Source organism: Dipodomys spectabilis, unplaced genomic scaffold (genome assembly GCF_019054845.1).
Source record: "Dipodomys spectabilis isolate Male_0828 unplaced genomic scaffold, ASM1905484v1 ptg000163l, whole genome shotgun sequence".
NCBI classification, from domain to species: Eukaryota; Metazoa; Chordata; class Mammalia; order Rodentia; family Heteromyidae; genus Dipodomys; species Dipodomys spectabilis.
Window position 1 is genome coordinate 1,024,330 of NW_024870840.1, and position 72,089 is coordinate 1,096,418.

At 35.1% G+C, this 72,089-nt stretch overlaps 1 protein-coding gene across 1 annotated transcript; it reads left to right on the forward strand.

Annotated features, from left to right (window-relative positions):
- Positions 1-5,820: 5,820 nt before the first annotated feature.
- Positions 5,821-29,762, forward strand: Alx1 (ALX homeobox 1). Its single transcript, XM_042693235.1, has 5 exons — positions 5,821-5,870; positions 6,195-6,472; positions 9,326-9,630; positions 12,488-12,616; positions 28,653-29,762. Exons 2-5 carry the CDS (start codon positions 6,247-6,249, stop codon positions 28,971-28,973), a joined length of 981 nt encoding a protein of 326 aa, XP_042549169.1. The 5' UTR covers positions 5,821-5,870; positions 6,195-6,246; the 3' UTR covers positions 28,974-29,762.
- Positions 29,763-72,089: the final 42,327 nt, after the last annotated feature.

Genomic DNA, 72,089 nt, shown 5'->3' on the forward strand with positions numbered 1-72,089 from the left:
ACAGGGTGCTTTAAGTTCGGTTTGCCGCGCTGGGTCGTGCACCCTGCTGGGCTTGCTACTGGTAAGCACAATGCTTTGTGTCCCACCAGTCACTTTGCAAGTGAAATTCGCTTAGCATACCTCACATCCGGAATCCACTTAGCTAAGCCCGGCCAGCGAAGTGGGCATATTAATCTTTTCTCAAAAGTTCTTCAATGATTTTTTTTTTGGAAATAGTTGTTGCACTCCTCTCTTCTCCCTGTAAAATAATCCTTCATGAAATAATTATGTTTGTGATTTTTCTACTTCCTGTTGAATTTATAAGGTACCCAAGCAAAGGATTTAAGGGAAATTTGGATAGTTTTCAAACCTACGACGAACACCAAGACAGCTCAAAAACTCGATCCTGTCTTTTCCAGTTAGAGGGTGATGGAGGAGGGTGAGGCACCTAGGTGAGGAAATATGGACTCTCTCTGGTCTTTTGAGACTGCCCTGATTTGGTCTCCTGGTCCTACCTTAGTCGGGTTTGTTTGCATAGCCAAAGACTGTATCTTTAAAGCTGAACAATTCGAGTCCAAAGAAGAAATATCTGTCACTTTGCCTTCTTGCCCACTCTGGTATTTTCTTTGAAGAAGTCTCGAAATGCAAAAGCTGAAGTCAGAATACACAGGCACATCTTTAAGCAGCTCTGTCTTTGAGAGAGGTAAATCAGTGCGGGGGCGAGGAGGGAGTGGATACATTCAAATATACAAAGTTTTAACATTCACTTAGCAGATAGAATATTGGTGCTTTGAATAAATGATTAATAGTGAGATCTGGATTTAAGAACTGAATATGGTTTAGATTACTTATGGACCATCTAAAGGTATGTGTCATGGAAGAACAATGCTTGAAACTCCTCTAAAACAGTGAAAATAGCCTTAGATATAAGTAAAACTTATTACATTATTATAGATAATTATTTTTATATTTGCAATAAAATACATTTTGATGACTTAAATGATACCTATAGAAATTGTCAAATAAGTCAAAAGAAATATGTGTACACAGGCAAATAATGACCTTAGATATTTTCACTTAAACCCTATATATTGAAGATCCAAAGTCAAATCTAAAGTCCACTAAGTGAAAAAAAAAGTTACTGTACTAAGTCTGTAACTCAAAAACACTTGTATCTATTTGGGGGGGGGGGGAACACATTTAGAGGTTTTGAGATATCAAAACAGTATCAAGGTAAACTTAATCTATTACATTTGTGACAGGACTGGTTCACTTAATATTGAAGTGATTGTTTTTGGAAAGACCGTCTTTACAAATATTAACCAATATTAACCAAGTCATACATTTATCTGCCTGTAGATGATGTTGGCTTGAATATATATATATTAATCTCAAATATTTCTAATCCCAAAGATATATATTATATATACACATGTGTGTGTGTGTGTGATCCTTCTGAACTGCTTCAGTAAAAATATAGTTCTGTATGTACTCTGTCTGCAGAGCCATGAGATGTTCAAGATGAAGCCAGGGAGGGAAAGCCCCAGCAGAGCACACACAAACACGAGGCTACCTGGCTCTTTGCCATGATACATGACTTTCAATTATTTTAGTGCTTTTTCATGAGAGTTTCCCTCTACCAGTTCCTCCTCCCCTCACCAGATCGCTGCTGCCTTTCTACATTGGCAGACTTTTCCTATGTCACCATGCATTTTTCCCTTCTAGATTTTCTTATAATAAGTTTTGAACTCCCTCTGGAAAAAAAAGCACTAAATCTAGAATACTTTGTTGGTATTTTTACTCACACTGTGTAAGTTGAGAGGGAAAGAAGCTAGAGTGTCTTACACATTCTTGCTACTACTTTTCCTGAGGTATATATTTAGAAATAGAAATCTTTTTATTAACCCAAATACATTTGCCAAAATGAAAGGAGTAGTGAAAGCACATTCTAGCCCATGAGAATTTTTTTCCATGTAAAATGAGTCTAGATGCCCTAGACTGTTCATCTCTTACCTGAATTTTACTTTTCAATGAGGGAAAGTAGTCAAATAGTCAAAATAGTCAAATAGCCGTTTCAATTGATGTTTCAAATAGTTTTAACTTATTGAATTATTTTAATGTTGTGCTGTAAAGAGAACTAAGTAAAAAAAATTTTAAACACCCTAAATCACTGTTTTGGGAAACTAGCACCAAACCCAAACCACCCTTGTAGGAATAATGTTAGATGAAACTTCCAAGGAGAGTAGCAGTCATCTTCACAAAATAGCCTTTCCACTCTCAGCATCTGATGGTGCCAGAGGAATGATCTATTTCACTCCAGCACCTCTAAATTGCTAAAGGAAAAAGCAGAAGAGACCTAAACTGACATAGGTCTCCTTAGCCTTCACCCTTCACTCTTTCATTTCTCCCTGATGCACTCCACAGGCGCGGCTCATCACTTTCATCAAGATGCGAAGAGACACATCAGAGCTCTCAGAGATTCCAAAGTGCGGAACCCAAGGGTGTCCTAAATGTGTTTAGGCTTTACAAAATGGCTCCCCACCTTTGCTACTCCCCTGCCTTCACTTGGACTGCCGACTGTAGGTGCTAGCGACCATAACTAAAAAATTCAAATAGGAAGAAGGCAAACCACAATAGGAGACAGACCAACTTATTGTATGTACAACTATTGGCTGAAGTACAAGGCAAGCTGAATCCTGGGTTTTGATTCCAAGTATGAAAATAATTGAACGTGACTCTGAAAGATGAAATTGAAAGAAGGAGCAAAGAAGGAACTGATAACCTCTAGCTGACCAGATGATCCTGCAGAGATGAAATCCCAACTAGAAGCTTTTTTTTCCTTGCCAGAGAATCACCCTTCAGGAATACTGACCTCTGTGTGGAAGTGATGGATTGGTTAGAATCAGAGGAGGAAGCAAGACAAGGCCCATATGAAGCCAGTTTTAAAAACCTGGCAAGGAGCTAAGCCCCATAATGGATCTGCGCAGGGTAGCTGAAAGCAGTTATCAAAGTGTTATGGTTGATTATCAAGGTTACCCCCAAACCATCCAGCAGAAAAGGCACAGGTAGATAGATCCCAGGAAAGGCGAGATGCTTTCCAATTTGAGGTTCTCTCTCCTTTCTCTGACTTTCAGAAATCATTTATTTCTGTTTTAATGAGTCTTATTTTTAACTTACTCTTAATGTTCCAATGACTAGAGCTGTGTCATTACTATAAACTCTATCTCAACCTCTCAAAGTCCTTTTAATGCAGCTCTTGGCAACCAAAGTCCTAACTTCTTGCCAAAAACTGCAGATTAAACATTTGCTATGGGAGCCTGCCATTAGCTGTTCCCTCTGTTATGGGCACATGTGGTTACATGTCACAAAGCACAAGAGATTCCATGTAAATAGATTTGCATTTCCAGGGGGCTTCAGGATATTAAGTGGGGCTGGTGACACCTTGCACCTCATCCCTTACAACCACTACCATCAAAATTGAGTTGGGTTAATGGAGTGGAAATGGACTTGTAAGGCAGCTGCTTTCCTGGGCTACCTTGCCGTTTCCTCTGAGTTGTGTCTTTATTGGCATACAAGTACTCTAGAGCTTGCATCATATGTCTTTCATTTAAAAGACACCGAATGTTTTTCAAGGAATTTACGGCTCTTAAAACGCGTATTTATAAACAAGCGGACAGAACTCTACGACATAACTTAGTTTGTAAGGAGGAATTCTTTATATGACTCCACTCAGCAAAAGGGAATTCTTGCTGCTGTGAATTTTTAGGAAAAAAGAATTAAATGACTATTTCTCTTGCCATTTCCCGTGTCTATTAGAGAAGGTCAGAATTTCAGAATACCTGAACAACACGGATACAAAGGATGGTGGGAGAATGTTGAAAGTCACCAACCCATTCACGAATTGAGGGTCAAAGTCCACACCCGAAGTACCCACACAGCTTTGCTCAGGTGTCAGCTGGAAAGTGTGTAAGCATCCCAGCTCAGCGAGAGTATTTTACCGACCGCGTGTCCCTGGCCTTTTACGAGGTGGAAGAAGAAGACTGTCCACGAAGAACAGAGGTTATCTGTTTCCTTTTTCAAGGAGCCCCCGGGCTTTCTTGGGGGATAGTTCCCCCCCCCCATACACGCACATCCCCAATACTTCACCCTCCCCCACCCTGCGCCCTCTTGAGATGTGACAATTATCTATTGAGGTAAACTGCCCTGCTCCCGTCAATAAAACAGCACAACCAATTCAAAGGCAGGAACAACTTCATCTCTCCCGGGCTTGAGTACGCAATCAAGGCCACGCCAAGCAAGACTCCACCACGGGGAGCGAGCTGGCGCCCCTTTTCGGGAGAACGGTCTCGGGTGGCTCTGGGACCGCTAACCCGGCTGTTATGCGCTGGCCCTTCCGCTTGGTTCCACTCGTGGGAAACGCGTTTTCCTGTCGGGCCCCGCCTTTAGGGCAGTGCTAAGTTGCGGCTCTTGGGGGGTGTGTAGCGCCTCGGGAATTGTTTTTTTTTTTTTTTTTTTTTTCTTCCTAGGCTGCGTCCAGGTTGGGTCTCAAAGAGAAATATCCTCCCTCCGTGGGGAGCGGATCAGCCCCAAGATCCCGAAAAGCAAGGCGCATTCCCGAACCCAGTTGGATGCCTGCCTGTGTTAGGCTTGGCTTTTCCATCTCCCAAATCTGGGGTACCCGGCGTGTCAGCGATCGCGGTGTAATTGCCAGGAGGCTGCAGCCCCCTTCCACCCCGCCCCCCCGCGCAGGGATTTCTCCCTTCTGGCTTTGTCAGCACACACACGCCGAGACCTCCCGGGCACACAACCTGTGGGGTTTTCATCAGATCCGTCGGTTAAGGGGCTCATTGCCAAGGACTGCCTATTTTTATTATTAGTATTTCTTTTATTTATTTTGCGCGCCCAAGGCAATGAACGCTTTTCGCTTATGAGCCAGCGTCTCCTTGGAAGCCGGAGGTCACCCTAAACCCTGAGACACTTCTAATTCCAAAGGTCCTGCACCACCCGCCCGGCCCTGCCTGGCCTGCCCGTCCCCTGCGGGCGAGGTCCTGGCCCCCGCGCCCAGTGCTCCCCGACACTTCATCGCCACTCTCCCCAAGTACAACTATTTCCCCTTTACCAAGCATGCCGAAGGCCCAACCTCTCTCCTCCCTTAACCCGCCGGTGCAAGGAATGTTCCTCTGGGTCTTTTTTTTTGGGGGGGGGGGGCACTTGTTTCAACAGATTTATTTTATAAAAATAATATGGGTCTGATGATCACAATCGGGGCCCAAGGGGAAAGGTGGAGAGGCGATGGGGAAATCGTCTGGTAAGTGGAATAATCGAATCGCTCCCTTGGCTCTCGTTCTGTTTATTCCCTTTCCCATCCATCCATCGCTATGCATTCTCGAGAGAAAGGAAAAGGCCCTGGGCCTCTTTAGAAGCTGACATGGCGCGGACGCCCTAGCTCGTCCGGCTTAGAAGCCCTGAGCGGTCTCTTTATAAAGCCTCGCCATTCTCCTTCACAATGCTTGGATCGGGCTCCTTTTGGGGCTTGAGATGAATGTGGATCTTCCCCGTAAACCATCTACAGATGAAATAAAAGCCTTTTACAGCAATACTTCCTTTCAAGTTCTTAAGATACCTCTGTAAATCTTTCTGGTGGTGGGTGGCTGGATGGGGGGGGTTGGACATGGGGTGTGGGGCGGGTGGTCCGGGCGGGCGCACAGCGTGGGGCCGGGGGGGGGGGAGTGAAGGGTTCACTGCGGTGCGATCTCACCCAACGTCTTCCAAAATGCCAGTCCGCGGTTGAGGCGACAATGTTTCTGGGTGGCAGGGGCCTGGTCTCTGCTGGCATTTGCTTGAATTGGAACTGTCCGTGCAACCTAGGCCTGGACGCACCCCCCGCCAGGGTAAGTGGGGGAAGATGGAGGTGGGGTAGGGTGGGGGCGGAGGGGGGGGGAACCCTGGGGTGGAGTTTAGTCGACTGCCTATTTTCATATTCATTAGAACTGGGAGGTTGCCCGAGGAGCCCAGCTGAGTTTCAAGATATAAAGGCAACTTCGGGTGCCCCCTTTTTTTCCAGCCGGGACGTATTAAAGGGCTCAGAGCCGGCAGTTCCCGGCGTCGCCCAGCCTCAAGCTCTCCTTCACCTTTCCCTCCTCCGTGGCCCTCCCTCCTCCCGCCCACTCGCGCCCTCCTCCCCCCCTCCCCCGCCACCCTCCCCTCTTCTCCAGCGCTACCCTCCACTCCTCGCCCGGACAACTCCCAGACGAGCCATCCAGGATTATGGAGTTTCTGAGCGAGAAGTTTGCTCTTAAGAGTCCGCCAAGTAAAACCAGTGACTTTTACATGGGCGCAGGAGGCGCGTTGGAGCACGTTATGGAGACGCTGGACAATGAGTCCTTTTACGGCAAAGCGTCGGCCGGCAAATGCGTGCAGGCCTTCGGGCCCCTGCCGCGAGCGGAGCATCACGTGCGGCTGGAGAGGACCTCGCCCTGTCAGGACAACAGTGGTGAGTCCCCAGAGGCGCGGCCCCGCCACGCAGCCCCCTTCCCCCCCCCCCCCCATCCCCGGCTCGGGAAAACCTCCCACTGGGTCAGCACGTTTAGGCGGTACAGGGGTGTCGGGGGTGCGGGAGAGAAAAGCGAGCACCAGAGGGGCTGGAGCTGGGCCGAGAAAGGCCGAGGCGCGGTGCGCCCCTTAGAGCGCGCGGTGTCCTGGAGTAGACTTCTGGGGATCGGGTGCCAAGGAAAGATCCTGAACGCGGTGGCTTCGCGCGATTCTCTTTTCGAGGTCGGCTGGTGCCTCTGAGGGTTCGAAAGGCTGTAATTAAGCCTCCAGGGCAAACTGATAAGCGCTAACGAGGCTGAGGTCGGCCGTGGAGCGCGCCGGCTGCCCGCGAGCCGGATGCCGGGGCTGAGGTCCTTCACAGCCCGGGGGAGCACTTCCCGATCCTCTGGAGGGAGGGAAGAGAAAGAAATCGTTGTTTTTTAGGTGAAAAACAAAATCGTCTGAAGAATGACGCTGTTTTAAAGTTTGAAGAAACAGAGCTTGTGTGAATTTGTGATTTCTGCGCTTTAAAAAAATTGTTTTGCGTCTCCAACAAAACACCTGATTTTTTTTTTTCATTTAAAACTCACCCAATTATTTTGAGTTGTGTGGGGGCAAAGAATCCCCGAGATCATCAGTCACTTGAGGATTCCTTACTTCCCATGAAAAGTCACCTCGTAAGCCTTTCAGAAGGATTCTGGGCTAAATCTTCAACTTTGAATGCCCAAGTATCTCAGAGTCAAAATGTCATCAAAACAAACCATCTATCTTTTCTATCTTGTAATTCAATACAAACCTATTATTTCAGATCTCGACAGCTAAAGCACGTTTACAATTTCAAGAGTCCCTTTTCCTTATCATTGTATATATTCTACAGTTAAGCTGTAAGGAGCGGGCTGCTTTAAAATAACAAACGAATTAAGTGTGAAATATTTACAACAAGTCCCCCCCCCCCCCGCACCCTATTTTAATGGAAGTTCACAAAATCTCGCCAGACACCAGCTTTGTGGGAAGGAATTTGTTTTCTAAAAAAAAATTCGTACAGAAGCTTCTTATGCAACTCATATTTGACTTCATTCCGAGTCGCATCGTTACCTTTGAAACATTAGTAGCATAACGACCAGCGACAAGCAGTAATTTTATCATTTATTTAGAAAAAAAAATTGATCGCTAATTCTTTACTGCTCGTAATTTCGGACTTTCTGGCTGTCTTGGTGACCACAGTGTCTGTGTCCTTGGGATTTTTCAAGTGTGTGCAGAAAGTTATTAGAACGGAGAGAACTTTCTTTCTTTCTTTCTTCCTTCCTTCCTTCCTTCCTTTCTTTCTTTCTTTCTTCCTTTCTTCCTTTCTTTCTATCTTTCTTTTTTTTGATGACCTGTTGTGTCGGCTACATTAGTCATATTTTAAATTGTCGGAAACCCGAAGTGAGAAGAGAAATGAGTAATTTTGGTTGTTATTAACTTCTATCAACTTCTGAACAAATATCACACGCTTAGGATATTTTTTTTTAACAGAAAGGGATTGAATAGGATGCCCAAGGACAAATGTCCGATTTCCTGTAGAAAGATCTAGTCTGTCTCCTGAGATGCCCCCAGCGTCTCCACTGCGCCCCCTCCCCCACTCCTAATTGCCGCAGTTCCCGGGTTGGCTCGGTCCTCAGAGACAAACCCGTATTGTTAATAAGTCCTGCTCCTTCTTTATATATATATATATATATATATATATATATATATATATATATATATATATTTACATAGCACCTTCCTTTACACGAAAGCTTCAAGGCATGTTTGTCCATCAAAATGAACTGGCTCTTAAAATATGTTCCCGGGACTGGTTTACAAAACAGAGACAAATAAAAACAACGGTACAAGTACGATGTCTGCCGAAAAGTATTGGTCTGACAGGATTGACTTTACTTTTTACAAAGCAAAAATGACTTCCAGTTCATTATGTGTATCCATGGTATTTGCGTGTGTGGCATTATAGGATTCATTTTTGTTTTATATCATGTTGCAAGCGTGCAATCAAATCTGAAGGAAATTACCGAAATTAAAACACCCCTTAACACAACACCAGATGTCAACCTTTGTAACGTTTTAATAGATGTTTTAATTTCTCTGCGTTCATAGAGAAAACAATGAAACCTTCTGTTTTAAAATATATTTCCCGAGTTAAACAAAAATGAAATAATTAAAGAGCTGTGAGATGAGTTAAAAGTAGTTTGCTGAAAAACTTACTCTTTTCTATAGAGAAACCACTTCCAGAGATTGACAAGGCTCATTTTGAATTTAGTATATGGCTTTTTGAAAGAAATTTAAATTCCGATGTGAGTTTTCACTTAAAATATTAAAAGTGTAATGGAAATAATGTTCCACATTGGTTCACTTAAGAACTTTTAAGTGGAAGAAGAGTTAACTGTTAGATACTATTGTATAGGTACTATTTACAATTGAAATATTTTTTGAGCCACAGGAGTCGATTAATTTTGTCTTTTACATGACAAGTTATGTTTCATTCATTTTCAAATGTCATAATCACTGAGTTTCTTTTTTAAGAGTAGATGATTATATATTGCATGAGTACTGTGGATGTTGGCAACTTACGAGTTGCATGTACACATTTAAAACTTATTTTAAGATTGTTCCACAGTAAATTAATAATTGTACATTCTGTGTGGTGTGATGACCGTTTTCACACTGGCACAGTTAATCCTTAGCACATTTATTTCTTTATGCCCTAAATTGCTTCTACTGGATTCGTGGAAATGTCTTTCACATTTCTGAGCACCATTGTTTTCCCCTCTGGATGCAGTGAACTATGGGATCACCAAAGTAGAGGGACAGCCTCTTCACACGGAACTGAATAGAGCCATGGACAACTGCAACAGTCTCCGGATGTCTCCCGTGAAAGGGATGCCAGAGAAAGGAGAACTGGATGAACTTGGGGATAAATGTGACAGCAATGTATCCAGCAGTAAGAAGAGAAGACACCGAACAACCTTCACCAGCCTGCAGCTGGAAGAGCTGGAGAAGGTCTTTCAGAAAACCCACTACCCGGATGTGTATGTCAGGGAACAACTGGCACTGCGCACGGAACTCACTGAGGCCAGGGTGCAGGTAGGCATCAAATGGAGTTCTGGCTGGGTAATGTGGAAAGAATGGCATGGCAGAGTAAATTATGAATTGCAATGGCTCATCAAGGAAGAAACTGACTCCCCACTGAATGCATAGAACAATGGGATGTATATGCTTGTAGGGCCATCAGAATCCCTTTGTTATTAGCAAAACTTTAACAACTCTCACAAAACATAAGAAGTCTAGTTACATTATATAACTTTAAAACTTAAAAGTCATTTACAAAGAAACAGACTACAATAACATAGCTCTGGTCTCAAAAAGAAACTGCCAAGAGGTCAAGACCAAATTGATAATTGTCTATCAGGTAATCAATACAGTATATTAACTTTTTATTTTTTCAACTATTGAGGGTTTTTTAGGTTACATACCAGATATTATTTTTCTAGTAGTGCATAAATAGCTTTATTTAGGTTGAGGAGCTAACAAAAGAGAAAATGAAACATTACACAAACTTCCGATTATTCTGTATATCACAAGATACCTTCATAAATGTGAACACTAAATAGTTCATTTGTAATTTTCTGTTCTCAGCTGTTGTCACTACAGACTGTCATATTTTATCTTCTAAACTATAGGTAAATCTTTAAGTTTTTCCAAGTGATGATATTTCTCAAAATAATTATTTTGCATATTCAATCATGTTTACAAAAAACGATTCAAATTTTCAAATAAGATCATTCAGTGTACTTAGTGTTAAAAAACTAAAAAAAAAAAAAAAAAAAGAAAATATACTGGATAAAATGCCAACTTGTAAGAATATTTTATTTTAGCTAGGTTTGATGTTCTTGACCTTTATTTTATTACTTACAAGTTAGAAGAGTTTCAAATGCAGCAGTAAGAAGCAAGCATTTTATTAGGGATTATTTTTACTATTCTAGAAAATGTTAAAACACCAAGAGAAAAAAATGAATAAGTGGTGAATAATGCTTTTCCAAGTGCAATAAGTATTACTTCTTAAGATCAAGCCATCATAAGGCCCATGTGTCATTAAAAACAACATCTGGTGGTTCAGGGTTAACAAGCAGCAGATTTTTGCTTGAGTTGTGGAAGCAAATGGTTATTTTATCTTAGCTCAGGAAGTAAATATATAGATAGTGTGTGCTAATGAAGAATTTTAGAATGGTCAAATATTAACATCAGTCCTGCATGTGTTTTTTTTTGTCTTGTGCATATGTATTTGAATTAGTTATACTTGTAACCATAGAAAAATGTGTTTACATATAGAGTGATCAGCTATGCACTACCCACGTTCCCCCTCAAGTCCTGATTAATTTTTATCTTAGAACATACCTAGAGATCCAACTCGAATCCTATTTTCTCAGCTTGTTCTCCATCCTGCTTTTCACATGAGACTGGATGTAGTCATTCATTTTAAGGAGAATCTTAGTCTTTTTTGTCAATGTGAAAAACAAATCAAAACTTACAGGGTAAAATCTATTCTTAATAAATTCTCTTAGTGTGCTCTTGGTGCCTGTCTCTGGAAACAGCAGCAACATATGTTTTCTTTTCTTTACTTTGCTTGCCATCTAAAGTCCTGGGTAGAACGGATAATCTTTATTGCCAGCAGTGTAGTAGGAACATGTTCTAAACAGGTAGCTCTTGTGTTTTGCTTGAAAGCTCTTCGAAGTTTCCATCTCAATTTGCAATATGACGTTATACTGAATAGGAATAATGTAACCAAAGTTGTGAAGATATATAAAGTTAGAGTTAAAAATGAGGAACAATGTATGGGAGTTTTGATTAAATGTGAATGAAAGGCCCTTTCATTTTTCACTTATATATACTTGAGTTCATTTTCATACTTGATTGCCTGCTTCTTCCCTAATCATTTTATGTTGGTACATACTTGTATAAATAATAATAGTATGATTTCTGAAAGCCGCTTGGATCATGTTCATGGAAAACAAATCAAAGTTTTTCATATTGAACATAGTTCTAGGTATGTGTGTTTTAATAGGCTGCAATATTACAGTGGACATTCTTGAGAAATAGAAGTATGAATTAATGAACCTTCTGAGAAATTTCTTAGGATCAATATTTCAAATAGATTAATTACAGAAATTGTATAAAACAGTTTAGTGGCCTGATAGAACCCGTCACCCCCAGGAATTCTGGGTAATTGTCTGTCTAAAATATTAGCTTTATTGCTAGTCTTAATGTATTTTATCACTTATGGAAGGATGTTTGTGAAAGCATCTGAGCATTTTCCATATCTGATATAGTTCATGTGATCATTACATGTATGTATTTTAAAAAACAGAGGTAAGTTTCATACTGACGTCACTTTACCTGTAATCCTCACGAGGCTCAGTACAGTATGGAATCTTATTTTTTTCCTATGTCTAAATGGAGGTATCTACTGCTATATGTTTTATATTGAATCTTAATATTTTGGTTTTATGATTAATATTTTATATTTTAATATATTTAAATATAGACATTATCCAGAAAAGTCATTTTGAGACATGTTTTTAAAAAAAATAAATCTTAAGAGACTCAAATAATAATATGGCTTTAGATTAGAAGGGGATTACCCTGATCATGTGGTAATGTAAGAGAGATGATACAGTGTAATTCATTTTATTATCCATAAATGATTAAACAGAAACATGATGTATCGAACAAATTTGCTGAAAGTCTCCTATTTGTGAATGATATTCCCTCATAGACACATCACATATAAGAGAATAACGTTTCAGTATTGTTTTCTGACATAAACTTTGTTAAGTTATTTTGTTAACTTAACAATTTCCTATCCGGTTTGAAATCTTTACTGTCATACTTGCTTTCCTAAAATATTTCTCAGCTAAAATTCTCTTTTTTTAAAAAAAAATAGGTTTGGTTTCAAAATCGAAGGGCCAAGTGGAGGAAAAGGGAACGTTACGGTCAAATACAGCAAGCTAAAAGCCACTTTGCTGCCACCTATGATATCTCAGTTTTACCAAGAACTGACAGCTACCCACAGGTATGGAAAATGACAAAGTGCTGCTACAGAAAAGTAGGTGTGTTTTGCATAAGCTTAGAGGGTGCGCACAGGCCCAGGATACCTAATACCTTTTATAATAGTATAACAGAATAATTTAATAGTATAATAGAATAACAGCTTCACCTTCATACCATTTTGTCCAGTTTTGTTTTTTTGTCATACTTTTTTTTTTAATTTCAGACTCATTCATATAAACATTTTATTGTATCTTTCTTTTGGATGCTGAATATATTTCAACTAGTGAATAGCATAATTTAATAACAAAAATCTTTTTAATTTTGCTGTACACATTATTTATACTCTTCCTTCAGTTCTAGAAATAAATACAATGTTTCCTGTCATATGGACTTTGTGGCTGCCATTTTATGGATTTTGCTAAAACATTGTTAAATGTGATCAATTATATTTAAAAATACCTTTTTTCCATGTTTTTTTTTAGGTCTGATATTGCTTGTTGGCTTGGGGATATAGTCTTTTATGATGTGCAGACAGTTTAAAAATTAATTATGGATGAAAAAGGTTTTTCTTCATAATGAATACTCTCTTACCTCTTTTCAAAGAGTTAATGATTCTTTTTGCCTAATTTTTCATTTTAATTATGAAAATATCTATATTTCCTTTTTCATATCTTATGTGTATATATTTTGCTTTTCTGATGTATTTCATATTTCCTTTTCCTGATACCTAATAATAATATGCAACCTGTGTAGTTGTTACATGGATAGAAATATATATATATATATATATAATTTATTATTCCTCTCCTATTGCTTAATATTTATGCAGTTGAAGATACTGCTCTAAAAACATAAAAGAAGTATATTTGCCAGCCAACATATGTTGATAATTCTATAACTATGTCACTTTTTTTCAAATGTAAATTATACAACCGTGGGTATGAATTTAGTTCTTTAATGTTTTAATTTCTTGTGTTTTTATGTCTCTAGTGTTCCATAAAATATTATTTTGGTATTTTCACTCCTCCAGATAAATCCACCAAATTTCTTGATACCATACCACATATAAAAAAGAGGATTTAGAGGCCACCTTGTTGAAGTCCTTCTTTTTAAAAGTTAGGAAAAGAAGGCTCAGTTGAGTTTAGGAGTTGGTTCCACGATCACACCAGTGGTTCTTGACATGGAAGTGTATAAAAACCATTGGCCACTAAGCCTTTCCCAAGGAGTTTGCCAAAACACCAACAGTCAGCCAACTATTTGAATAAGTGCATAGTGCTGGTTGTTTCTTTCGAAACTTACCGTGAAGCAATCACTTTATTTTCTCCTATGTAAAAGTACAAGTATGCTTCTGCTTATCTATTCTAGGGCTAGTGAAAATTTGTTAATCCCCTACTTTTGAATGACTTAGTTGAATTCTCAATAAATTGCTATAAGGATGTTGTCCTATGTCCTCACGGAGGACAAGAACTTCAGTGCCTTAAAGCTGTGGACACTGCTGTCACCACCCATCCATGTTCAGGTTACAAATAGAATTTAGTAAACTTCCATAAGAAATACAACCTTATGTGATACGTAATGATTAGCTTCATTTCTCAGGTAAGGAAATTAAGGCACAGTCAAATTTGATTCCCTTTTTTTCACAGAGAGTATATCTAAACATTTGAATTATTAATAAATAAATTTTTTAAAAAGCTTAAGAATCCTAGCTACTCAGGAGGCTGAGATCTGAGGATCATGGTTTAAGGCCAGCCCCAGCAGGAAAGTCCCTGAGACTTATCTCCAGTAACCACCAGAAAACCAGAAGTGGCGCTGTGGCTCAAGTGATAGAATACTCTCCTTGAGCTGAAGAGCTCAGGGATAGCACCCAGGCCCAGAGTTCAAGCCCCACTACTGACCAGAAAGAAAAAGAAAAAGAAAAAGAAAAAAAGGCTTAAGGATTGAATTGAATTGTATTATTTTCATGGCATACTTGAGTCTACAGTTGAGTTCAGAGGGGCAGGCAATGTATCCACAAGCCAATGAAATAATGAATGAGATGACTGAAACAGTAGGCATATACATGTGATCATTTTGAACTACTGATTGTGGTCATTTTAGGAATAACAACGAAGTATGAATGCTTTCAAAATGAATTTTCAACAGTTCAAATAGTGAGTTTATTGAATAACATTTGGCTATGATATGTCTTTATTTTTTTACATTTTATTTCAGTCTTTATTCCTTTCATTTTAAATTATGTGTTTGGTTTCTACTTCTGTGTTCTGAGCTCTATATTGTTTTATCTTTGTCTTTTCTTTCTTTAAGGTTTAATATAACATTTAGAGTAGGGTCTGGCACTAATTAATATCTATATAAGAGCCCCATGAACCTGAGTAGCAATCCCTTTTACCTAGGATTATTTTGTCATTCGGTTACTTTGCCTCACAATCTTAGAAATTAATTGACAAAAGGAAGCAGCCTGGTCTCTAAACAGGAAAGAAATGGTATATTAAAATATACATTGGTCGTCTCTTCACTCTAACAAAGAATGAAACATTTCCTTCCATAAACCATAGGAATTTTGAATCAAATTTCCTTGTCATCCCTATAATTTGTGAACATCAATTCTATACCAAAGCATGGAAATAGAGAGAAATTATGTGGAATTTATTTTTGACAGTGAAATTCATAAATGGTCACAAAACCAACACTAAAAAAAATGATAATACTCTCCTATATTGGTAAATAATTTTATGTTTGCTTGCCAAAAATTTAGAACTTGACTGTGTACAACTTCTCACTGTTGATACTGGATAAACCCAGGAGAAAATCCCCTTTTAGCTAAAAAATATGTGTCAGACATTTTTAGATTGTTTGAAATATGTAATTATGTCAAGATTATGTCTCCTAGGCTTCAGCCTAGAGGAATTGATTCTTTTTTATTTTGTGTCATGTGCATTGAAAATAGAAAAATATAATGGGAGAATTAGGAACTGAAATAGAATCCAACAACTCAAAGCAGTAAGACATTGAATTTGGTTACTGTTACTAATTACAGAAGAAAATTATTAACTACAGATATTTGGAAACTAGAAAATGTTGGAGGAGGACAGAAATAAAGAATGAACAATTTGGCAGTAAAACAAAAACATACACAGAACTTCATGAAAAACAGAGATGGTTTAGAATATGTCCTCTTCAATCCCAATTGCTATAAGCAACCATGGTACCTTGCATAAAGGTGTGTGTATATAACATATGTTTGTTTAGGAACATTGATTAATACTCATAACATGTTTTAAATATTTTGTTTCAACTGGTTTTCATTATACTATATAGTGACAATAACACTGGAATAATAACAGTAAAATAACAGCTAGCAATCAGGTGTTTATTTCAAGGCAAGCAATTGCTCTACTTCTCCTGAGGCTAGGTTTTCTTTTCTTTTTTTCTTTTTCTTTTTTTTCATTTTTTTTAATTGTGAAAATACCATACAGAGGGGTTACAATTACATGAGCAAGGTAATGAGTACATTTTTTTTATCAAGCATTGTTGCCTCCTTTGTTTCCTCTTCCCATCCCTTCCCATCCACCCTCACCCCCCCAGAGCCCGCCTCCCACCGGCCCTTGCCAGAGTTGTAAAGTTCATTTTTCGACATAACGTCTTGCACATCTCATTGTCTCAATGGGTCCATCTGTATCCGTATTTAAACAATTTGTTTTTTCCCTTCCCCTCCACAAAGTATACCAATATCAAATACAGTGAAAACAGGGGTAATACCATGGGGGAGGGACATACAAAGCAACAAAGAAATCATCTTATTAATATGTTAGACACAATAGCAAAAAAGAAAAAAAACATTTGAGTCCTTATCTTGGTGTTTATTTCATCTAACATCAACTTATCTGACCATTTCTGCTTGTCTCAGACATATACTAGTTATTGCAAATAAGGGAAACCATGGCACCTATGCTTCTTTGGGCCTGGCTTACTTCACTTAATATAATTTTTTCCAAGTCTTTCCATTTCCTAACAAATGGGGCAATGTCATTCTTTCTGATGGAGGCATAGAATTCCATTGTGTATATATTCCACATTTTCTTGATCCATTCATCTACTGAGGGGCATCTGGGTTGGTTCTATATGTTTACTGAGGCTCAGGTTTTCTAAGTCCAGTAGTCAACAGGTCTTCATGCACCTTTGTCTCTTATTTCAGCACTTAATGAAATGATTTAATTTTGACCCTGAAACAGTGCATTCATTTTGGAAAAAAAACTGCTTCCATTTTTAAAATGTATAAAAGCATTTTAAATATTGGCGCTTCTTAGACTGTTTGAAGATACTTAAGTTTGCTCTTATTGGATAGCAAATAGATAAGAAAATGGAATGTGTAATATTTACAGCAAAATACTTGAAGGTAGCAATTCTTGATGCACTGAAAATGCTACTTTAAAAATTAGTCTTTTATTGGCCCACACTATCAGTTGCCATTTTTGGCAATATGATTCAGCTAAATCAGAGTATTCACTATTGCTCAAGATATGGGATTTTTGCTTCTTTACTTAATTATTTGCAGTCATGGAGTATATAACTGGGGTATATACTGGGTATATAACCGGGGTATATACACTGGGATATATAACACTTGCCTACCAAGTGCAAGATCCTGAGTTCAGTCTCCAATACTGTGGAAAAAAATAAAAATTAACCTAGGGCTGGAGGTATAGTCTATTGATACGTGCTTTGCATGTATGAGGCCATGGTATAAATTCCTAGCACCTAAGTAATACATTTTTAACATGGCATTTTAACAACACTTTAATTGCTTGTGCTAAAACTATCCATGCCCAACCCATATTTTCTCTTTAGAGCTTCTTGTTCCTTCCTCAGCCCATCATTTTCTCAATGGCTTTGCGTTAGGTTTTATACCATTATCTTCCTTCTGTTTACAATGTGCAGTGTTCTTAGCCCCTCCCCGTATCATTGAAGTATTAAGTGACTTCCGTAACTATTGAATAAATGAAAACAAAAACACACATTTCCTTCAGATGCTTCTTCACTTGTATGTTATACAACAAGAATAATCAATTTGTAATAAACAGCAGAGTTGCTCTTATAACTAGCCTTGTGGGCTGAAGCAATTAAGTTTTCCTTCTCTGATAGATTTTAGATTCTTTTCAGCTTAACTTTATTTTCTTTAAGTATTGCTTGCATTTTATCAACAAATATATGCTAGTCTCTGATTTTGGCACAGAGGATATAAATCTAAAGAAAATCTCCTGTTTTGTAGATACATTATAAACTAGGTAATTTTTAAAAATCATATTTATACTCCATTCTATGCCCACTTCTTGGTTCAGACTAGACTCATCTTACTGAAAGACAGAAATGATTTTAGCTTTGAATTAAAAAAGAAAAAAGAGAACAAGCAAGGATGTTTCACTTGACACCCATTTACAAGATAATGAAATCAAATCAAATCTTATTTATTTATTTATTTTAGTCCTCCTCTTTGGAGGACTGTAGACAGCTGCCATTCTGATAAGGATTGCTACTTCCATGCTGGTAGGCTCAGTTTGGATTAAGGAGCATTAATTTTATTATGTACTAGTTAAGTGACTTTAGGTAAGTCCTTTGGCTTCATGGTTCTTCAGATTCTTTATTCTTAAAATGGAAATTGAATATTGGTAATGGAGATGGTAATGTTTCTTTGTTGTTGTTGTTGTTCGTGAGGATTAGAAATACTTCTGCATGGAGAAGTCTTTGTTTAAAGTCTGTGTAGATGAATCATGGGATTTGAGTAATGTCTGGCATTAACATAAGGACCAGGAACTTCCAGGTCAAGGAATCATATTGTGGTGGTGTAAACACTGACTGCCACTTAATAGCTTTCATATTTTTGGCAAATGAATTAATTTCTTGGGATAACACTTCTCATTTATGAAAATGTGAGAATGAAATTGTGAGGATGAAAATTCACATGATGTTTCTATTGCACAAAATAGCTTCTGAGAAGTTCAAAGGACTTTACCACATACACTTCTATTCAATAAATAGTTGTAATTATTAGGTCACATTTATCCATCTTTATTATCTTCTACATCTCTGTAGATACTTAGTTTAAATATTCTGTTACATTGTAGCACTTAAACTCATTTCATCTCAATAAAGTCACTATTTAAGTATCTATGGAAGGCTAGGTTCCAGTTGCTTATGCCTTTAACCCTAGCTACTCAGGAGGCTGAGATCTGAGGATCACAGTTCAAAGCTAGCCGGGGCAGGAAACTGTGAGACTCTTATCTCCAATAAACCACTCAGAAAACTGTAAGTAGAGCTGTGGCTCAAGCAGTAGAGTACTGTCCTTGAGCTGAAGAGCACAGTAACAGTTCACAAGCCTAGAGTTTAAGCCCCATGACCAAAAGAAAAAAAAAAATCTATGGAAAGGTCAGTATTTGGGGCACAGTTTAAGTCACCAGAGTTATACTGTCTAAACAAAAATGTTTGCTGCAGAAGTTTCAGAAAAGAGGTTAAAAGTTTTTCTCACTTGAATTTTGAATGAAGTTTTACTCAGTATACAGCCAGTACAACCACTAAATCCACATGTACCAAATGTGTAAAGGGACTAACATAATATCTTGTTTCCAGTGGTTTTAATCATGTTTTTATACATAGAAATATGTCCCATTTGGAGCTTGAATGTACCAAGAGGAAGATTCAAGTTGTGTATAACTTGTAGTCACTGGGATAATTTAAAACACAAATCAAAGCTTATGTCATTAGTAGTTTAAATTTTTTCCAAACATTGAAGTCATAAAATTTAAAAAAATTAAATTAGTTTCCATATGATGGTGATTGTGAAGATATGAGACACCTATCTTTCTATCATTTATGCATTAATCGTCAAAGTTACCTTTGCATAATGACAAATAAAAGAATAAAAAATATAGAACGTATCACTTTTTACCCTTAAGTTGTAGCAGTTTGAGGACTGGAGGAGTTTTATTATTTGGAGAAAATTGTGTCCAATATTTTTATTCTTTTTCTCATATATATATATATGTGCATATATATATATATATATATATGCTAGTTTTATTTTTATTTTTTATTTTTTTGGTTGGTCACGGGCTTAAACTCAAGGTCTGGGCTCTGACTCTGTCCCTGAGACTTTTTGCTCAAGGCTAGTGCTCTACCACTTTGAGTCACAGAATCACTTCTGGTTTCTGTTGGTTAATTATAGATAAGAGTCTCTCAGATTTTCCTGCATGGGCTGGTTTCAGAAAACCATGATCCTCATATCTCAGTCTCCTGAATATCTAGGATAACAGGTGTGAGCCATTGGTACCCAGCTCTCCAAACTATTTAAAATAAATAAACACAGTTTGATTTTTTAAATAATCAATAATATACTAATAATTAGTATACTGAGCAATGAATGTGATTTATGATCTGTCACATAATATATCTCTTATGCTGAATGGTAGGACAAAAAATGTTACTACGATTTGGTACAACAAATCATATTGCTATCACACAGTGGATAATTAATTGTAAATAAAAATACATACAATATAGAAAAATATAAAGAATTTTTCATTCCTCAAATAAAATATAGTTTTTGCACTTCGCAGACATTCTAATTAAATGTATAAAATACACATACTTTATATAAGCATGTAGGAAGAATATTTCAGCTGGGGATGTAAAATGCTTGCCTAGCATGTTCAAAGCCTCATCTTGAAAAGCAAACAAACAAAGAATACCTTATATATGTGTATAAATGTTGAAAGTAAGAAATGTGTATCATGGGGCATTTGGTCAGCACCCACTGAGGACAGGCACTCCTAGCTATATTGAGTATTTTTTATTTCATTAAAATTTAATGTCTTAATTAATGAAATTATATCATTATATCATTAAGATTTCCACTTTAATAATTTACTTCACTCTGAATCAGATGCAGCTTCATTCTTACATACTAATGCTGCTCTTCTATTATTTATTTCCCCTAAAATGAAAGGCAATTTTCACCAGTCTCTCAAATCTTACATGAAACTTTTGTGTAGCTTTACACATTAACTAAAAAAAAATAGTATATTTAATTTGTTGTACATAAGAGTTGCAATTTATCAAAGTAGTTTAGGAATACAGGGCATCCTGATCAGTGTCACCCTGTCAACATTGTTGTTCCTTACCCCTAATACTATAAAGATGTGAGGAACATTCTAGGGAAGATTTTGAAATAATTAAGCTTAGTTTTTTTGGAAAAGCATATATTCTAGTTTAATGTGATTTGATTATGTACACAGTAGCAGCTTTTGGGGGGTGGTGCCCTGGGGTTTCAACTCTGGGCCTTGACACTGTCTTTGAGCCCTTTCCCTTTCGTGCAAAGCTAATGCTCTACTACTTTGAGAGACAGCTCCACTTCTGGTTTTCTGGTGTTTAATGTAATTAGAGATAAAGAGTCTCACAGACTACTTGCCTGGGCTGGCTTTGAACTGCGATCTTCAGTTCTCAGCCTCTTAAGTAGCTAGGATTACAGGCGTGAGCCACCAACACCTGGAAGTAACAGCTTTTATTTTGTTTTATTTTTGCTTATAATAAGTAATTCCTGTTAAAGTCCTGAATTTATTATAAACATTTTGGCTTTTAAAAATTCATTTAAAAAACATCTTATATTTTAAGAGGAAAGTAAATCAATAACTGGAACTGATAGGCAAAACTAAGGAAAATATAAAAATACGTTATTACACAATGCCAAGGTTAACACGCATGAAGGAACTGAGAAGAGTTAGGTAGAAGATAAAGACTTTAACGCCAGACAAGTCAACGAACACATATATATAGGTTAAAATCTGCAGTTCCCATGCTTGCTGTTAGTGTGACCTTAAGTTATCCTTTGACCCAGAATTTTACATATCTCACATTTCTTTGGAATTTTTATTTAGTTGTTTACTTTTGAGATGAGGTCTCACTGTTTCTCAGTCCAAGATACATAAGCCTCGGACCTTTGATATACTGCTCAGTTGGGAACATATGAGCCTGTCTTTGATAGATTTACATGATAAATAATGGATATTAAATAGACAACATTTTATAAAAAAGAAATTGCTTTGTAAAAAATAAGAAAAGCAAAATTCCAACGTTGCAACTAATACAATTTGAAGATGAATAAAGTTAATAGCTTTATAGATAATATTGTGACTGAAAAATTCAAAGCTAATGTGTCACTCCAAATAAGAGTCTCTGAGATTACAAATATTTCCTGCAAATTAAAGTATTTTCACATTGGTTAGGCACTGTCAGTTTTGAAGGTACAGCAAAACTATGTTTTAAATATTTTTATTATAATCTTGGATTTTTTTGTAACTGGGAAGTTGACATTAATAATGAATCCAACACTGATGAGTCAGCAGTAGTTATCACACTTATATTACAATACTTACAAAACAATTTAACTAATGTCTGGAAAACATTTCACATGACATTGTTGCTTCATAGTAATAAAATAGCAAAGACTGGGTGTAGTTGTTTTATTCCTCTCTGAAATAAGTTCCCTTGGGAAGAGTTCTTTAAAAATCTATCTGGTGAGATTTCCTATAAAATAATCACTTTAATGTTTAAATTACTATAAAAGTAAAACAATACATTCAACAGTAAAGGAAAAGAAAAAAGTATGTAATGATCTTATAGCTTTGATTGCGAGTTCTTTCATGAACTATTTGAATAGTAAACATTTATACAAGTTTATATGATGTGATTTTGAAAATTTCCAGGTATTTACATTTCTCATGAAATAGATTTTAGTTTTTCTTTAACAGAAGAAATTATTCTTTTTTCATAAGCCGTTTTATTCTTATCAGTCTCCTATGATGCTTACATCTAATAGTGATATTTTAAATTAAACAAAAAGGCATTCTTCCTTGTTTTTAATTTCTCAATCTATTTCTAAAATCAAAAAATTTAAAGTGACAATTTGTGTTTATTATAAGATCATTTCTGCCAAAGCTTTGTAATCATTTCAGTTTTATAATTTTTACTAAAAATTATTTCAGTAATTTTTGAAGTGCAAATTGACTTTAAAATCCTAATATTTCATATATCATTTTATGTATTTTTGACAACAAAAGACCTAATATGTAAAGATACTGAGTTGACCTAGTTTTTATGAGAAGCAATATCTAACACACAGTGAAATTGGTCAGGTAAACAAGTCCAGTGTAGTCACTGGTAGCAAATTCACTAGTCAGTGAATTTAGTCAGTCACTGGTAGCAAATTCACATAGAAATCGACTTTTTCTTCTTGCCAACAACTCATGAATGTACTAACTAGAAAAGTCAGTGAGACTCTAGTCAGTCATTGAGTAAATATATCTGCTACTTACTAAGTATCTGATTCTTATTAGCGTTTTTTCACCCTAAAACTTCTAAGGGATTCGATAATAAAGTATATAATACTTTCTTTAAAAAATTATTCTGCTATTGTAAGAATTAATGCTTTGAATTTTTAAGAGGTTGTATTTTATCTGCTACATAAATTACGTAATGATAATGTACTAATAAACTTATATGGTAAATCTTGAATGATACACAGAGTCGTCAGTAAATAAACATTCTGTCAAGGAAGAAAAACAAGCCAATTTTCAAGTTTTTGTGTAAATAAGATATTGTTATAAGGTTATCAAAAGTACCTCTTTATAAGTCCCTAAGCTTTGTCTTTTTAGCTAAACTTTCATAAGACAAGGTGTGAACATGTGCCATTAATGTATTGTGTGTGTATAGATATTACAAATGTTTGGTAGCAGAAGAAGCAGTTCTAGTAGAGGAGCAGTCATGTTAAATAAATTAATTTTAGTCAAAAATAATTTCTGTAGATCCTTTAAAATTAATGAGAAGTATGTTACTCGCAGTTTCATGGCATTCATTATTTGAACTACATACAAAAGTTTAGTATCTTCTAAATAGTACTAACATTCGGTTATAAAATATAAAATGCTGTCATAAAACTATTTGATTTTCAGTTTATACCATACTACATTATGACTAAGAAAAAAGACTCATATTTCTTCTAAAAAGTATTAAAAGCCACTACACTTAAAGTAAGCAGATAGATTATAAATGTACACCAAGTTCAGGATAATAAAATCTGCTTTGCAGTTTGGTCACAAAGAATGTATGGATATCAATTTTCTAAGATAAATGAATTATATAATTTCATAGCCATGATTTATCATACTATTTCATTACAAATACATATCTAACACGAAGAACTCAATCAATATTATTTTTCTCCCTCCTTTTTTTTCCTCTTGCTTTCAGTCTCTGTAAAGCCAATGAATTGTTTCAGTTTGAAAAGAATGAATCAGAAAACATCCCGCCCCATAATCCCAGAATTATAAAATAATTATGGGTTCAGTTTTTTTATTTGCTTAGGAAAACACTAAGGGGCACATGTTCAAGTGGACGGGAGTAAGACAGCTGAACTTCCATTCATGCTAATGGGAGGTATTTGGCCAAGTTTCCTGGACAGTGCTTTGAACATTCCCCTACAACTAAAAAAAAATGTTGGGAAGCACATTAAAATATGGAATGTTTTTTTAAGTTCTTCACTTCTTTTAAACATAACAAAAGAAAAAATGTGAAAGCTATTTCCCCTACTTTCTCTTTTTAAAAACAGACCAAGGAAAGATGCTGTTGTACAGAACTTGAATATTGTATAGATTTGGAGTAAAAAAAAAAAAAACAAAACTCTTTTGTTGCTTTGTACTGACTGACCTTATAGTATCTATAAAATACTGCAAAACAGGAGCATTTATTTTAATGAATCCAGAGTATGAGATTTTCATGGGCTTGCCTTTTGAGAAGTAATGTATAGTTTTACTTAATGCAGTTTGTTAATGCCTGCATGCAAGTTAACTAAAAACTTGTTCTCCACTGCTCTTTCATGCACACACCTAGAGTAAAATTTAGCAGGCGAGCACTTGCCTTGGCAGTAGTAGATTTCATCAACTATAAGCTTAAAGAAAACAACTTTGTTTTTGAACCCAATGTTGCCTTCAAATGTTAATAGAGGCAGGTGATCTACAGCAAGTATTTTTTTTCCTACAGTGAGGATTTATTATAAATACCATGTACTGACAAGGGTGAAGGTTGAGAACACAAGTATATCCAGAGGGACATGCATACATGATGGAGCTCAGAAGTTACATCATATAGTTTAAAAGACTAAAGCAGTATACCTGGAGTCATGAGACATGAGGATTGTGCCATAGTTGCCTGAAAAGATTTCTGTATGGTCACATGCTTGGAACAGATTATTTTAAGGAAAATAAAGTCACAGAGGAATATAGCTCACCTTTCTAGAGCTCTCCAGAAGAATGGACTGTTGCTTTTTTGTTTCTTTCTTTTTAAAATATATAGCTTCTTATCATGGGAAGTGAATAAAATTAAAGATGTAGTAGAGGATTTTTACATGTGGAAGAAAGACCACAGAAAATGTTTCCTCATTACAGTAGATTTCATGATTGTCTGTATTATTATTATGATTACCACCACCATCACCATCACCATTTTTATATAGAGTCCTCACGGTGGTATAGTAAATCATAAAGCTCAAGAAAATTCATCTGTGATAGGGAATGAGTTTTGACAGAGAAAGCAAAAGCTATTCAGATAAATAGACACAGCAAGGTCTAGGAGCGCAAATGTGATTTCTGTAAGTATGGCAATTCTAGAGTTGAAATTATGAAACGAACTATGGGTACATTAGCATAGGTTGTCCATACAAGTTTGACTATTGTTCTAAAATAGATCTGCCCAAATTTTATATTTTCATGGATTTTTCAGTTTATTCCGTTAATGTCATTAAGTACCCCTGTGTTCTCTTAGGTTTCCAGTAGAGGGAAGAGTTGTGATTACTAATCATGAGTTCTGTTTTCACAGTAGACCCTGCCACCATTTATAATTAGATAAGTAAGCAACTGTAGCTCATAGAACTATGCATGTTATTATAGAATTTCTTGATATTTCCAGGTTTGACCTGTAGTGTTAATGTCAGATATCATATGTGTAATAATAATCATCTTCATCAAATGTTTCAATATCCAGAAGAATTGTTTGAAAGGAGGTAAAATCACAGTTCACTGGTGATACTCTCTTAGTTTAGATTAGCATCTAAACATTTGGATGGACATTTACTAGATCATTTAAGTCCATTGAAAGCAAGTTGAGCATTTTAAAATGAAAGATGCTGAGAGGGATACTGAAGAGTCAGAAAAGAGGGAGGGGGAGGAAGGGAGAAAGGGAGGGATGGGGGAATAAGGACAAAGTAAGAGACATTACAGAAACATAACAAATTACTAAATATGCACCAGATTCTCTATGAGATTAAATAAAAGTTCTTCAGAATATCTGGATATCTTTTAATGCAACTGAAGCACTGCTCTAGAAGATTTCATTATCAATCTGATAGCATAGGAAACATGTTCATGTCTTAGAAATTATTTCATCAAAGATTGATCAGATCCAATTAAGAAGTTTAGATTAAAATAAAATCATTTGTCCTTTAATTGTTTCAGTACAATAGACTCTAGATTTTTTAAAAATTTACTTATGGAGTAATGTTAATTCCTTTTTGTTTATGTATATTAATTTGGTTTATGTATATTAATGGTTGTTTTCTCCAACTATTTTCCTGTTTTTTTCCTAGTTGGTAAACATATATATATATATATATATTCATATATATAAGCATAGACACATATATCTTGCATGTATATGACATATAGTGGGGTACTTTTAATACTTTTTTATTGTAAAAGTACCATACAGAGGGGTTAAGTTACATGAGCAAGGTAATGAATACATTTCCTATCAAGCATTGTTACCTCCTTTGTTTTTCTCCTACCATCCCTTCCCTCCCATCTCAGAAACTACACTCCCCTCTCTCCCATCCCTCCTCCCTGCCTAAATTGTAAAGTTCATTTTTCAACATAGTGTTTTGTACATCTCATTGTTACAATGGGTCAAACTGTATCTCTATTTAAGCACTTTGTTTTTTTTTCCCTTCCCCTCCCCAACTTAGAGAAGTTTATATGCAAGATACAGGGCACCAACATCAAATACAGTGAAAACAGGGGTTATACCATGGGGGAGGAGCATACAAAGAAACAAAAAACATCACATGGTACATTACAAATACACTAGAAACAATAACAAGCAAGAAAAAACCACTTGTGTCAATATCTTGGGGTTCATTTCACTTAACACCATCTTATCTGGTCATATGTACATAGCTTGTCCCAGACATATATTAGTTATTGCAAATAAGTGAAACCATAGAACCTATGTTTCTTTGGGCCTGGCTAACTTCAATAGTGGGTTATTTTTAATAGATTTTAATATCATTTGTGAATCAAGAATTTCTTTAGCAAAAAATAAATGTATGCTATTACTATCTTCTCATTTAAATTTTTAAATCTCTAATTCAAACATTTTTTTTAGGTGGAAATTAGTTCGTGTGTTTTCTGTTGTGCTTTGAAACTGGTGAAACCATCATTTATGAATGACAGCATGACCTCTATCAGTGTTAGATTTACAAACATATTTTGCACTACTGATCAAAGATAAGATATTATCACCAGTACAGTTTAAATTTGAGTTTTTTATAACTGCATCAGAGATTCCATTTACTAGCCTTGAATCTTTAAGTTAAAACCATTATAAGAAAGCATGTCTATTGGTCAAAATCCTCAATCCCGTTTTATTTTTATGACCTTGAATCATATATACTACTATCATATTCTAATTAAAATGTATTATAATCGGGATGTAGAAATCATGTCATCTAGTATGGTAGCATATGCCTCTAATCCCAGCTTTAAGGAAGATGAGCAGAAGCATTGCCAGTTCAAGATCAGCCGGGGTACTTAATAAGATTTCATTTCCACAACCAAAAGTAAACATAAAACCAAAGTTTAAAAGTATATAATTTTATTTCATTGTCTAAAGCTTCATCTTTCTGATTTGCTATTCCATGCTACATTTCCTCCCTTTTCCACTTCCATAGCTCCTGCCAATTGTCATGATTTTCTCTGTACTTCTTAGTAATGCATGTGGTCAGAGTTGTTGTTTATTGAGATTGGGATGGTTTCTATATAAAGCTCATATTTTCTAAGTTCTACTGAATTTTGCTTTTATGGGCTAGTGGCTTTAGAGAAAATTGCATTTGTTAATAATACTATATGAAATTGTTTTCTGTAAAGACTTAATAGTATGAGCTGACAATTTTCGGGCATAACTTTTTAAAGTTTCACATCACATATATGTTTTATAGAATGTTTTTACATTATTGTCATCTGATATTTTTGCTAATTTTTTTCAGCTACACTTTCAACATTTGCTAATAGTCCATGTTTTAGAATTCTTAAGTTTGTTTTACATGTCACACGTCTGTTTCAAATTCACTGTGTCATATATGAATAATAAAATAAATACTTAAAACTTATAGTTTTTTTCAGAGTTGCAGAACAATTTAAGACCATGGGAATTTTTTAAAATCAGAAAGCAACCTTTTTCCAAAACAAATTTGATCACAAATATTTTTACAGACCAAGTAGCCTAATGTTGGCAGTGACTTCCAATAAAACCACTGCACCAAGAGTCTAATTTCAGAACCTGCATAAGATGAGGGTGTTTCATGTTTTTTTCAGAAAAAAATGGAAATGAGCTTTCAACTTAAAACCATATTTTAGACCCTCTTTCCTGAGCACAAGAACCTAATTCTTGAATTGACTAAATCTTCCAGATGCATTTAAAAATCATGACTATAAAGAGAATATGGAAGAGATGGATGTGTTTTCAGTGTTTTATTTGGTTCTGTATATGGTCTTTGATGATCTATTCCAGTACATAAGCTAGCACAAACTCTTGAATAATTATTTTTCAGTCACAGTTTTATGTATCCAGAGTGTAATTACAGCCTACTGGATGCAGACGAATAATGAGTAGCTTACCCGACTTTAGTAAATAGCCTTTGAGAAAGTGCGAATGTAATATTTTGTTGTTTTTATCTATTCCAGATTCAGAACAACTTGTGGGCAGGAAATGCAAGTGGTGGTTCTGTGGTTACGTCATGTATGTTACCACGTGACACTTCCTCCTGCATGACGCCTTACTCTCACTCTCCTCGGACAGATTCCAGTTACACAGGGTTTTCAAACCACCAGAATCAGTTCAGCCACATGCCCCTCAACAATTTCTTCACTGACTCTCTTCTTACTGGGGCTACCAATGGACATGCGTTTGAAACAAAGCCAGAGTTTGAAAGGAGGTCTTCTAGTATCGCAGTTCTTCGAATGAAAGCCAAAGAGCATACTGCCAATATTTCATGGGCCATGTAACATACAGTACTCTTTTATTTTATTTTTTTCCATAGCAAAGTAAATCGTTCTTATTTCTCATATTTAAAGGATACCACAATAAGCTGCTGTGTGTGGATTTGCTAAAGGTCAGGATATACAGTGAGACCCGCTTATATGAATAGTTGTTATTATTTAACGTTAAAATCTAAGAGTGAACCTCTAAAGAGACTAAATAGGTTTACCATGCACCGGGTTCCAGAAACTCTGTTTTAGTAGTATGACTTTTTCCTCCCCTATTGTACAAGTCAAATGAAATATGGTCTTGCAACTTCTTAAAAGAATAAATGTATTAAACAAATTCCTCTGTTCTAGATTGATTTATGTTAGTTCTGTATAACAAGAAATCCCTTGTAAAATGATACCTGATAAAGGAGGAAATACACTGGGGAAAATGTCAAGATACCAAAGCTGTCAGGTAAATATTGAGCTAGAGTGTTTTGTGGAGTTAACTGCCATTTCTCCTTTTGGCTCCCAGAAGCAATGATCATATTCCCTGTTGCTGAGAATTTATCTTCAAGCCTCAAAACAATGTTTTTTTTTTTTAAACTTTTAGATGTTTTAGTGAATTTCTACTCAGTGAAAGAAGATCTTTTCTGAAATGACCAGCAGCATTTCATGAAATATCTAGGCACAGTTTCCTGAAACCATGTGGCTGAAGGCGATAACTGAAATATTCCGGTGTGGTTGAAAATGTAGTCATGAGGACAGTTTTAATAAATGCTGTGTTTTAATGAAAAAGCAAAGATGGACCTCAATGACTTAGTTAACACAAACAATGCCAATAAACCAAAGCAACCAAAGAACAACACATTACCCAGCATTCTAAAACTAAAATTTTGTTTCTGAAACTAAAATTATATTCATTGACCTGCATCATTAAAATACACTGAAAGTAACATTTTTAAAAAATTTTTGTGGGTATGTACATTTTCTGATGTATGTGTGAGGGTTTTTTTTCTTGACATATGTCTTCAGCAGCATTTGCTACTGTGGTTTTCAATAGAGAATTAAGATGTCTAAAATTTCTGGTAGAAATGAAGAGAAGAAAAATCCATTGCATCTGGAAAATTGCTAACTCCTTTGATTTACTTCTCCTCCCTTTCCCCTGTCACATTCCAAATTTTTTCAGATGAGTGAAATGTCAGCCTCCTTGGAAGACTCTTAAGTTCATAAAGCCAAAGTAAATTAATTGAAATGAAGATGACTTCCATGGCTGGGATGAGAGCAAAGGGTTGCTCTTTGTTCTTTTGGAATATTCTCATGGTTCCTGAGACTTCAGGGATCTGCTGGAAAAGACCAAATGGTTAAACAACAGGAATAAATGAATTGTGAAAATTAAATTTTAGGAAAAGTACTTTTATCTATGATAGTCTCTTCTCAGTGGGAAAATATTTACGGCAATTACACATTGTTTGTAATAAAATTTTAAAATCAAACAGATGATGGAGATGAGTGATGTCCTAAGCTAACATTCCATGACTTGCAATAACTCTATTCTTTATTACTTTTTTTGTTCTTTTTAGTTTTGTTCCCAAGAAAAACTTGTTCAACTTTGGCCCTAAGAGTTATGCTTACATGCAGGAACTCTTCATAAAAGATTGTAGGGAAGCAGTTAAGTATGTTTCTTTTAATATACTCATATATGGCTTGTACCAATCTGTGAATTAAAATTTAAAATGGAAATGTAAAATTCTGTGTTTCAAGATTTCACAAATTTTATAATACTATTTTCATGTTTTCTTCTTTCATGATTTAATTTTTTAGCTAAGTCATATTTTTATAAGAAAGGAAAGATATAAAGTATGAATTCTACCTAATTTCTTAGTTTTCTTCTTTTACATTTTACTCCTCATATATCATAATTAGGTAAAACTTCTGCAATTCAGCTTTTTAAAATTCAAAATACTTTCCTAAATAAGGCTTTATATCTGCTATCTGCTACATAAATATAATTTAATCAGAAAATTTTAAATACTGACAGTGTATGGAAAACTATGTAGAATAATAAAATACATATTGACCATACACTCACCATATTCAACAAGTATATGATGTTCATGAGGACAGAAAGAAGTGTTCAATTTTTTTTTTTTTGGGGTCCGGTCGTGGGGCCTGAACTCTGGCCCTGGGCGCTGTCCCTCAGCTCTTCAGCTCAAAGCTAGCGTTCTACCACTTGAGCCACAGCACCACTTCCGGCTTTTTTCTTTTTGCTTATGTGGTGCTGAGGAATGAAACCCAGGGCCTCAGGCATGCAAGGCAAGCACTCTACCACTCAGCCAACTTCCCAGCCCGAAGTGTTCAATTTTTTTGTGTCTTATAACCTGTGAACTTTTTTATTTACTAAAATATTTATTTTATTATATACTTTAGTGGTCCAAATATAATAAAATGAACTTTTGATGCATTAGGAGAAGAGAGGGCAAAAATAGAGAGTACATAACATGTATTCCTTGATTTTTCTTTCTTAATTTAGATTAAAACTTCCTATAATAGAATTAATTCACTCACAGAAATGATATGCATACATATAGGCACATATATATATATATATATATATATATATATATACATATCAGAAAATATACACATAAGGAGTAATTTTTACATTTATCTGTGTTTTTATTGACATTATGAATTTTGGGGTGTTTTGGTAGAATATGTAGCTCCATTTACATTCATTTGTTTCCATGACTATTTCAATCTCTTTTGCCCTTTCAACTATTTTTCTTGTATGGGTGGCTTAAAAGATTATGGACGCTTTCAAGACATGTGGTTAAGGCTTGGACCTCATTATAAAAGAGAAATATATAGGAGGATTAGGTAAGATTTACAGTATCTTGAGTATAAAGTGATATTTCAAAAGTTTTCTTGTAGTTTTAGAAATTATCTCATTTATTTTTTCATGGATATTAAACAAAATTTTCTTTTTTGTAACATGGTATGGAAGTACAAAATAAAGCCATTGCAACACCTGCCTTTAGTCCTGACAACATATCTCAAAAGAATGATAGTTAGTTAGCTTGCCTAAACTTGTGGAACCCTGTGGAAAGTAGGCATATACATTTTGAGAATGTGGTTACTTTATTGTTGATTTATTTCACCTTAAGGGAAAGGAGAAAGGGCACTTCATATAATGTCTTCGATATTTTATAAAAATAATCACTAAATGCTTTAGGAGATAGAAATAACCTGGGCTTTTAAGTATCAAGTAGGAATATAGAAATACTTTGTTATTACTGAAATCATAATTGCTATTTTTAACACATTTCTACTAGAGGAAAATGAGAATAGGCATTAAAATTCCAACAGATATTCTTACTTCTAGCTATTCTTTTTTAATTGAAGAAAGTATGGCAACAGAATCTATTTAATAAAATGTAATGTTAAATAGTATTTTATTCTTAGCCTCAAAGTCTATTGTAAGCATCCTATAAAATCTAGGTAATATCAAATGGTCTAAATGAAAAAGAGGTCAAAACTAAATGACCAGCGGTAGAGGCCTATTTATGACACAGTATTTTTCCAAAATGTGATATTTTTGCATGATACAATGAGTTGGTTTTTTGGTTCTAGTAATTTTTTAAATAAACATTTCTATTTATGTGTCCTGCAAACATATTGCAAATATATTGAGTAAGGCACATAATAGAGCTTGGGAATTTTTCAGTTTTACTCAGTCAAATAGTAAAGAGCTGAAGGCATTGAAATAAAATGGACATTATGAATTGTTTTTTAAGTCCACAGGGCTTTCATTTGAGTATTTCATCACAATACTATTTATACAATATCTTTTAATTTAAAATGAAGCTCTACATACTGGATTTTCTTTCAATACCACTTCACATAGTGTTTGTGTGTAGTATTCCCTCTTACCTGTTTCATTTCTGCCAGGATTTTTACGTTAAACATTTAGGAGAATAATCCAGAACACTTGACAACACCAGTAAAACAAAATACGCTTTCAGCATAAAGCAAAAGGGGCCCCCTACAGGTAATTTACACAGTCCTAATTTGGTAGATATGAAAATATTTAAATGCTTAAAAATCTCTTTTACTAGAGCAGAGCTATGTAGCATACAGTAGAGAATAGGGAAGGTACAGCTCTGAAAACAATTCAAAATTCCATCATCTAGAAGGAAAAATAATTAGATATTAGCCTCCACTAACTTTTAGAATGAAACAACACTTTCTTCCATTTATGAAATATAAAAAGTAAAGCCCAGTATAATAGATCTTCTAGATTTGTTGGTTCTGGTAATACAGTATAACAACCATTTATATATTATTTACATGTTTTAGGTATTATAAATTATCTGGCAGTGACTTAAAGTTAGAGGAGAGGTTATGCGTTAGTTATATACAAATAAACCATTTTATAAAAGAAAGAGGCCAGGAGCTAGTGGCTTACACCTGTAACCTTAGCTACCCAGGAGGCTGAGATTAGAGGTTCACACATTGAAGGTAACCCAGCCAGGAAAGGATGTGAGACTCCAATCAACAATTAACCAGGAAAAAAGCAAGAAATAGAACTGTAGATCAAGTGGTAAAGTGCTAGCTTTGAGCATAAAGTGCTCAAGGACAGCATTTAGGACCTGAGTTCAAGCCCAAGAACCAGTCAGTGAGCCAGTGAGGAAGAGGGAGAGAGAGAGAGAGACAGAGAGACAGAGAGACAGACAGAGACAGAGAGACAGAGACAGAGAGACAGAGAGACAGAGACAGAGACAGAGAGACAGAGACAGAGACAGAGAGACAGAGAGAGACAGAGACACAGAGAGAGAGATTATCCAGGTCCAGGTCCTGAGTTCAAGTCCAAGAAGCAGCATGAAAGAGGGAGAAGAGGGGAGTGGGAGAGAGAGAGAGAAGAGAGAGGAACATCCTTAAAAGGAACATCCTTAAATTTGGATGACTACAGGGATCCTAGAACAAATTCACTTGGAATACCAAGGACTACCTTAGTTTTGACAATATATGTGTCAACAATAGAATAGATATTTTCATATTCTGATTGTTGCTAAGGAGTTCTTGAAATCTGGGCACTGGTGGATCAAACCTGTGATCATAGCTACCCAGGAGGCTGAGATCTGAGGATCCTGGTGAAACTAGACCAGGCAGGATGTCTGTGAGACTCTTATCTCCAATTTACTCAGAAAAAGTCCAAAGTGGTGCCATATTTTAAGTGGTAGAGCACAGGCCCTGAGCACAATGAGGCTCAGGACAGCACCCAGGCACTGAGTTCAAGCCCCAACCCAGCAATTAAAAAGAAAAAGAAAAAAATTAGTTCTTCAAATAGTTATAACACAATTACAAATATTTGATCAAGATAGTTTTTGAGCTACCTTACAAATTAGGAAAACTTTTAGTTCAATGAAATCTAGTTCAAATCTTACCAATTACCTTATCTGTAAGAATGCACAGAAATTGCTACATTTCAAAGTTAATTTTGTAAATCCATGGATGCTTATTTTTCAGTAAAATTTGTTTCCATCTTAAGCCTCTGTGTTCTCATTCACTCTATTTAAAAACATTGTCTAATAGAGCTGAGGGTGTGGCTCAAGTGGTAAAGTACCTAGGAAGCATGGGACTCCAGTACCAGAAGACAAAAAGAAACAAAATAAGCATCATCTGAGAAGAAATACACACACACACACATTCACCAAACTGCTAGAGGCCCAGGGCATTAGGAAACCCACATAAAGGCATGTCTCCAGATTAATATTTGTTCAAGGTAGGATCATCATGTTATAAAAGGAGTAACAATAGGTGTAATTTATTGAATTATCTTTTACTGGCATAATGTAGGGATTAAAAAGAGTGGAGGTACCTCAAATACATTCATCTGGAGGAATAAGCTTGGCATTAATGAGGGCTCCTAAACAGACAAGGAATAGCAGTAGGGATTGGGCATTCATGTTGAAGAGAAATGGTTTGTGCAATATCTCACCGGAGCAAGGTTGTAAGAATCACAGGTCTACCGTCTTTGGGCTATAAAACTTTAGGGGGGTCACTCAATAATTGAAAAATAAATTGAAAAGTGGTATGCAATTTTGCTACAGCACTATCACCTTTATTTTCTCATTTGACTTTGAAGATTTTGGAAGTCAGTGGATATAATTTGCGCAAACAAAGAAACTTATGATGAGACAATATAAAAAGTCTAAATCTTTTAAGTTACTAAGGAAAAAATCTAAAGTTACAAAGAAAAAAAACCAATTGATATTGGCATCACTTTTGAAGTACTTGCTATTTTTTGAAATGATGAGTTCTAATTTTTCCTTCTATTGAGCCATTATTGTTCTCTTCATTTTTAAAATCTTCACATTCAGTTTTTTTTTAATTTAATTTAATTTTATTTGTGAACATACTGTACAGAGGGGTTACAATTACATGGGCAAGATAATGCGTACATTTCTTACCAAGCATTGCAGCCTCTTCCTTTGGTTTACCCTTCACATCCCTTTCACATTCAGTTTTATTTTTGAAACATTTACTGAAAATCTTTTTTATGATAAGACCTTAAGCTAATACAAGTGGTTAGGGAAAGGAAAACGTAAAAGAAATAATTATAATACAACCTGGAAATGGCTCAAGCAAAATACCAATGGAAGTCAGGTAAGACAGCAATTAATTAAGCCCCTCATATTTCATGGAAGACTGCAGCAAAGAGGTGACATTTGAGCTTGACCTTAAAAGATGAATGGGAACTTACAGAAATAACATTCTACCTCTTTATCTTTGAAAGAGAACCAAAGGTATTTTGAAATGCAATATCCATATTAGTTATTTGTGCTTCTTAATTTAATTTCCTCATTCACAACTTTTGTCCAATTTTAAATATTCTGTTTCCTTATTTTGTTATTATTATGTTTATGAACTAGCATACAGATCTTAGGTTAAAAAATAATAGCTCATTCACAATTTTTCAAAAAACTTTCTACTATTAATTCAATGAACATGTGTTAAATTCATAATACTATGATGAGCTATGACAGCAGCCCAAGTTATGAATAAACTTAAGAACTGGCATTTGTCCTCAAAAAGTGTGTTCCATGGTTGACATTTGCTGAAACTTTTGTAATATGAAAATATATTTAATATTTTAATACAATCTAAGTGTAACTATATGAAAGAAAAAGTGAGAAAAATATTTGTACAGATGTAAAAAAACACATCTTTAGCATGCTGACACAAATGCTTAATAAGGAGCTTTTTCTCTGACCAGAAAAGGAGACAGAAGTTTCTACGATCTTTCCAGAAAAAGAAAATACTCTCTATTCCAAGAAATAGAAAGAAGGAGCTGGCTGTTGGGTACTTTGTGACTTTAACTCTTTGCCTCCGTATGGCCTGTGTTTGTCTCACTTTATATAAAACTGTTATCTAAAATTTATACACGGAGGAATTTCTCTCTTATCTAGATTTTTCTCTTCACAGCTGTGAAAGTGATTGATGTTTTTAAAACTCTAAGGAGCTTCCTTTTGTAGACATATTTTCTGCCTAAAAGATTAAAAAAATACTTGTGGAAATACCTCATGCAAAATTTTACAAAGGTTGGAAGATAACTAAATGTTATTAAGAAGGGCAATGGAGAGCGCTTGATATTGGTTCATGGGTTCTGAATGAAAATAAATAAGAATTTGCTAGTTTGACGCAGTTGTATGACCCGGATTAGCATTTGTAGCTGCGTGAGGCTGTTTTAAAAGTTTTCATGTCATTGGCTGTGACTGAGATCATTAAATGCTTTGGCAGAAAAGAATCACGCTTCTTATCCCAGATGAGACAATCAGTCCCATCTCACCTCCCAGTTCTCAGAGTTCAATTCAATTCAGCAAATATTTATTGAGTGCTTATAGCTGCTGACTTTTCTAAGTCAGGGAAAAGTAATGAGATGTTAGTAAAATGTGACATGTCTTGGGTAAGAGAACTACGCATACAGAAAGCCATTAGAATCATTGCCATTTTAAAACACAAATTCAATTCAATTGCATTAATAACACTAATCATGTACCTTGCTGCAAGGTACAATAATTCCCACACTGGAGGCTGATTTTTATCTGTAGAAATCATTCGATACAAATTGCAGATGCAAAGCTTGCCGAGTAGGGTACCATGCCCCATTCTATTGTTAGGTATGCATATCCCTAATAGCTTAGCTGAGGAAGAGCATTAGCCATTATATAAACTAATTGGGTTAATCCTGCCCTGGAATTTAGGCAAATAATGTAACTGAGATAAACAGAGGGTCACTTATGCGTCTAACTTGTACACATTTATCTACACTACTTATTTATACTACTAAATGCTTAAAACAACACTAGGCTATAAATTTGCCTTTTCTTTCTGATTCTCTTGGCAAGGTTTCTTACATGCTTAACTTTTAAAGAGTGGAGATTGGTCTCCCCTCAAATAAATAAGAAAGCAGTGTAAGGAAAAAGCTGCAGCTACAAAGTAGTTCTAACCCATTAAACACAGATGGTTCACAGGGGCTTAATCGTCAGGAGCGAACACACATCATGCTGAAATATAGAGCTGTTTTCTATCACTTGTTACCATTTGAACGTCTGTCTCAGGAAAGTGAATTCCATATATCTTCCTGGCCATCAGTTGCCCTTTGAATACTCCTCTCTCTGATGTAGCTAGATTTTTCTCTTCAGAACATACTGAGATGAATGAGCTCTTGCCACACATAGAAGTGAAAGAAAACATTTCTTTCTTTGCCTGAACAGATGAGATTTGTCATTAGGAGAATGGATTTGACCTTGTAAAGTAGACCAAAGCAATTAACAAACAAAACCCTTTGGGGAAGATTGCCTTTTTCCTAGTCCTCAAACAGAAGATTTCATATATATATATATATATAATTTTAAGACGTGATTATGATGGTGTTGATAAACCTTTGAATGTGAGTGCCTAAATTAATCTAAATTTCACCTATAATTTGTCTTCCTCTGAAGAGAACTTGAAAAAAAACACCCACATCATATGGTTTTTATCCTCTACTAATATATGAAAAAGTCAAGTTAGTTGTTAGTAAAGGCAGAACGAGAACGGATATGGTTAAAATCTCTATCTATTTATCTATCTATCTATCTATCTATCTATCTGTCTGTCTGTCTGTCTGTCTGTCTGTCTGTCTGTGGAAAGAGACCTATAACACATGGAAATTTTAGAAGGGGAAAGGAGGTAAGGGAGAGGAAGGTTTGATCAGGATATATTATATATAAGTGTGTCACAGTGAATCCTCCCCTTTGCAAGACTAATATATAGCAACCAAAATTCTTTGAGTAACATACAATTTTAAAGGAGTTTAATAAAACTACTATGACAAACAAAACTAGACATCAGGATTAGAGTAGTTGTAAAATGATGAAAATCCAACTTGAGAGGTTTATAATACTTAGTAAAATGTATTATGCTTTAGAGTCATACTCATTGTATGTGATTCTTTAATGTATTTATTGTCTGTGTAATAATCTGCCTTTAATAGGGTTTTCTACTACTTATCTGTTCCTTGTTTGTTTGTTTGTTTACTTTTTAATCTATTATCCTGTCTTGTACTCTACTTAGCTGAATCCCATTCTACAGTTGTGTGTGTGTGTGTGTGTGTGTGTGTGTGTGTGTGTGTGTGTGTGTGTGGCATTTGAGGAAACAGCAGAGACCAAGTCCTAGATAGCATAGTAACAGTAAATAAGTAAATTTCTTACTTTCCCTAACACATATGTTCAGCAAATGCTATGAAAGTGATGGACATGATTTTGATAAATCCAGCTGATAAGCCCTGTGGCAGCTATTCATCTCTCAATGATGTAGTACTTGAGTCTTGGCTAGTTCATTTGTCATTCTGACTCAGTTTGTAATCAACAAACTCAGAATAAGAATTCTGGAATTCAGACTAAGATAAGAATGATTGTTTTATACTCCAAATAATCTAGTGACATTAAGGCTATCAGTAAGACAATCTCTTTATTTTTTGGTTTGTTTTTGAATTGGATATATTAATTCACCATATAATCTAACAATGTCAATGTCTAACCTTTCCAGAAACAAAAAAAAAATGAAAACGAGAGATCAATATAGCCAAAAATTGGAAATTTTAACAGTTTAAAAAGTTCAGAGGCTTTTGAAAATTTATTATTAAAGAGGCAGATATTAATTCCACTTTTATTTTAAATATTTTACCAGTAGATGGCAATGTACATTTAAAAGCAATATTTGAGTACTCACTGTGATTTGGGGAATCAGAATCATCAACTATACTGACATCTGTGAAATTCTCTTCCTAGACTAAGATCTAAAGTTAAATTGTATTCAAGAATCCTAACCCTAATTTTATTTACCAATCACTTAAGCAGAGCTTATCTGTAATGGCTAAGCACCTAAGTCTTCTGATTCTCCTTCAAAGGTAAGAAAATTGAACTGAAAGAATTTAAGATTCCTTAATGTCACATAACTAGAGAGAGATAGGCTAGAATTAGCTATAAACATTTGGTCTATTCTGTGCTATTTTTACCTTGCTTCTTCTCAATTCACCAAGATGAATCTTCACTCATTGAGTTAACATGATTAAAAGAGCTAATTTGAAGATCTGAAGTATTAACAGAGATATGTTGAACATGCAGAAAAGCAGAGAAATTCCAGAATCATGGGGATAATAACAAGGAAGCAACAAAGGTCTGTAGGAGGGAGAGCATGTATGGAAGGAAAAGCAGTATGCACATGCTAAAATGGAAGAAAATACCTTGGGGGAAAGCCACCAGTTCAGAACTTCAAGTACAGGCTATTGAAATTTCTTTAACACACATGTACTCATAAAACTGTTCTAGTACATTTCAAATTTTGTCTCCCTTAGAATATGCTAGGTTAACATTTAATCCACAATTATGATGTGTTTAATGTCTTGTATCACTCTTAGCTGCCCCAGACCTCAGGCCTTTATGTCCCATGTGATACACAAGAAGATCAGCTGACTTTGAATGGTGATGTATTGGAAGTGTCTATTTCCTGGAAGTATCTATTACATAATCTCATCAAATCTTCTTGGTCTTTGGACTCTAAATGTTCTTTCTGCATTCCATTAATCATTACTCGCTTTGCTATACAGCCTAAACATCACAGCTCACCTTTCCAACTATTCTTGTGAAAACTTGAGAATTTAAGAATTTATCTCCCATCTTCACTGTTTACTGTTAATTACACTTTTTTTCCACCCAGGGTACTGAAAATTACTACAACAACCAAGTAGACAAACAACAACAAAAAAAAACCTGGTAAAGTATGTAGATGACTCCCACCAAAAGAACTTGTTATTTTTGTCTTTATTTTTTATTTGTTTATTTTGTTGTTGTTGTTGATCACAGGGCTTGAACTAGTTAGTGCCTGGGCACTGTCCCTGAGCTCTTTTTGCTGAAGGCTAGAGCTCTAACACTGAGCCAAAGCACCACTTCTGGTTTTCTGGTTAGTAATTGGAGATGAGTCACAGGCTTTGAACTGTGATCCTCAGATCTCAGCCTCCTGAGTAGCTAGGATTACAGGTATGAGCACCAGCATCCTGCAAAAACTTCTGTTTTTAACATTACTAAACATGTGGGTTGGCAGTGTCCAAAGGGACGTTGCATGACTTTCAGTTATTTCTCATTCCTGTTTCAGAAACATTTCAATTTTTTTTTTCATTCTTCAAGTATCTTACATAATGCTCCCCAATACATCCTCCATTTTCACATAAATGAAAAGAGATATCCTAAATTTACACTGTCATACCATCTACAAATAACCTATACCCAGCTCATCTATATATTTTTTCTTCTTCTTTATCTGTCTTTTCTTCCAGTTTATTTTAAAGGAAGAAATGTATTCTAGCTTTAATCTGTCTTGTGTGTTACAGGCCTTTTTATGCCTTCAGAGTTCAGTGGCATCTCTTTCTTGTTTAAGCTTATTCTTTATTGGCTTATATTAGTTATATGGGTGGTGGTTTCATTGTTATGCCTCCACATATGTTTATTCTGATCAATTTCACCTCCTCTCTCACAGTCCTTACCCCCTCCCAACTTAACCTTTCAACCATTAATGCAATTTAATTTATTAAAGAAACAAAGATGAATGTGAAGAAAAGAATCCTCCTGCCTCTTCGCTATTATGAATTCCTCACCCACCCCCCAAACTTCCTGAAAGCATCCTCTCTATTTCAGGAATCTCCGCATTCCTGTATTCAGTCTTGCCTTCCCACTGATTACTAAAATCTCTACAAGAGGGCTCAGACCTGTGAATCTCTGGGAATATCTGCCCCCTCCTCCCCACAAAATCATCAATTTAATGACCATCAATCTGATGGTCACTTTGGGATTCTATATTGAGTTGAATTGTGACCTTGCAAAAGATTTGCTAAAGAAAATCTATGAATGAACTCTTTTTTTCCCCCAAAATAGAGTCTTCGCAGGTTTAGTAGTTAAGATTATATTGGATGAATAAGGTTTCCTGATCTAATTATTGATGATTTTATAAGAAGACAGAAATTTGAACAAGGATAGATAAAGAAAGACTGTCATGTGATGCAGGAGCCAGAGATAGGGGTGATGAGTCTATAAGACAAGGAACACAAAAGATTTGGTGACAAACACTGACCATACTGCAGCTGTGGGTAGATAGTTCCTTGGAGCCTCTGGAGCTGGCTGTGATTTCAGACTTCTGGCTTCCAGAACTGTGAGACAATATGTGCCTGTGGCCCTCATCTCTCTGGTTTGTGGTGCTTTGTCACAGAAGCCAAGGAAACTAATGCTGTACACATTCTGAGCTGGTTCTTTGGATATCCTCTTTAAGGTAGGTTCTTATGTCTGTTTCAATGGTTCACACTCTCCTAGATATTCTCTTCCTTCTCCATCTTCTCTATAATTTATTCATCCTCAATGCCCCCCACAGTTCATCATTCTTTGAGCTCTCTCTCCTCTTTTTACTCTGTGTTTTCTTTTTTAATGGAGATTTTGTTGCAATTCCTATGTTCTAAATCTCACCTCAGATGTCCCTCGTGAAGAGCAATATATATCTAATTGCCTTCAGATTTCTAATTATAATCAATACACAGCATTTTCTGGAGAAGTTTTATGTTTGAAGAATCTTTTATTGGCAAATACAGAAAGTCCTTATATACTCCCTCCTACCACGAATATCTTGGATTAAGGTACATGTTAACAATTGATGAGCCAACATGGATACATTATTGTTAACCCATGTCTATAGTTTGCTTTAGTGTTCACTCTTCCTGCTGTAAATTTAGCAGGTTTTGATACATAATATAGGCCACCCTGACAGTAGCATACAGGATAATTTCATTGGCCAAAAAGTCTTCTGGACTATACCAATTCATCATTGTCTCCCTTCCCTTGGACCTCTGACAACCACTCACCTTTTAGTTGCTCAAAAATAACTCAGTATTATGGGTATTCCAAACTGTCCTGGAATTGCAAAAATAAAAATATATGGTCTTCCCAGATTGATTTCTTACTATCAGTTACGTTTTCTTTGCATCTTTCCAGGATTTAATAGCTCATTTACATTGTTACTAATTTTTTTCAGTCATATGGAAGGATGTAACACTGTAGCTTATCTTGAAAGATATCTTTGTTTCTCAAAGTTTGGACAACTGCAAAAAAAGTTACTATAAATATTCAGTGCAGGTTCTTTTTTTTTTTGTCGGTTGTGGGGCTTGAACTATGGACCTGGGTGCTGTCCCTCAGCTCTTCAGCTCAAGACTAGCACTCTACCACTTGAGCCACAGCACCACTTCTGGTTTGCTGGTGGTTAATTGGAATAAGAGTCTTTCTTTAATTGGTTAACTGGAGATAAGACTTTCTTGTCAGGGCTGGCTTTGAACTGCAATCCTTAGATCTCAGCTTCCTGAGTAGCTAGGATTATAGGCGTGAGCCACCGGTGCCTGGCTTCAGTGCAGGTTCTTCTATGAACATAACTTTTCAACTTATTTGGATAAATACTGAGGAGTATGCTATCTAGACTATATTATAAACCTATGTTTGGTTTTGTGAGAAACTACCAAACTATCATCTGAATGTATTGTGTTACATTCTCCTTAGCAATGAGAGTCTCAGTTGTTTCACATTTTCAAAATTTGGTGTATCAGTGCTCTAAACGTAACTGTAAAAGATTTGTAGCAGTATTATAGTCTTGTGTTAATTTTCAATTCTTTAATAATACATGACACTGATCAGTTTTTTTCCCCATCAGCTTGTCTTGTTTGGTAGAGTGATTGAGTTAAAAAATAATGGGTATTTTAGATAGAAGTCTCTTGTTAGATACAATTTTTTCAATTTTCCATATTTTATGCCTTTTATAAAGTCAAAAGTTTTAAATTTAATGGTCTAATTGACTCATTTTTTTTCTTTCATGTATCCACTTTTAGTGTTGTATTACCAAACACTAGTCACTTAGAATTCCTCATATGTAAGTTTTAGGAATTTTGTGAGTTTGTGATTTGCATGTAGATCTTTGACATAGTTTTAGTTGATTTTTGTGAAGAATGTAAAGCCTATGTCTGAACTCCTTTCTTTTGCAGGTTGATGTCCAATTACTCAGAAGAGCTTATTGAGAAAGTTATTCTTTTCCCCTTGTATCACCCCTGTTCCCTTGTCGAAGAATAACTATTTGCATTCTTAAGTGAATCTACCTTTCCATTCCCTTCTTATTCTGAGTCTCTTAATGAACCCCTGAGTAATACTCTACTTACTTCAATCAGTTCTCCCTCATAGGCACTCTGCTACCAAGTCCTACATGCTAAACATTTCCCATGGATTATTTATGTTCTGACCACAACAGTTTTGTTTTCAACCAGGTCCACATTTAAGTTGAACTTAAGCTTGGAGACTGATTTTACTTATAAAATAGACTGCAAACAATGTATTTCTTTTTTTTTTTAATTGTGAAAATACCATACAGAGGGGTTACAATTACCTGGGAAGGTAATGAGTGCATTTCTTTTTTTTTTTTTTTTTGGGTCCGGTCATGGGGCCTGAACTCTGGGCCTGGGTGCTGTCCCTCAGCTCTTCAACTCAAGGCTAGCGCTCTACCACTTGAGCCACAGCACCACTTCCGGCTTTTTTCTTTTTGCTTATATGGTGCTGAGGAATCGAACCCAGGCTCTCAGGCATACAAGGCAAGCGCTCTACCACTGAGCCACCTTCCCAGCCCCAATGAGTGCATTTCTTATCAAGCATTGTTGCCTCCTCCTTTGTTTCCCCTTCCTATCCCTTCCCAACCTCCCCTGCCCCCCCCACTCTCTCCCTCCCCTGTCCTATATTAACTCACAGAACTCTTAAGTGGCATAACAATTACAGCAAAACTTTCAAACATTGTAGTAATCTTTAAGCATATTTTGAAGCCATTAAAATATCTTAATCTTTCATTGGCATTATTAATTCCCAGACATTCTCATCCTTCAGTAAGATACCAACAAGAATAAAAAAAAAATCAATGTGTTTCTTGTATCTAGTACATTATCACTTCAAATAGGTCTTTCTTAAGCACAAATCTGGTATCACTGAACAAAGAATCGTCTTACAGATTCCCCATAACCTATAAAGAAAGCAGGTTCTAAAATATTTTCAGAAAAGTCCTCTTGATCCATACCTCTCTTGTTGTCATAATTATCTGCTCATTATTTTTTTAGACACCATGTCCATGTTTAAATTTGCCTCTTTGAACATATAGATCTATTTTCCTGTGCTGATTTCCTCTGTCTTTTCACCAGGCTCATTCTCTTTCTTCAGATTCTACTTTGAATAATGCTATGATCTGGTAGACTTTCTATACTCAGCCAATAAAAATAAAAGTGTTAAAAATATTGGATTGAGACTACTTGTTTATGAACTTCAAATGCAATTCTATTTTATGGGAGTCCTATGGAAGTCATCTCTGAAGTCTCATCTCCTAAGAGTTGTTTAGTGCCTCTCTCTCTGTTTCCATAGCATCCTATGCATTTGCCATCCAACATTCACATTTTATCTGTTATTCCTATGAAATGTCTGTCTCTGCCATCATCACTAAGAGAGAAAAGGGATCTGTTTATCATCAGGTGTCTACCATCCTGAAACCCAATATTTTACATTCAGTAAATGTTTATTATGAACTTTAATAAAAAGATTAAGCATCTTTGATCCTAATTCTTAGCCATTCTGGGTATTACTAGCTGTACTATTTTGGTGGGTTTCACACATCACTTTTCTGTATTTAGTAACAGTTGTTTTTATATTAACTTTTTAAGTTCTTGATATATAATTTTTGAAACTATATACATTATTTTCAAATATTTCCTGGCTAGGTTCTTTCTGTTGGTCATAAGGCCTGGGTGCTGTGCCTTAGCTTTCTCGTTTAAGATGTACACTCAACCACTTTGACCCATAGCTCTATTTTTGGTTTTCTGGTTGTTAATCAGAGCAAAGAGTCTCATGGACTTTCCTGCCTGGGCTGGATTCAAACTGAGGCCCTCAAGTTTCAGCTTCCTGAGTAGTTAGGATTACTGGCATGAGCCACCAATGCCAGCATATATACATACACACCCACACCCCCCCCTCACATGCATGTATGTAGTCTAAACTGGTTCAGATGGTTGCACCAAGATTTATTTATAAGTAATCCACAAAGTAGATAACTTATAAAGATCAAAAGTTAATTTTTCCCAGGTCTGTAAACTGGGAATTTCAACATCAAGTTGTAGGCAGGGCAGACATGGTACCTAGTGAAGATAATCTTCCTGCTTTATACATATTATTTTCTAATTTTTTGAAGAAAGAAATTCTGATCTGTTTAGTATCTTATTAGGGAGCTAATCCTATTTTTGAAAACTCCACCCTCATAATTTAGTTATCTCCTGAAGGACTATTTTCAAATACCATCCGACTGACATATAGACTTCAATGTATGTATTGTACCTTAATTCCTCTGAGTACAATTTTAAAAGTATGCAAAATTTAATTGTAGCCTGTTATGTATGTCACTTTCCAGGACTATAGCAAAAGGTTAGATTCTCTTTCACTTCCAGGGATCCTAAATGCCAGCTAAATTGGTAAACATTGCTCATCTAGTCAAACTGGGGATGGAGGAGAACAAGAATTTTTGGTGTTAGGCAACTAGACCAGTATTTTATCCCACAATATATTTGAAGCATATTAATTCCTAAACTGAAAACAGGTATTCTCCAAAGGAAACATATCAGAAGTGTATTTATCAGCTAGGTAAAAATTTCTGTTCTGTCGAAATTTTCAGAAATTTTAGGGTGCTTAATCAGCATACTGACTCTCTAATATGCTGTCTATGAAAGATTTCTGTAATCTAAGTAATCACGAATTTTTCATCTTAAATAACACCTAACTTGAAAAATCCATATATATATGAACAAATATATATATACACATATTCAGGTAAATATGTATATTAACCAGATTTTCATTGTGCGATACAGGTCTTTGTGAATGCCTGACTCAGATGCAATTATACAATTCATTTAATAAACCTACTTTCTTCAGTCATGCCCATGTGTTTTGAACTACAACACCAAAATAATTTCCAAAATAAAGGTCCTTGAGATTTAGTATATGTTAAAAAGTTTGTATTTCTCACAGAAATTATTAAGCCCATAGGAACTATGTAAAAATCCTTGAGTAGTTATATGTGTTTGAGTGCTGCACATTTGGTATTATTGGATTTTAAAACAAAAACTTCAAAGATAAAATACAATTCTCACTAATGGAAAGCACATGTGGCATGCCTGAAGCCCCTACAGGGACCAGTCAAGGCAGGTCTGATGTGTGATCAGAGTACAAGGCCACCTGCGAGCAGCATTTGGAGGACCTGAATCATCTATCTGTCCTCTAAATCCTATCTAGCTCTATCTCTAAGAGTGCATGTCACAGGAACATGCACGTATATGATGTTGTGTGTCACAAGAACACATACATATATGCTGTTGCTTATAAAAGGTGGAACATTAAGTCATTAGTCCGTAGAATGTTAATTACTATTATTTTCATGTGAGGCAATGTTCGATTTTTCTAGTAGCTCCAAAGCTTTCAACCACTTATGCCCAATTTCAGTGGGGTCAGGTCACATTGCAGTAACCATGGTTATTACTTCTCACCACTTATTGTACTACATACAGTACTAAGTTCTTAATTTATATTATTTCACTTAATTGCCTTAATAACCCTTTGTAGTAGATCTCCCTATTGCACCCGTTTTATGGAAGGTGACATGAAGACTTAGAACCCTTGAGTGATTTACTCAACAGATGTAACACCAGATTGGAATGGTCTCGACATGACTTGAGTGTACATTCTTAAAACACAACACTATTGTAATTTCCTAATTGAGATATTCTGTGGATGACATGGAAGCTGTCATAGATCAAACGGCTCAGAATATCTTCTTATTTTGCCAACTATCTTGAGGAAATAAAAACAGAGGCGTCACTGTTGAGAAACAGAGATATACATTTTGGAAAACTGCGAGTCAGCAGGATTTCTAATTTGAGTCCAGAGTAAGAAGAACATGGAATTTGCTTATAGGATGAACCCCAAAGAGCAGATTCACCTTCCCAGCCATTCTGCTTCAGACTTTAAAGAAAAATTCTGACTGTCTTAGATGTGGCTTGTCTAGGTTTAAATACAATGTGATGGTTTTCACTGCTAAAAACATTAGGAAATTGACTGCTTGAGTTCAGGGTAACACCACAAAGAATTTACAGGCACCAAAAGGAACCATATTTCACAGTCTTCTTAAAGTACTGAGTACAGTGTTGAGATGTCTCTATTCACGTGAAGATGGAGAAAGAAAAGTAACTTCTTGTAACCTCATCAACCATAGAGAAGGCATGCTCTAGGAAAGAATATTCAAGGTTATGCAACAAGCACAGGACAGATGTTAGTGGATGTCCTTTCTCAAAAAATCATCTTCCTGCTAAAAAACCAAGGTTGTTCAATGGTCCCATCCCCTCAAATTGTCTCATTAGCTTTTCACATACATACATTGAATATATCTGACTATATTAGCCTATCCTTCTATCTTTACTGTTATTTATCTTTGTTTTTTCATATAAATACCATTTGACTAAAAACCTCTTGATGGTTCCTGCACTATCATATTGAATGACTGTATAGATTGATATTAATAAAAAGTGATATAGAATGACTTCACACATGACTGTTAAGAGGCTTTGGAATACAGAAATCAGGAAATTTTTATGATTAATTTCAAACATTTCCTTTCAAGCAAACTTCCTCAAGAAAAAATATTAATTTTTTATTGCTCACAGAACAAATGGAGGTGAGATTATTAATAACAGTTGGTATGTTACAAGGTTAATATAGCACATTCTTATTCTACTAAGTACTTTAACAGTTAATCACTTTGCAAAGCATTCTAGGAGATGCTCTTTGTTTCTATACCTAGTATACAGATGAGAAAACAGCTACTTGAGTCTTTCCTGCAGGCTAGGGGAGAATAAGTAGTATATCAACTGTAATGGAGACCCTCAGCTATACAGGTAACAATCAAATCCTGCCAGCCTCATTTCACAGCTTCCTTTTTCCTCCCTCCCTCCCTCCCGTCTGCCTTCCTTCCTTCCTTCCTTCCTTCCTTCCTTCCTTCCTTCCTTCCTTCCTTCCTTCCTTCCTTCCTTCCTTCCTTCCTTCCTTCCTTCCTTCCTTCCTTCCTTCCTTCCTTCTTCCCTTTATCACTCTCATGCTTTCCTTGCTCCTTTTTCTGTACCTTACTTTCCTTTCCTCCTTCTCCATTTCCTCCCTTATTCCCTTCCTTCTTTAAATCTTTTCTTCCTGACATCCTTCCTTTTTATTTAATTGTCCTGGGGAGTGAATCAAACCTTGCACATACAGGGCAAGTACTCTACCTCTAGGTATATCCATAATCCCACAAGTAGCATTTGTAGTTACTATGCAATGCATGATCTCTTGTGAAAAAAGCATGATGGGAAATCCAGTTCTGAATGGACATTCATTTCTTTGATTTTAAATTCCTGTCCTGGAAAATGAGGGGCCAATCTACCTGGCTCCTGAAATCCATTGAATGTTAAATGTTTTATGACTTTCTCTAATTGTTATTGCAAACCATAGAGAAATGACTATTTGTTCAGTGTCCAAAATAGATTATACTATAAATGGAAAAAGCTAGAAAGAATGAATGATTTATGAAAGGGGGAAGCTAAAATCATACATATTAATAACTTCTGAAATACAGTGAACTCATTTAGTGTTTCCCTGTACGTGGAAAAATTGCTTTTGCAGATTCTTGCAGTTGCATACTTAAACTACGCTTAGAACCTGGGAAATACTTTTGTTTATTTGTTTTAATTTAGGTATTTGAATTCAGGGGGCTAATATGAAGTGTCCTTTTACTTAGTCATATTTGTAATTAATAGTAACTTAGAAAAAAATGCCAAAGGACTCTTCAACCTCCTGTTACTAAGATATGTACACATCTGACTTTTTTGGGTGTGACCAAGGGACTTTAATCTCTGTAGGTTTTTAAGTGAACTTTTTCCTCTTTGTAACTCCATCTTCCATTTTTATTAACCAGTCAAGCATGTTTTACTTTACACTGTGATAAGGGGATCAGAAACAGCTTCCCCACATCTAAGGCAATCTTAATCAGTTGCAAGGAATACATGAGTGGCATGGTGTGGAGGCTTCCTGCCTAGAGGAGGAAGAGATCTTCTCTGGATTATTACTTTTGATTCTGCAGATAAAGGAAGAAACTGAGGTGACCTCGAGAACAAGGTGTTCTTGCCTGTGAACTGCATTGAAAGGACATGAGGTAAATTGTCATCCCCCTCCTGACCCTCCACTAACCTTTCACTTTTAACATATGTTTTGAAGTGCTGGCCATGTTGATTTCCATGGCTGTTTGGGGCACAAGCTTCCAAGAAACTTGCTGTCTCTAAGTCTTTAATTACCTCTTTTTTTTGAACTTTGAATCTAAACATTAAAGTTGCCTTGATGGCTCTGAGAAGACTAGCTGACTGGCATTGTCCAGGAAACTTCCTTCAAGATGTGTTAAGTGGTCCTCTCAATTCAGCGACGGAATGAATTATGAGGTCTTAATACTCGATGGAAAATAAGTTGTGTAAGCTCTGTGAACTCACAGGATGAAGTGATGATTGTGTTGTAGAAACCCTGGATATCCTGAGTCCTTCATGGGGCCCAGAAAGGCCCACTGATGCTGGGGAAGGATATTTCACTTTGAATTCAACTATTGTGTGCTGATATGTCTGTCATCTAAGAACATAAGGAATGAGAGATGAAAGGCTAATGGAATAGCTAGCATGATAGGAGACTGACATAACAAAAAAAATAAAGCCAAGTGTTAAGGGTTGTTTCCTGGAAAAAAAGGTTCTTTTACTGTGGCGCAATCTGAAAGAGTAAATGCACAATTAATCATAAACACACGTGAAACAGCTCTCCAAGGAAAAGAGCGAGTGTTAAACACATTGGATTCCCTCACCTTCTCCTTTGGCATCTGCTAAATAACTTTAATTCTTTCTTCTATTGTCTTTTCTACTAATATTCCACCTCTGGAAAAAAAAAATCAACGTTTTTTTAAAAGGAGAAATAAGGTTACATGAATGGAATGAAAATCAAGACTCACTAATGTCCAGGGCAGAGGCTGGCAGTCTTCCAGAAATGCTTTTCCAAAATACTGGTCTCAAGTTTTCATTGAGGGGGAAGGGTGGGGGATGTGGAAACATTGAGAGCCCTCTGGGGGATTATCGCAGGCTCAGACACCTCATGACAGAGCTTTAGAGGCTGAGCCACTGGAGAAATCATGGAGAAGCACAATATGCAAGTGGTTGAATAGAAAGAAAAAAGAAAAGAAAAACAGAAAAAAGGAGAGCTTCCATTTGCTGTATATAGTAGTGTTTGTTTTCAATTGATATGCTACCTCAAATCACCTCCTGGGAAGTCACCTCTGTGAATTAGAGTTCCATCTTGCTGAAATAATCAACACAATCCTGTTGATTAGATCTGGTGAGAGGTATGGCCAATTTGATGCTGTAGAAAATGTGTGCTCCTTTCCTTCCTGGGAATTTCTTGTGGTCAATGGTACATAAGATAATAAACACCAGCTAGGTAGTGTCCAATACAAAATGTTTTTCAACTAATTTAAATGGCTGTATGGACAACATGGCCAACGAACAATTATGAATATACACTTTGTGATAGTGTCTCAAGAATCACGGATGATGTGAGAATCCATACTTAGAGTCTGCCCTCTAAAGAGCATACTTGCACTATAATTACCTTATAGGTTTGAAAGTCACTCTTCTGTCATGTCCATTGCATTAACCTTGAGTGTTGGAGGAAAAAGAAAACATGTCCAAACGATTTATATTGGATTTTCAACTATTGAAGTTTGATATTCAGCTGTTAGAAATCCTCACATAGCTATGAAGAAATTAAATTTTTGTTAAATAATCTGTGTCAGGAGAATCTTGTAGATTAATTCTCTAGGTTCTAATAGTTGACTGGCATTGTCCAGGAAACTTTCTTCAAGATGTGTTAAGTGCTCCTCTCAATTCAGCAACTGAGTAAATTATGAGGTTAATAACCGATGGAAAATAAGTTGTGCAAGATCTGTGAACTCACAGGGATGAAGTGACAATTTCAATGTAACGTGTTTGAGTGTGTGTTCATGGGGATGTGTGTGATTGCCTACACACATGAGGGAAAGAGAGTAGGAGGACAGAGTGGCAGGCTCTCGGGCTATACTAGACATATTTTTCATGAATTATTTACCAGTAATAGTTTTTTTTTCAGTCGTGGGGCTTAAAACCACTTCTGATTTTCTAGTGGTTTATTAGACATAAGAGTCTCCCGTGATTCTCAGATCTCAGTCTCCTGAGTAGCTAGGATTATAGGCGTGAGCCTCCAGCGCCTGGCCAGTAATAGTTTTTCTTTTTTAACTGATACTAAATATGCCATGCAAACTGAAATAAAAAGTAAAAATTCAGGGCTGGGAAGGTGGCTCAGTAGTAGAGGCCCTGGGTTCGATTCCTCAGCACCACATAAGCAAAAAGAAAAAAGCCAGAAGTGGCGCTGTGGCTCAAGTGGTAGAGCGCTAGCCTTGAGCTGAAGAGCTGAGGGACAGCGCCCAGGCCCAGAATTCAGGCCCTACAACCGGACCCCCCCCCCAAAAAAAGTAAAAATTTGCTACATTGGAACATAAATTCAACCTAATTAAATTATAATGTGTCACTCTACCTCTAATTTTCTTGGTTGCAATCAATAGCTCATCTCTAAAAAGTGTGTAAAACATGTACCTAAGTCACTTCTTCACTTAATACTCCAGAATTTTCTTTCTTCCATCTCTTGTTTTTTTTCTTTTTCTTTATTTCATTCTCCCTCTCTCCCTCCTCCCTCTCTCTTTCCCCCATCCATGTTCCCCTCTCTCTCTGTCTCTCCACTATCTTTTCTCTCTTCTGATCCCTGAGCTTTTCTGCTCAAGGGTTAGTGCTTTACAATTTGAGCCACACCTTCACTTCTGGCTTTTTGGTGGTTAGTTGGAGATGAGTCTCAAGGACTTTCCCATTCCTGCTTGCTTTGAATTGTGATCCTCAGATCTTAGCCTCCTGAGTACCTAGGATTATACGCTAGGGCTAAGCCATTGGAGCTCAGCAAAACTCTGACACACTTTCAAGTGCTTTTAGTCAAGTTAAACTCCTGAAAACATGGTTATTGGGGGCTTCTGTAATGTGCCATCTGCTCTCATCTCCTGACTTGATCAATAGAGAGGTCAAATCTGGTTCTACTGTGTGCACTATACTTTCCTATTATCACTGATGGGGGGAAAATAATGTCTCTTTCTAATAGTCCTCTCATCTTTCAAATTCTAAGTTAAAATTTGCTTCTTTCAGGTCTTTTCCCCTTCTGTGTTGATAATGACTTGGATCATCAGGTACATTGTCACCCGAGCACCTTCAAGCTCCTGGTTATGTCAATGATCAAGATACACTGTAGTTGCTATTGCAAATATCCATCTTCTCACCCTATTATTATAGAGTATCTGAAACATTTTAGAAATGCAATGTTTCCCCTTCATTCATTCATTCATTTATTCAACCAGTATGGAATCATGACAGCAGGAACTGTCTAGGTGTTTGGTAGGCATCAACAAATGCAATTTCTTTTCTCCTTGCCCTACTTTGCCTTTTAACTTAGTACTTATTACTATCTGAAAAAGGTACATTTTTTTTTACTTATTCTTTTAGAATATATCTCATGAGGCCAGTGTAAAGTTACAGGTAGTTAATTCATAAGGACATTTAAAATCATGTCTTTTCACTCAATTGTGTTTTTCTAGCAGAACTGACTTCTCTGTCTCTAGTGTTGCCCTTTTTTCTCTCTAGACTTATTGTAGGTTAAAGAGAAGAATTTGGCCATTTGAATAGTTATCCCTTCTGGGTACCTCAGTGCCCTGTCTTTACTTTTACTTGTTTTATGTGTACACATATACATGTCAGTTCTTTACATACAAAAGCTAGTGTGATTAAATTGTCTGTACTAGTCATGTCAATCACCATATAAGCCCTCTTATGTGTTTTTCTTTTGTGTGTATTGCTGTTGTTGTTTTTTTTTTCCCTTTTGGTCTGATGCTAATAGATTAAGCCATCAAAACATCAGTCTGGTTTATATGGCCAGTGTCTTGTTTGTTATGACATGAAATGGCTTCTTTTTAAAAAAAATTCAAGTCATGACATTTTCTTTGAAATCTATTGCTACTGTTTCTTTTGAAAGATATCTGTGAAATCTTTAGTTGTTCAAGCACCCAGTTGGAACTTGTCAGTCTCTTTGATCATATCCCCTTAAGTTCAGGCAGCATAGCTGACATCAAGTGAAAATGTCTCTGTTGCTAGATTATAAACTCTTAACAGAGAAGTGTTTGTATAACTTTAGTACACCACAAAGTTCCTTCTACTTAGTAAGCTTCTATGTATGTATTCTATTTTTTTAATTTATTTTTATTGTAAAGGTGATACGCAAAGAGTGACAGTTACATTGGTCAGGTGATGAGTACATTTTTTTGAAAAATGTATATATTCTATTAATGGGTGAATGCATTGCAGATTTTAAATGTACACATTTCAATCATCACTATACCAAACAATTGATTATAAACACCAAATGACAATGAGAATTATGATACTTGATTTCAAGAATAGCCATTATACTGTTAGATCATCTATTAAAATATAGTTAATAACAATTGGAAATATTTCATCCTTGTCTACTGACCTCTCTAGCTTTACAGATTTATAGAAAAAAAAAACAGAATTCTTGTGCTTATTTGTGGAAAATGTTCTTTTTCATTGAATTACAAGCAATGTATGCTTTGAAGCAATTCCTTAGATTCAAGTTTATGTAACTTTTAATTGGCAACATATGTTCTGTGTCTATAAATATGAGTGTGTATAAAATATACTTATGGATAAAAATATAAGAAATAATAAATATCATCTTTTTTTATTCTCTTGCTTTACACCATAAAATGTATTCGATTTAATTCCTATACAGCTTTGACAATATATTTGTAGATGTCTTTGTACATCAGGCATACACATTTGCAGGTAAAGGGAAAAAAGAGAATAAGGAAGAAGAGAAAATTGGGAGAGAACTGTACCTGTAAGAATAAGCACTGTGAAGTCACTCATGTTTTGTAAGTGCTTTACTTAGTGGATGCCTCAATGTTGGAATATGCAAACAGCTACATCTATATATTGATATCTCATTTTCGACGTTTCCATGTCTATCTCATCTCTGGCTAAAATGCTTCCTGCTTATTTCTGTGATTTAATTTCATAAATGACTATTTTATGCCATCAAAGATAGAAATTATTAAAATTAGAATGTTAACAACCATGCTAAAATTACATAATTCATGTAAGTTTGAATTTTGATCAAATGCAAATGTACTAGTTAAAATGTAAAAACAAGAGCTTTTCCCATTGTTGTTTTTGTCATCTAAAACATATATCAAATTGGAATATTTATTTGATGTATGTTACCAGCCCAGTTTATATTCTTCAAAAATAATTTAGTATCTGCAATATAGGTGTAATTTAGACTGAACAAACAGGAAAAATTTAAAGTTTTTTTTATTGTATAAAACTTTATTCAGACAGGATAATCACACCTTCTGTTATCTAATTTGGTGTCACATGTCAAAAGAATAACATTGAATATAATTCTCAAAGCATAAAAATGAAACATTTCCTCCAAATAAAACACCTAAAAGTTAAAATAGCATATATTATTTAGTAAAATAACTTCTTCAAGGAGTGACTCTTATCTTTCTAATGTTTATTTTTTAAATAAGTCTTTAATTTTTGCTAGTAATTCCTGGTAGTATTTGCCTGCAACAAACATCATTTAAATCTGTAGTGTCATGTAGCAAAATTGAAAATTGTGACTCCTAAATATATGTAATCATACAGCAAAATATTTATTTCTTTGCCGATGGAAGCAAAAATGATTTATTGGTGATGTATATATGGATATTTCAGCTTTAGTAAATTAAGTAGACACTGTCAACCTTGAGAAGAGTATAAGGAAAGCTTTTGTTGAAAATACATAGAAGAAAGGATATTTATTTAAACTTGATGACTTTGCCATTAGCCTGAATCAAATCCATGGTTACAATTTTTATTCCTACAGCATTTAAAGGATATGAAATAGTAGTTGTCATAAAAAATAAATAGTCCCCTGCTTATTTTCTATTTTTTTAATTCTAAGGCTTGAAAAGGCTTAGCCTTTGCTTTATATTGGTGAGTATACTTCTTTCTGCTTTCCCCAAACCAAAAATGTTTTCAAGAATTGAGGCAAATATGCTTTTGACAATACTTGTTAAATAACTGAGATTATTTGCCACTTTTCTAAATCAAATTTAATGATTTTTGAACATTTGTATCAGGACAGAACTAGAATTATATAAAAATGACTAAAAACCATAGCCTGTGACATCTATGAATTAAATATATATTAGTTTTTCTGAGTTTAATTTTCTTAGTTTCATTGTTGGCTCTAATCATATTATTTCTCCTACAATATTTACATATGTAAATGCACTCATTATAGCAGCATATGACACAAGATACTTAAATCCTTATTTCAATACTTCAGTATTTCTAATGAGAAAGAGAACACTGAAAATAATTCAACTTTTTACTTACCAACAATAGGGATTCATACTTAAAAATTAGTATTAAAATCAACTAGATAATGTCCTCTACCTCCACACTTGAGATTAAAGTTATAACATATATTCATATTTATGCATATGTAAAACATACTTAATCACTAATTCCCAGAAGTACCATCTCTCATTATCTTATGAGTTTCATTGACTTTAACCTGTCTATAATCTTCTCTATCTATCTATCTACCTATCTATCACCTATCTATTATCTAATTTAGTTTCATCATCATCTCTTTTCTTTAGGATCACCTGAGTGAATACATATATATGTCTGAAGAAAAGGGGAAACTGATTTCTTCACAGCACAGTATTTGGTTCAAAGTAAAAGTGAAAAAGACATTGCAATATATTGTTATACCATAAATTATCACTCCCTTGTGAATAATTTGTTTTCATCCTTTGATATATGTCAATACATGATTCCTTTCAGTTGTTTCTGGTCAGTACAGTGGTAGCATTTAAACACTTTACATTGTGTATAAGCATCCCACAAAAGGTATGTGGCATTAAAAAAAGATCTAAATTTGCTTGATAGGAACTTAATGTTGTCCAAAAGCAAACAATATAGAAGATGGGAGCTATGATTTCAGGATTATTCATAAAGGCTCATTTAGTTTAATTCTACAATGTGGTTATATCTTATATCTCACATATAAGAGATATCATCCTAAAAAGAAATATATTCTGAACTTCATGATATCTGCAGCATTGGTTAGGAATTGGTTAGGCAGTTAAAGCCTACCGACTTCCATAAGTCATGTTCTCTTTCTTTTACCTTACTTCATTTTTAAAATCCTTGTCTCCCAAGGTAAAAGTGACATGAAGAAGACTTTCTAAACCCCATTAATCTGTACTGTCAGTTTATATTTGTCCAAATTCTTTTGTTAGAGAGAGTCAAATCTAATGTAACAATTAAATAAAGAACTAAGACTACCACTACATTCTAAAATAGATGGTTTTATTTTATGATAAAGACATAAGAGGTTTTTCTTTGTTGTTGTTTTAAATGTATTTGATTGCTGGGCACTGGTGGCTCATGCCTCTAATCCTAGCTATTCAGGTGACTGAGATTTGAAGATTACGGTTTAAAGCCAGCCCTTGCAGGAAAGTCGGTGAGACTCTTATCTCCAATAAACCACCACACCAGAAAACCTGAAGAGGTGCTGTGGCTCAAGTAGTAGAGCACTAGCCTTGAGCTGAAGAGCTGAGGGACAGCACCCAGGCCCAGAGTTCAAGTCCCGTGACCAGAAAAACAAAAAGAAAGTATTTGAATTGGGTCTGGTTACACAGAAGGATACGGTATTGCATGATCATAACAAAGCTCAATATGCAGCTAAACTTCTGAAGGTGTCTGTACATCTACTCATAGCTCTGTGTATTAATGGAGGAGTGAATTATAAATGACTATTCTTCAATTTTTTTTAAATTTAAATTTTTATTTTTATTTATTTATTTATTTTTAGAAATCACCATTCTAGAAAGTATGAACATTTTTATCCCCTCCTGCTATACTTTGTAGTTATTACATAGGGATGGTGCTCTGTTTCCTTCAGTTGTATCTTCCATTTGGATATAGTCTGTGTGCATTTAATATCACATCTCTTGATCTGGTCAAGGTTTTCCTCTAAATCTAAAGGAAATAGTTGAAAGGCAAAACCCCAAATAAAATATCACAGAAAGAGTTAGACTGGGTCTGGTGATGTTTAGATTTCTTCCAAATTCTGGCTCAGTTTTAAGCTTTATTGGCAGTCTCGTTGAAAACTGTGGCTTTAGCCTCTTTTTTTTTTTCATTTGGCTAATATGATTTGTTAAAACATTCTCTGTTTATTTCTTCTTGCTTAACATTTTTCCACACAGCAGGCATAATGAATTTTTGTTTATGATGGGCTATGCTGCCTGAATTATGCTATGGAGTCTGCGTTTGGTTTGATGGCAAAGGTATTTTGTTGCTCTTTTAGGGGATTTATGCAGTTTCTGGTGTTCTATCACAGACATGAACTTCTCTGAAGCTGTTGCTTCAAGAGGATTATTTCTATGAGAAACTAAGTAGTGTCTGACAATAAATAATCACCACAATTTATTAAAATTAGATTTTCTAGATGTCTTGACATAAATGCTATCATATTTCCCACTAAACTATTTTCACATATGAATTATGTGTAATTAAAAAAGTAATGTGTAACTTAAAGTCCTCAGCGCTCTTGCATTGTGGTAGTGGATGCTGATCAACTACAGAAAACACAGATTAGGATATGCTCACCATATAAGGGCTAAGATCATGTTTCTTTGTTGATAGAACACCAACGTGGGCTATATTTTGAAATGTAAGTTGATGAAGAAATGACTGTACCTCTTTGAGATGACTTACTGTCAACTCAAATTGTACAAAATAAACTTCTAAAGAAACCGAACTTCAATTTCTAGGTTAATGTAAAAATTTGCCATGTAAACTGACTTGACTTGTTAGAGCTTGTATGCTGTATTTTACCCAACAAATATTAGAACACATGTTTTCCACATCAACTATTGTGGCACTTTTTCAAGAGATACAGAGAAGGCAAAAACAATTCTCAAGTCCTTTATGCTGAATTATTTTGTGCTTACTTATATCTATGGAATAAAGAGCACAGACTTTGAAGAAAGGCTGATCTTCTTTGGAAGACTAGTTCTACTTCTAATTAAGTTGCTAAATTTGTGTTGAATCTCAATTTACTCATCTGTGAGTTAATGTTGGTTGAAAGACTACTGGGCAGAATGACAGGACAAAAATGAGAAATGTCTGTGTTTCCATTCAGCCTACATTACATATTTAATGAACAGTAGCTGGTTTTACTTTCCTTCTTACAAGTGTGCTGAAAGAGACATTTTCAAGTGGCAAAAAAGTGGGTATTTTTGACATGTTTCTGAAAATGTAAATTTAATACATGTGAGCGACATAGAAATTACATTTTAAAAGACACTACCAATAGGATCTTTTTATGAATCTTAGAATTGATACGGACCAAAGAATTTGATGAGAATTTCAAGAGAGGAAAAAAATGACTGAAATGATGAAATTAAGACTCAGGATATTTGAAATGAAAGAAATGTTACTGAGTGCTTTTTGTTTCCTTTGGTCTAGAGTTACTGCCTACTTCCTATGGTATAGTCAATAAGATTATACGCTCCAAGGTCAGACTGTCTGGATGTAACAATCTAAGTATGAATTCTATGATTTTGTAAGTTACTTTTCTGTTTGTTTTCATTTTATAGTCGAATATTGTAAAACTGGACCATTGTGCCAGACAAAACGATTTTATGTTAATGCATTTTGAAGTGTTTAAAAAAGTGTCTGCACAAATTAAGTTGTCAGCAAATTTTCTTAATTATATAGATAGGACAAAGATTTGTCTTTTAATTTGTTTTTTTTATGTACAGAAATTGGAATGAAGTTGTAAGAAAATTTCCTCATTGCACATCACACTTCTGTGTCATATATAAATCTATTATCTTTATTTTATAGTAATGATAAGAGTAACAACAAAATCAAGTAATGTTAGTATACCTATGTTTTTTTCATTTTTTTCTTCTACTTAAATATATATTTTTTTATAAAACAAGTACATAAAATATACAAAAAAATCATGGTCCCGTTTTGTTAGGAAGAATCTTCTTTACCTCAGAAGACACTTATCTGAAAAAAAAAAAAAGCAGAGTAAAGAGGGGAGAGGAAGAAGATATTTATCTGACTACTGTTTACAGCTACCTTTCTTGCTGCCAGTTTGACAGATGAGTGCATATAGAAACTTTCCCCAAATTCTAAAACCAAAGACCTCTAAAACTTGAGTATATTTTAAGTCTTTGGAAGAAAAACTAAATATAACCAGAAATCCATTCTGATTACAAGCTTGATTTGAAATGACATGATAATTATAATCTTTTCCTCTATTCTGTTTAGTATATATATTTATATGTATGTATATGTCAGAATGAATTAGGTTATCCTGTAGTGACAATCTCTCCTCAAATAGAGTGGCTTAAAATAAGTCCACTGTGGTTTGACATAGGCACTCAAGAAACTATACTGATAAAGCACCCACCCCATCTCCTCTTGAGTGTTTTCTGTCACACAAGAGGAATGGAGAGCACGCTGAAGAATCTTTTATTAACAAGTAATACTTGAAATTATAAAATAATATGTACTTCAGTCATTCACCATCAGAACTAGTTACAGGGCTTCTCTTAAACCACAAAATTTTCTCCTGTGCGTCTGGTAGGAGAAAGAACTGGAAAATTGTGGTAAATAGCACTAATGATTACCACATTATATGTCACTGAAGAAATAAGATTATGGTAATTACAGATTTCAGTGTCAGAAACCCACTTGTGGTCTTATACATTATATATCATAGACACCACACTCTTTCTCTAAACTTTAATGTAATATTGAATGCCAATAAGACTTTGTCAGATATGGAATAAAAGTTAGTGGTAGAATGTTGAAACAGAGGACTCAAGAATAATATGAGATACCCTGCTTCTTTACAGTCAAATGAGAAAGACAGGCAGACAGCCAAAGACATTTAATGCACTACAAACTATATTTCATTGGAGATTTGATGAGCGCATGGAAGAAATGGAGAAGAGAAAGAATAGCTAGGTCTGGACTGAATAGAATGGCTTCAGATAGAGATAGCATCATCCTGGGCCTTGATGCATGGCTTTTAGGCACTGGAGGTATGAGACGTACTTTGGGTTTATTTTGATTGATTACTTTCTTTCCTGTCTCGCTGGCATTATGCATATACACTGTGTGAACTGATGTGTGATTGTATGTGAAATATTTGAGTACAATAATTCTGATAGTGATTCCTTCATAGCAAGTAGCAAATAAATAAATCAGAGAAAAATTCATAGCCCATTACAAAGGATTTTCAGAAAGCAGTAGTAAAACCCTTTCATGTTGTTCTTAGGAAGCAACAGCAAGTCACTATTCTGTGTTGTGAAAAAAAATCTTTTGAGACAGAAGATAAGATATGGGAATGTCAGTTCATTAACAGTGATTTGTGAAAAGGGAAGTAAATCATTCTGTTCTCACATTTGCCCTTTCCAGTAATGACTTTTCAGTACAGTGCTTATACCCAATGATAGTTATGCTGAGAATTCAAATCTTCAACATCGTTGTGCTTATTTGTACAAGTAGCTACACAGATACACCCCTTCTATCTGGGTATAGGTTCAGTTAACGTCAAGTTTTCTTTATATATGTTGCAACTCCTCAAGTTCTATCTGAGGGCAATTGCAACTTGTCATTGCTCTCTGTATTTTAATCACTGAAAGATGTGAGCAGCATATGATGGAGAATACTGTATGAAAAGGATGTAAACACCTCCTCAAAAACCACAGCTGCACTCACATCAATACTTGAAGTGAAACTGCAGAAAAATCTCTGCAACGAGGAAAACATGGGAAAAAAATAAAACAGTTTACATTTGGGGAGGAAACACTTCATTTAGAAAAAGGTATGGGATATTTAAGAAATATTGAAATCAGAATTTTATTACATTCTTCATACTTTATATAATTATAGCATTTATAAAATATATGGTCCAGAAAGATCACACAGTACTAAATATTGAAAAATCTCAGTATTTGAGCCAGCTTTTACACAAATACACACAGGCACACACGTGCACTATAATGCACAAAACAGAAAACATTTTCTTATATACTATGGTCAGTAATTATAAAAGTCATGGAAATGGTAAAAGCGAAAGCTAGGTTGCATCTTTGTTAGTTCTCTGTTATCCTAGAGCCTCTCACTGCGTCATTTAACTGGTTTATTTCCATTAAAATATAAAGACCTTTGAACCTACATTTCAACTTGCTAACCACTCGCTTCTTCCTTCCTGCTTCTGTTTATGACATTAGTTCTGTGAAATTGTACTTTCTAGTCACTGTAAATTTATTCTTGGTTTGCCCCTAAGATATCATTCTTTTGATTGTACTTTAACTTTTTTTGTAACTCTCAATATGTTTTGTTCTCTATTTTCCTCATTATTTTTTCCTGCATGATTACATCTAGCTTCAAAGTTTTACCCACATGTTCATTCTTAAAAAGAGAACTTATATCTCAGGTTTTTATTACTCAGAGACACAAATTTACTGGCTTACAAAATGCAATTTTATTCTTCTACAGTTCTAGAAGTTCTAGAAGTTTCATTGAGCAAAGGTCAAATTCCTAGCAATCCTGGTTTCTTTGCTAGATTGTAACATAAAAATCATATCCTTAGTTTCCCTATTTCACACACACACACACACACACACACACACACATATATACACACACACACACTTCATATATATATATGTATATATATGTATATATATATATATCTCAAAACCAGCTGCAAAAATTTTCCTGTCCTCTTTGATTTTAGCTTCTGCCTTCACACCTTTTCTCTCTACCATTCATCCTTCTGCCGCCATCTGATGGGCCCTGACTGGCTATTTCCGATCTGTACAACCTTAATTGTTCCTTCAAGGTCTGTTTTACTATGTAATGTCATCTGCAAAAGTTCCATTTACCACAAAAAGTTTCAAGGATCGGGATGTGGACATATTTAGAGGTCCATTTGTTAGCCTACCTACTATCCACAAGTCTGATCAAGACATTTCAAAGGCATTTCAAGCTCAGTTGTCCAAGTTACCATATTACGCTACATCATAAGCCCAATCTTTTTGTTATATGTTATTTGGTGTTAAAGTCATTTCTTCATTTAAATGTAAATATTATATTAAGCAAAGTAGGCCAGACCCAAAGAAAAACTTAGGTTGTATGGTTTCCCTCATTTGTTGTAACTAGAATGTAAGCACACTGGATGGTGTATTTACACACACAAAAAACAGACAAAAGATGACCTGGATATGATAGATTGTATAGGACTCTAGACATTTGCATTGTGAGACCAAACAGAGATAATCTTAGGAGAGTATCATAAAGGCCCAATAGCTATGTGCATATGATCATATTAAATGATGTTTATTGAAATTAACTCAAGAAATGGAAACTAGAGGCTTCTTCTTTTTTTTTTTTTTTCTTTTTTGGCCTTCTGCTTTTGTTTTCTCCTTTGATTTCTGTACCTGTTGTCTTTTGTGTAGGTTTATCTGTCTTGGGGAGGGTAAGGGAAGCCCAGAAAGGTGGGGACAAGGGGTAAACAAATGCAGCAGTGATAGTCACTAGACACTATGCTGAAAATGAATTACACACCCTGTGGGGGATGGGGTTTGGGTGGGAAAAACTGAAGGAAGGGGTGACACTGTTCAAAAAGAAACATACTCATTATCTGACTTGTACGACCATAACCACTCTGCTCATCCCCTTTACAATAACAAAAATCTAGAAATCACTAATGACTCTCCATCCATTGCCTATATTTGATAAATTTTCACTCTCTGCCCTTCAATTTTAATTAGTTAATGCTAGCCAATTTTAGGTGAAAGTTTTTCTTGTGTTTGTTTTTAGCCCTTCATTTCAAGTGCATCTTGCTTGCCATAATCTCAATAGTACCTATTCAAACAATTTCTTATCTTTCTACATAAAATGGTTTAGTGTCTTAGCCTCTCTTGCAGATGGGTGTGCAGTATCCTAGGCAAGTAGAAGTTATCTGCAGGAATGGTGAATGGAATCTCCACATAATGTCCTCTCCCTTCTATTAGTCTAACGCTAAATATTGAAACCTGTGAAATTCACACAGTGACAATGGATGGGACACAGATACACATATCTAGAGTTCTTGAACAATAATTCCAGGAAGAAACTCATTAAAAATCAAGGTAACTCATTTTGACACAACAAGCACAGGAAAAACAAAACAAAACGTCACTTCTATTAGTGTGGAACCCAAATACATTTTGGCATTTCATTTTTCTACTAGTTAACATGACTTTGACTAGTACAAGTGTTATATCGAATTTGAACTTTGTCTTTAATCTTTAAGCCCTTTCTGTCTTAAGGGAGTTTCACTGTTGTCATCTTTAGTCATTCAACAGAAGCACTATGTACTCCAGAAAAAAAATTGCTAGGATTTTTGTTAGCTTTTTGGAGACAGCTTTCTCTTGTTTTCTCCATAAGATAGTCTGGGTTCTTGCAATGTGTTCCCACATACCATGAGAATTATGTTCACCTATCTTGTTACCAATTTCTGCAATTAGAAGTAAAATTTCACCTTAGCAATAAAGTAGTAATTTTGTGTCTTCCTCCAGGAATATATTACCAAGCTTGCTAATACAAATTTATTCTAAGAAATTATTGTTAAGAATTTTCAGTACATGCTTATTAGACTGGCCACAGTGCAATTTCCTTACCTATAAAAGTCATGTAATAGTCCAGACCCCATGTGGTTACTATGATTATGTGAGGCAAAGTATGCAAAGCACCTGGCATGAGAAGGGAACTTACCAAGCATTGTTTTAGTTCCTTCAAGATCCTTCCTGAACCATTGGTTCCTTGTGTTCGTTTCCCTTTATCTTAATTATCTCCATTCGACATTTCAATTTGCTCCTGGTTCTTTGATTATATTTTTATATTTGTATTCTTCCTTTCTTACAAGTTGTAAATTTCTGTATACAACAACATCTGATCCTTTCTAGCCTCATTGCTCTTGGACAAAGAAGGTGTTCAATATACAGGTTTTTAAGCTGGCTAAGAACGCTCTATATGTGTTCTATTATGTTACATTAGAAACAGCTCTAAAGCCAGGTCTCCATGACAGCGAACACATCTTTGGCCAAGAAATGAGCCAGTATATAAAACATGCTGTCAACTTGGCTTTGATACTGTCCTATGCAGGTGTGTCTCTGATTACAGTGTACAATATTATGGAGCATTGGTGCCAATGTGTTGTGTGGCATGGTGAATTGACCATTGTATTTGTAAAAATAGTCTATAGAAGTGCTGAATTTACTTGCTGGCCTTAAGGAGATGCATACATTTACAGACTGAAAACCCTGTAAAATTTTGATACAACATGACCAGGAGTATCATCACTCTATGGGCTTAAAACACCTCCAGGAATATATCTCCTTTTTAAAATCACTTTTACGTAGTAAGAATATTCTGTATTCAATAGTTTGACTTGCATGGGTTGCCAGAATTACAATATGAACAACTAGAAAGTTGTTCAGTGTACTGAAAGTGATAGAAAGAAGGGGACCTCAGGATTGGAGATGTTATCTCCAATGTAGAAGGAGAAATGAGAGTACAGAATATGGAACCAGACTCTCTGAATTTCATCTCTGGTATTCCCCACTAGTGTGTGATGCAAATTTTTCCAAGGAAATGAAAGTATTCCTGAAGTGCTTAATATATTCCAGACACCCTGTTAGCTACTCAGGAAAGAACAATAAACAGTGCAGAGAAGAATTCCTTCCATCATGGAGCTTATATTCTAATAGAAGAAGACAGACAATAGACAACAATAACAAAAAATGTACTGAAGGTCATACAATAAAATTCTCTGCAGAAAAAAGTGGAAAAGAAACAGGAAATGTTCATAGATTTGGAATTTTATCAGACGTGCTAGGAAGATCTCACCAAGAAAGAAGAAATAGAGAAAGGACCTTGAGAAGAGAAACAGAGAGAGAGAGAGAAAAAAAGAGCTTGCTAAGAAGAGAACCATAGAGGAACAGAGGAATGGAATAAGATAAAGAATTTATAGACCTTTTTGGTTATTTCTAAGACTTTGATTTTATTTTCAGTTGCTTGTTTTGGCTTATGTTTTGACAGGAATTATCTGCTAACAATAGACTAAAGTAGGGAGAGGGTAAAGGCGGACAAGACTACTCTACTCAGGAGATCACTGAAAAAATTTAGCCACAGATTTAAAATGGGGTTCAGTTAAGTGGTAGTAATTGTAGGGATACATTATTGGAAGTAGAACTAATAGGCTTTATGGAGATAGTGCTTGTAAAGAGTTTTAAGAGGGAATCAAGGGGCTGGAGATGTGGCTTAGTGGTAGAGTGCTTGCCTAGCATGCTGGAAGCCCTGGGTTTGATTCCTCAGCACCACATAAACAGAAAAAGACAGAAGTGGCATTGTGGCTCAAGTGGTAGAGTGCTAGCCTTGAGCAAAAAGAAGCTCAGGGACAATGTCCAGGCCCTGAGTTCAAGCCCTAGGACTGCAAAAAAAAAGATGGGAGTCAACATTACATGACATAAAAGAAGTCTGTGGGGAAAATCTTTTGAATGAACAAAAGCTAGCTCTGTTTTCTATATTTGAAAAATACATTCTATGTCCAAAGCAGTGTGGTACATGAATCCAAATTTGGGGGTAGGTGTAGGGTTTAAATCAGAGATAAAAATAGTCAGTTTAGTTCAGCCAAATGATAACAGTTAAAGCCATAAGATTAAAGCAGATTAGCAAGTGAATATGAGTAGGGAGCAAAGTTCACAGCCTCTAATGCATATAGAGTTAGAGAACCTAACTCAATGATCCATTGTTAGGATTGTGTAAGTTATATTTGTAAAGTTCTTAGGGTATTGTTTGGTACACAGTAATCTCTCAATGAATAGCAGATGTGATTGTTTTACTTTAAATAAAATAGATTGAGATGGTCTCATTCAAATCATATATGCCACAAATTATGTTGTTCAATGAAGACTAGATATCACATGACATGACCATGCGGTTCACACATGTTCTTCTCTGAAGTATATGGTTTTTCTATTGTAATCTCATGTAACAAAATAAAGTGATTGAATGGTGTTGGAATTAAAAGTGAGAACTGATTTTAAAATTCATGAACACTTTTCTAATAGGTTCTAGTATTTGTTTCTTTATTCTCATCTTCCAAGTTACGTTGCTACATATCACTCATTCATTTACTTTCATAAATGATAGTTTTATGTAAGTAGAGGTGTATCTTATTTGTTTATTTATTTATTTTTGCTGGTCCTGGGGCTTGAATTCAGTGTCTGTCTGATACTGTCCCTGAGCCTCTTTGTGCTTAAGGCTACCATTCTACCACTTGAGCAACAGTTTCACTTCTGGCTTTTTCTGAGTAGTTTATTGGAGATAAGAGTTTCACAGACTTTTCTGCCCAGGCTGGCTTTGAATGACAATCCTCAGCTCTCATTCTCCTGAGTCTAGGATTACAGGAGTGAGCCACTGGCTTCTGGCCACATATCTTTTAAAACCTTGTCCTCAAGTACTTGGTAAATAGATAGAATGGGTGGATAGATGTAGTCATGAATAAGTACATTACATGTATTATATTATATTTATATATATTCTTAGAAAATCCTGATAGATTGGTATTAATTATCCCATTTATATGGCAGAAAAATTGATGTGTAGAGGTTAGTTGATTACCTTAAAGTGACTGCTTGTTTCAATGTATTATGTCACACATAATACTCTAAGTGCCCATGTTTTATCCAAAAATGTCTTGCCCATACTGCATTTCCTCTTTAAGAATGTTTATGAAAGGTAATCATGGATTCTTAACTAAGAAATGTTAAAAAATAAAAAGCTCATTAATATAAAGTGTATGCAATCTGTTATTAAATAACCTTCAGCATCATCTTTTTTAACATACTAAGTTAAAACAAAGTAAATTGTCATAACCTGTTAACAGTTAATTCAAAGTTGAAAGTACACAGATTTTTCCCCCTTGAATTTGATAACAAGAAGTTTACCACTGGGACATTTCTTCATCAGTCATAGAATGCCTCTTGCTTGCAAGTAGATGAAACTGCTCCACATCCACTTTCATTATTCCCCCTCCCAGCCCGGAAAAAAAGGAAAGGAACAGAAGAAATGAACCAACGAGTGATATTTGAAAAGGTCAAAATGTGTGACATTTTACAATTTATTTTAAAATTGCTTACAAAGCTTATTCAAAAAGTATTTTATGTACTAAAGATTTAATTGCAAGAATTCTTCATTATTTATCTTAGAAAAAAATCATATTTCTAAAAAACTACCAGGCCTTAATCAGCCATATTTTTTCAACTCATGGTTGTTTGCAGAGTTTCACAAAGCATAGAACAGAAACAAAGAATTCTAGAGTTTTAAACATCCCTAGAGTTATATGAATTAAGCATTTTCCCACTGAAAATTGGAGCTTGGTGAATTCTTACCAGACTGTTCCCTTGGACCATTAAAAGACAATAATTACCTTTCTCCACCATAGGAATCTCACAGCTTCAGATCTGATTCAAAATATCTATTTCTCTTATCTCTCCATATTAGTACTGCTTTACAGGTTGGTATAACACAGAAGGTGGTATCATATTGAAATGCTGGAGAATGCCCAGAGGCTTCTTTTGTTTCCTTTAGTGCTTTCTTTTCTACTTGTGGAACATCAGAACATCTCTACTTTGCTCATTCTTCACAGTACAGTTTCTTGGTCATTTATTTCCAGCAAAAGAGTGTGTTTATCTTCTAGTAAGACAGAAAATACTTTAAAAGTTATCATTTTTCTTTGTGATTTATTAATAGTTATTATACATATGGAGTGTCTAACAAAGAATCTCTGGATTATCTCAATGAATATTACTCTCAAGTGCAATCAAGACCACAATAAAATATTATCTTTAAATAGTTGTACAAAGGATTTCAATTCAACATGTCACTAGTCAAGATGCACAATTCATCTTGATCAGTATCACCATTTCTGTCATTTTCTACTCCCTTTCTACTCCAACCCAATCTAGACACAAATTGCAATACAAGTAATTTTTACGGTTTTTAAGACACTATATTTCACCTTCTGCATTTTACTATGGGAAACCATTAGTTTTTAAGTATCAAGTTGTTAAAAAAAATTAAGCGTGGGGCTGGGAAGGTTGGCTCAGTGGTAGAGTGCTTGCTTAGCATGCATGAGGTCCTGGGTTCGATTCCTCAGCACCACATGAGCAGAAAAATCCAGAAGTGGTGCTGTGGCTCAAGTGGTAGAGTGCTAGCCTTGAACTGAAGCGCTGAGGGACAGAGCCCAGGCCGAGTTCAGGTGCCATGATCGACAAAAAAAAATTAAGTGTGATGTTAATAGTATATTTTCTTTGAAAGAAAATTTCATTTGATGCAAATGAAAAAAGGAATACTGTAAAAAAAAATTCAGATGCTGAAGACTTATAATTAAAGCTCAGACTCAATGATCCTTCTTTTGAGAAGAATTTATTCCTGACCCATAATTTGAATCCTGGGGATTTCCAAAGAAGATATACAATTCCACTGCCATGGAGGTCCAACAGGTGATTTCCAAGAGTGATGACAAATATCAGAATGTTGCAAAATAATTTTCTCTCTACTGAGTGCCTAATGGGTATTTAAAACATTAAAAAATGCCTTTAGGAAAACTCAACATTACAGCTAATGGCTTTCTCTGAAGCTAAAGGAACCTCAAGTAATTATGAGAAAATAGCGTGTAGCCTATTTTAAGCTCTGATTTGATAAATCACTTTTAAAACTCTGGTTAAGAAATAATTACACACTTCTCAGTTTCTTCTGGGAATGTAATTAATATGGGTGAGAGGGTACCAGAGTTAGACTAAGTCTACACTGTGAGTTTTATTAATGATGTGCTAAATTTGTGAGTTATTAAACTTTGTTTTGGTCTCTATGTTAAGAAATATAGAGAAAAGGTAGGAGAAGAAAATAGTATTTCTATGAGATGATGAATAACATATGAAGATTAAAAAATAAAAGCCAAACATTAGTGCAATCACTTCTGTAAATGATCCATTTGCGTAACATCAGTCAGAAAAGATGTAGTAATCTAGAATCCCTAATGACAGATGTGAAATCAATTAACTTTTTTGTTAAAAAAATGTTGTCCCAAATCATTTCAGATAAATGAGGAAATACATTTGCACTTAAACATTTAACTTAAAATTTGGCAATATGTTTCTTATACTCTGAGTTTTATATGTCTATGTATCTATATGTCTTATATAATATGCATCAGAGTAATATAATTTATATCAGATTTATAGCTACATTTATCATATATATTATACACATCAAGATCAATTATGTATCAGATATATTGATACATCTGTGTATATGTATCAGATTTATATATGTATACACATATATGAGAGTTATTTACAGACATAACAGATGTATATATATATATATATGTTATATATACATATAGCTCAAATATATCAGACACATTTATATATTAGATACACACATATCCATATCCATATATATTTTATGCATACACACATATACATGTGCATATATATTTATATCCCTGGGTTTGCTGTCCATTGACACATGAAAAGATTCTCTTCAGAGAAAGAGAAAGAGAGAGAGAGAGAGAGGCAGCTAAGACTGGTTCTAAGAAATATTTTCTTGGTCATGGCAAAAGATGATATTATTCCTGGAACTTATGGATCATACTGGCTTGGCATTTCATTTCACACTGAGGGTAGAATTACAACAGAGAACATTCCTGCACAATTGGAAGGTGGTAGCTGAGCCATATTGGACGCATATTCTAGGATTCCTCTCATCCTTGTACACTAGATTCTTGTACATTTATATTTTTACATGGGTGCATAAATAGCCACTTATATTACAATATGTATGTACTATTATTTGTTATGAATACATAAAATAATTTCCTGAAAGGATAGTTTTTCAAAGTGATAGCACATTTGCTACCGAAGAGCACATGATTGTAAGACACTGTCATTTTATTTTATAGTTCTTTACTGTGTAACTTAAATTTGTAATTTTAAGAGCCATAATTAAAAGTGTTGATTATATTCTAAAAATAATTGATTCTCATGTAGAAATAAAATCTATACTAATGTACATAAAATGGTTTAATGATGTTATATTCCCCACTTTTAATTTAATAATAGTTAAATTTGGCAATGTAAATAACAGTTTTTAATGTTTTATGCCTAAAGATCAGTTTTCCAAGAGGGTTCCTAGAAGTCTAGACTATAATAATAACAATACCTAAGCTATTAAAAACTAGAATTATAACCATTTCTAAAATTATGCCTTCTTTGAAAGCAGATAATTTTCCAACAGGAGAAATTTCAAGGATTGACATAAATGTTATATAGTAGGAGAAAGTTAAAAATGTAAAACAAAAATTTGATTTGAAGGGGAAATTGTTAAAAAACAAAGAAGCTATTTTGAATAACTTTTTTTTCTCTGAAGAGTTTATCCATTATAGTCAATCGTTTGAATTTAATTTAAAAAGTTTATCAGACACTTAACCATAGTGCCAAGTGGTTATAAATATTGGATAAAGTATATCTTGAATAATTTACAAATAACTCAAAATGTTATAGTCACATGGATTTAAAGTTTAGTATGACTTCTTAAAATGCCCGGATCTGCTGTACATCTGCTTGCATTGGTGGCGAGTGACATTCTACTTTCCTCCTCTAAAGAACTGCATTAGTCAAGAGCTCAGCGACCTCTGCATAGGCTCAGGGAGGGATTATTCTGTGACGGGAGGCAGCTGGAAGAAACACTTGACAATTCACACTTAAAAGTAATCCTTGAAAATTGCCCAGCAGTTAGAAGGAAGTAGCAATTTTGCTCCCTTGTGAAAAAGACTAATAAAAGATGTTTCAAGTGGAATTTAGGACACTAACTGTGGTTTCTGAATTAAAGCAAAATTATCGGCTTCTTTAAGCGCCAGTCAATAGGGAACAATTTACTTGAGTAGATTCAATCTACAACTGTATTTCAAGCAGCTACCATGTTAGTCAGTTAATAAAAACCTCGTTTAGCCAATGGATTATCTATAATTGACTAAGTGCTTTAACAGAGATTTAACATATCTCACATGTAAAAACATTTCAGTAAGGCCTCACAGAGAATAATAG

What these genes read in the sequence shown, in the direction of transcription:
- Alx1 (XM_042693235.1), top strand. Translation starts at nt 6,247, where the DNA reads ATGGAGTTTCTGAGCGAGAAGTTTGCTCTTAAGAGTCCGCCAAGTAAA. An exon ending in GCCCTGTCAGGACAACAGTG is followed by an intron (nt 6,473 to 9,325) that starts GTGAGTCCCCAG and finishes CTCTGGATGCAG; the next exon opens with TGAACTATGGGATCACCAAA. An exon ending in GAACTGACAGCTACCCACAG is followed by an intron (nt 12,617 to 28,652) that starts GTATGGAAAATG and finishes TATCTATTCCAG; the next exon opens with ATTCAGAACAACTTGTGGGC.